Below are 72,089 nucleotides of genomic sequence, written 5' to 3'. Positions count from 1 at the left end.
GTGAGGGGGACCTGCCAGCAGGCCCCCACTCATGTCCCCCAGCACCCCCACCACCCATCAGTGAGGGGCACCTGCCATCCCCCCACATGAAATAAAGATGCACAATCATGACACACTTCTACACCAAAATACCACAGCACGCCACCCCATTGCTGAGATGCAATGATTTCCCAATCAAACCCACACTGACATTCCCATCTCAAGACACAAACCAAAAAGTCAACTATGTACATCAACAAATGTCCGTTACACACACACACTCGTTGGCATTGATTGTGTAAACCCACATTTTCACATGCATTAACCCAATGAGCAAATCCCACACATGGAACTAAAATATGAAAATGTATTATGTACCAAAATAAATCAATAAAATTAAAGCATAACAAAATATCAAACATGAAATGAAAAGCATGTGCAAAATAAAAGTAAATGAAAAGGATAACCAATACAAAGAAATCCTAAAGAAAAATAGTCCAAACTCTCCCTCCACCAACGCAAATCCAAGGGAAATGTAAAAAAAATCCATTGATCCATGATGAAATCAAAAGAAAAAGTTCAAAATAATCCATTGTCCAACTATGTACAATCCATGTCCAAAAGAAAAATCCATTAATCCATGTACAAAATCAAAATCAATCCAACGTCCAACTATGTACAATCAAATTTCCAAGGGTCCATGAGCCCAACGAAACAAATGAAACCTATCTAATAACCTACCTAACAAAAAAACTATTTACAAAAGTTTGGGGCATAGTCCAAAAGCCCCAAAATAAAGAAAAAAAAGTAAACCTAACACTATAAACTATTTACAATGGCGACGGGCAAGTCCTGCGGCTCACTCAGTGATGTTTTCAACCAGGGCATCATGGAACTCCATGTCTATTTGCTGGAGGCGGGCCTCTGTCCTGGCCCCAAAGTCTCGCAGGGAGGCACTCATGGCCTGTTCCAACTCCCTGCGAGTCGCCGCGAGGCACTCGGCCCGCCTCAACGCCCGACGCATGGAGAACTCCGCCCTGACCATGGTGAGCCACACCTCTTCCGCCCGCCGCTGCTCCACGCCTAAACGCTGGCCCAACCGCAGCCACACGGAAGACATATCCATTCCAGGGTTCCCCTGCTCTCTGGCCAATGCCTGCCCCCTTGATGTTGATGGCCCGAGCCATCATTGATCCCACCTACAGCCTGCTCCTGTTGCTGCTGCTCCTGTCCATGTGCCCTGTCCGATAATGCCTGCACATCCTCCATCAGCTGGTCTCCAGTTGTGTCCACCCCTGCTGGACCGCCGACTCCCGACTGTGGCAGGGATGGGATCTCCACCAAGCTAGCTGTCTTAGTCAGGCCAGGTCCACAGGAGGCCCTGGCGGAATCTGGGCCAGAAGACGGCAGGGAGAACGACTGGCGCATAGTCTCCACAGAGGAGGAGAGGTCCGCTAGAGTGCGCGTCACATGTAGGAACCCACCAACCAGGGCCCCTCCCAACAGTGCCACGTCGCGACGCTGCTGTTCGTGATGGCGTGTGTTCTCTGCCCCGGAAGAATGCACGTCATCACGAATATCACGCAACGCGACACCAATCAGGACGGAGCCCATACGTTCATTGGACCCCTCGTCCGCAAGTAGTGGAGAGGCAGATGACATGGCACTCTCCCCTACCTGTGGATGGGCCTGGGGCGGGGCATCCCTGCTCGTGCATGGTGATGCAGTCACAGGGTCAAGTACAGGGACATGCACAGGCCCCTCCACGGCGACCTGTGCTACCTCCTGACCCTGGCCCTGGACTGCACCACTTGCACCGGTCGTACTACCCCCACCAGGCCCCATGTGCGTCTCAGTAGAGGGCTCCTCCTCCTCTGTAGAGACCACCAACCTGGATGTCTCCGTACCGTCTTCTGCCATTGCAAGCCCCTGTGTGGGCTCACCCGGCCCTTCCACCACAGCCGTAGTGGCAGACGCGGCACCAACCCCCTCGCTCCCGCATGATGGCAAGTCCTGGGAGGGTGGCTGGGCCTTGCGTTGCCACCCAGTGGAGGCATCCCCGCTGCTTGGCTCCACAGCGCCGTCTCCGCCCTCTTTTTCACTTGACGCTGCGTAGAGGGAGACATAGAACACAAGTATCAGGGTACAGTACAATATTTGCCTAGACAGGAAGCAAAAACACATGAGTGGCAGTGTCTAACATCACTTCCATCCTGTCCCTCCACAACACATGGGTGAATGCACGCAACACACATGCATAAACAGGCACGGCGCATGCAATCAATATCAGCATCCATGTACAAGGGCCTCTATTAATCCAAATGTTGCCTTCAAACTCACATGCATCATGGCTCACACTGATCCCATGTACACACATCACCGGAGGGTCATGCATCATGACTTGTACACCACAGACACATTGCATAGACACAGTGCATACAACGGTGACTGCACTGCATTAGTGAATGTACACATCATCATGGACATGTGTCATGAATCCATGGTGTATCAAAGTCACAGACACACTTCTCAGATACACACACATGTGCACCATACATGTACATGACAGCAGCACCCATCCCTCACAGCCCCACCATGTGCAAGAACAAACACTGGCATGCTTTCATGTGTGCATTTGCCATACAGCTCCCCATGTTGCATTGGAACTCATTCACCAACCATGTGGTTCACACATTACTGGTCTCACATGCATGAACATGATGTCTCTGCACACACACATCCATACATGGCCCATGTCACACATACAGGCAAGTATCAGACTACCAGCACACTGCAACATGCCCTGTCTCACACAACAATGCTTGGCCACTTACCGCTCAACTCCAGACGGGTCTTCCTCCGAAGGATCTGGGCGCGGAGCACTGGGCATACGTGTTCCAGGACCCTCATCTGGATGTCACTCATGCTGACCCGGCCCCCCTCTGCGAGGTGCTGGGCCTTGTGGAGGGTCCTGGACCTGAAGTCCTCCCAGCGCTTCTTGACGTGCTTGATGTCACGGGTTGCCACCCCCTCCATGTTGATGGCAACCACTACGTCGTCCCAGATCCTCTCCCGTCCTTCCTTGTTGGTGCGTGATGTTCCAAAGAGGGCATCCTACTGCCCCAGGACATGCTCCACCAGGACACCAACTTCCTTCACACTGAAGCTGGTGGCCCTCTCCATCTGACTGGGGGTCGGCAGTGATCTCAGATGGTGTTTGCCACGACATGGCGACCCCCGAGGCAGGTGTGGGTGCGCAACTGGGTCCTGGGGCTGGGCTGTGGAGCGATGGTATCGCAGTCGGGAGTCTCCTGTTCCAGCAGGGATGGACAAAGCAACTGGAACCCTGGCTGATGTGCAGGCACCAAATACCAGGGCCCGTGGGCAGCAGGCAGGCAGGAAGCAGCAGATGGCAGGTGGGAGCGTGCTCGGGGCACTGGGGGGCAGTAATTCGGCCTTCTGGGCAGGAGCGTGTTCTTCCGTGTGTTGTTGCATGGCCAGCTTGATACGGAGTGATTTGGCACATGAAAATCTTGCAGGTCAGCGTGTAATTCGAGGAAAGGCGCTTCGCGCGTAAGCGCGTCAGCACACATACGCAGTTTCATTGGACCAAAGGCCCTTAGTGCGTAAGCACTTCTGTGACGTGACTCGCGCGGGCGTTTCCCTCGTGACGTGGGCATAGTGGTTCAGCGTGTGTGAAAAAACTGCACGTCCGCGTATGAATGCGTGTAATCCGAGGAAAGGGCCTACGCGCCTAAGTGACGTGACACACGTTGGCGTTTCCATCAACACGGGTGCATGTTCATCGTACACGTGCAAAAACTGCACGTCCGAGTGTCAGCTCGTGTAATTGGAGGAAAGGGCCTTAGCGCGTACACGAGTAAGTGACGCTGTACGTTTGGGCCGCTTTAAAAGGTACGTGTAGGACCCCATTTCCTTGTACGTGCTTTTCGTGGAGAGCGAGTGGGTGAATTCTGTACTTCTTGTCGGTTCACACGCGATTACTACACAGCGTTTCAAGTTCGTGCTCCCTGTTACCTCCAAAAGCATTCATTTTTTTTTTTTGGGGCATGTTTCCTCAAACAGCGTTCACTTCTTCTTTTGTCCTGTCTCCTCAGGCAGCATACAATTTTTCTTTTGGCGGGGGTGTTGCAAAAGTGTGCACGTATTTTTCATGTACTTTTTCCAGGAAGATGGTGAGTCGCGCACGCATTAACCAACTGTGCTTGCCCCGTGTGTCGCGTACCCCTTCAGAGGTCTTTGTAGGCTGCGTGTAACACGCGTACGCTTATTTATGTGTTTCTAGGTGCCACAGCGTAGTGCAGGTCCATGGTTGGGAGGCGACCAAGCAGTAAGGGAGGCAAAGGTGGCTGACCTCCAAAAGGTGGGCATGGTGGGCGCGGTAGGGGACGTGGCTAGGATTTGCAGGGTGCCCCTAGACCCCCATGTGTGGAGGAACAATCAGGGACACCAATGCTCCACCCCCATGGTTGAGGGAAATGTGGCTGACACCATCCCAGCTCAGCCCTTGTTGGATCAGCCCATTGTGGCACCTGACCCGGCACAGGATGACTCCCAGGCTGACTTCCAGGTCAGCAAGTCTAAGCCACGTGTGCCGGTGCAAGTTGGTGTCACCAGGCCACGTGGATCTGGGGCAGCGATGTCATCTGCTGCCCCAAGTAGGCAGGGTGGGGAGGCTGCAGGGGCAGCTGCAGCTCTATCCACCCCAGCTCTGAGTCTCCCAGCTGGGCGAGTGCCGGTTCTGGTCCATCAAACTGACGTTGCCCCTGCCAACATCACACTGCAGCCAATGCCTGCACCAAGACCTATGGTCATTGTACCTTCGCACACTCCCAGTACCCAGTCCAGTGCGCTTCTGCCCCTCATGACCAGAGCGGCGCAAGCCACTCAGGTCCTGCTCCACCTTTGAAAAAGAGGAAGAAGGGTGCTCTGGCACTAAAGGCTGAGACCCCAGACACGGCTACACAGTCCGGCACATCAAGGAAGCCTAGCTTTAATGACCCCGAACTTGATGCACTTGTAACCTATGTGTCGGCACATAGCCGCGAAATGGTGGTGACTGCAGGGTGCAAGACCACACCTGGTCAACGTAGGGCACACTGGCAGACCATCGCGACCACATAAGTGCCCTTGGATTTGTGAGGCGCACAGCTGATGATTGCTTCAAACGGTGGAATGACCTGAAATGCAGAGCAAAGAACAAGCTGGCCTCAAATCATGCCGCTACTCTGGTGACTGGCGGTGGGTCTCCACCAGAGGACAATGAACTCACTGAACATGAGTCTGTTGCTGGGACCTTTGTCACAGAGGAACAGATCCAAGGCGTGGGAGAGCTACCTGATTACGAGGCATTGTCCGGTGAGTGCCCATGCATGTGTGTGTAATCCATGTGTATGTTGTTTGGGTGACAGGTTCTGATTGAGTGCCAGGTGAGGGTGTGTACTCCTGCGTGTTATGGGTCACCCATGTGCTTCCTCCAATACATTCAAGTGCCTTTGATTTGGGTATGACAGTATCTCTTCTGCCCACAGTAGCCAATTAGCCCACATTACTGCTGTTGCACTTGAACTATCATCTTGCAACAACATTGTTCTGATTTTTTCTGTGTTCATTCAGGCTGATTGTTTAGATTATCCCATTTTTCATATGCTTTTTTCATCTCTAATGCCACATATGTGACATGCTTCTGTCATTGTTTACACCCCACATTGTGCCACTTTAGTTACCTGGTTATGTGAATGATTAAACCATTCAGGGCGAGGGAGTTTTGGCCTGCTGAAATATATTTTTAGGGCCTGTTTGCATGTGGAACATGATAGTTGTTTCCTTTCATGTTGAAGTGACCAACCATTGATGTGTACATCTGCCTACAATCACTGTCTAATTGTTCACTGGATGTGTTGCAGTGTGCGGCACATGCATATTTTGCAACACTATTCTGCATTAATCTTCTCATCATGTCCATGTGACATGGATGTGTGACAGTACTCATTCACTGACATATCGCTGTAGTTGTCTAATTTACCATGGCTATGCTACATGACATCTGTGTGCTGGCATGTGTCATGTATGTGTATTGGACATGCCACTCACAGGCTAATGTGTGATGCCAGTGCTACACGACATGCTGTGAATGTGTTGCTTTTCCATCTTGGTGTCCTCATTGTCTGCCTTTTTGATACCCCTTCAAAATCATTGACAGTGCATGCATGCCAGGGTTATAGTCATGTGGGACATGTGTAAACCATGTACAGGATTGCTGTCTTGTCAGGCCTATGTGTGTGCTATGGTGCTCATGCCTGTTTCCATTTCTTGTGTTTCATGTTTTTGCAGGTGATGACACACTTGATGCTGGTGAGGTTCAGGAGATGGTGCAGACCGAGGAGGATTCTCAGCCACGACCAGGCACAAGTGGGGGACGTGGTGTGGTGGTGGGTGAAAACACTTTGGTACTGCAGACCATACTGTCGAGGGGTGCCTCTGGGTGCAGCTCCCCAGACCTCTATTCAGGTGCTGAGTTGGATGATGAGACTTATGTGCTGTCGCAGGTCAGTGCTTCTGGCAGGGATTCTGTTCTGTCCAACCCACCTGCACGAGGGGTAGAACCCTCTCTGGGGATGTCAGTGTTGGTAGGTCCACCTTTGGCGGTTACGGATGCAGGGTCACACTCCACAGCATCTGATCCTGTTCCTGGGCCAGCAGATCAGAGGGGGAATGCAGTCCTGCAGCCTCAGGCAGTGCCAGCACAGCAAGGTGCAGATCGCCTTGCCCTGAACAGGTGTGGTGCCAGCCAACGCGGTGGCCGTGCGCAACCAGGTGATACTGTAAGGGAAAACTCCATGTACGGTATGGCAACCCAACCGGCAGCATCAGTAGAAATGATGGCTCAGGCAATGGAGAAGGTGGCCACTACCATTATCCCCCCTGAAAGGCAGATGGAGCAACAACAGCAGGCAACAGACTCCATTTGCCAATCACACAGGGAAGACATGTTGGCATCCAACAGGGACCGACGGGCGGCACTGGAGACTCTGTGCGAATCCATTTCAATAGAGTCACAGGGCCACAGGGAAGCCCTGAGGGTGGAACTCCATAACCTCAGGCAGAGTCTGCTTGAACTTGAGGCTTCCCGAAATGTTAGGGCAGAACAGCAGCTAGAGCAGCTCACACGTTCGCTCTCAGCTGAGCTGCAGGCAACACGTGAGGAGATCCGGGCATCCCACGAGGCCATGCGTGCAGAAGTGCAGGCAACCCGTGATGTGCTGCATGGGGATCTCCACACTTTAATCCTCCAGAATCAGACCTTCCAGACCTGCATGCTTGCTGCCATGGAGGACCATACCAGGGCTTTGCGTGGGCTGCCTCCCATAGTGCCGCCACCTCCTGATGCAGCAGCAGAGGGTGAAGAGAGCGACAGCAGTTCTCCCACAATGGCATAGCCGTGCAGGCCATGAGCCCATGGAGGTATTTCTTTTTTCACAACATCCACGCAGGTGGGAGTTGGTGTGCACCGTGTCCTTCGAACCTCCTGGGTGGCCTCCCCTGGCCCCCACATGGCCATTTTTTTTTTACAGTGTGTTACCTTGTGTGGCTCCCGTGGGCATCCACTCTATTCCAGCTGGGCACATGCAGGCTTGTCCTGAGTTTGGGTTAGATGCTTGGGTTTGTGACACACACACCCGTCCTGCTTCCCGTTTCCATGGGCTTGCAAAGGGTGAGACCAAGTGACAGTGACTTACACAGTGACATTGGGCTCCCATGAGCTATGTGGGCAGTCTGTAGTCAATACTGTGTGTACATACCTAGTGGGTATTGTTGTTGTATTGTACACTGCATGGTGTTTTGATATGTGCTTGTGCATCCATGTCTTACTCCTAATTTGCAGGTTCCTTCCTCATGTCTTCACAAGGCTGTCTCCTTTGCAGATGGAGTTCATGTTGTATGCAGTGTATTGACACATTTGCGTGGCAGCAACTCTCTACAGTTAGAAGGGGTTGATGTGCTGGCTTATTCAGGTTGTAGGACTACCACTACTTTGACTTAGTACTGTCATGTTTTTGCAACGTTTCATGGTGTGTTGCTGTATTGTGTTGGTGGTAAGTATTTGTTCATGTGTGCTGTTTGTTATTGATTACTGGGAGCATATTGTCTGTGGGCAGTTTCCATTTGGGACAGTGCACTTTGTGACACTTGTGTCAGGTCTTGTGCATTGCTTTGTTTGCTTTCACATTACATGACATGCCATGGTGTGTTGGGTGGCGGAGCTGGGGAGGGGTTGGGTAACATGACGCTATTTTCATGTTGTATTTTGCAAGCGGGTAGTCATTCATGCAGCATAAATGTGTGTTTTTTTGTGACACAGCATTGGTTGTCTTTCGGCAGGTAGGGATGCACACAATGTAACAATTCCTGGTGAACAATCTAAGGCTGGAACGGTTGTGACAGTTGACTGTCCCTTATGTCATCATCATTCGTTGTCAGCTGGTATGTGCCAGGGCTGTGTGCACTCCACAGGGGTGTGATTTTAGGTAAAGTAATTAGCCACCAGCTGCGTACGGGCGCCTCACCATGTGCCCTTTCCCCTCCCATGCGCAGCGGCCTTGCTTGTGGTTGGGGATGTGGGGGCACCACCATGTCCACGGGCAGGCCCCGGCGTGTTGCAACATTGTGCAGGACACATGCTGCCACTATGATCCTGCACACTACTGGGGGCGTGTATAGCAGCTGCCCACCAGAGCGGTCAAGGGAGCGAAAGCGTGACTTGAGCACTCCGAATGTGCGCTCCACTATGCCCAAGGTTGCAATATGGGCTGTGTTGTATGTTACCTTGGGTGGTGTGGTGGGGTTCCGAATTGGCATCATCATGTGGGTGCTCAGTGGGGAGGTGATGATGGGTATCATTAGTGGGGTTGTGACATTACTCAGTATCTGACATGCATGCATGTGCAGGGGCATTTATACTCACCAAGCAGCCATGTATCGCCATGCCGCCCAACTTCTAGGTCCCGGTTTAGGGTTGACATTCTGTAAATAAAACTGTCATGGGTGGATCCTGGTTAGTTGGCATATACTGAGGTGATGACTGCCTTGGCATCACATACTACCTGCATGTTGATGGAATGCCAGTGCTTGCGGTTTCTGTAGATGTGCTCAGTTGCCCTGGGAGGACATAGAGCCACATGGGTGCAGTCAATGGCACCTAGCACTTTGGGGAAGTGTGCCACCCCGTAAAATTCCTGGATGACAGCCTGCCTTTCTGCAGGTGTTCTGGGCAGGTATATGTGCCTGCGGACTGATGTGCGTGTAGTCATGATGGCCAACACCTGGTGCAGGCAGCATGACTGCGTGGCCTATGAGACCCCCCCACTATGGCAGTTGTCCGCTGAAATGAACCATTGGCCAAGAAGTGCAGTACATTGAGCACCTTTTCCAAGGGGTTTAGTGCTTGGGAGCACAGGGTAGGTGATGTGAGGTCATCCTCCCACTCACTCACCAGGTCGAGTATTATGTGAGGTGGAAACCTGTACCTCCCATACACCTGGTCATCAGGCATCCCAAAAAGGCTGGTTCTGGGTGTAAAAATTCTGGGCCTGACTATCCTCCTCCTCCTCCTGCGGTATCCCACGACCACTGCTGCGAGGAACGGTATATTCATCTTCGCGTCTGAGCTTGTTTGTTGTTTGCGTGCACTTTTATGCTGCGCGGGTCCACGTACGCCTGCTTCCTGCTGGTGTATGTGTTTCCGGATTAGCGCATCTTTTTTGCCGCACGCGTTAGCCCCATTCGATTCCATGAATACATGTTGTAGCTGCGCGTGTGGTCGTTCCGCACATTTGCCTCCTGTACTTCCCGCGTGACGCTCACATTTTCACGCGTTGTTCCCCATTCAGCGTGTTACGCCCCATGTTATGCCTATTTTTGTTGTGTGCGCTTCGCTATGTGCACTTTCGCTCTGCGCGTAGAGCATGCTGTTTGAAGGCGTGTGCGTCAGCGTGCGCCACGCAGGATTTTAGCACACATCCATGGATTTACACGCGCACAGACTTCCATGAATCGCTGTGCGTTGGTTTCGCTGCGATTTTCACACTTGCGCTGCGATTCGCACGCTTTCGCACGCTTGCACAGGAATTTTCACATTAATTCCATGAATCGGCCTCTAGATGTTTATAAATTGATGTGTTTGTTCTACACCCAGAGCGTGGCAAAGAAAGGGCTATTCATGTATGTGTTAACATGTAATTAAAGTAATAATGGAATCAGACTGGCACCCCCTACAGTCGGCACCTCAGGCAGCCACCTGCACTGCCTGATGCAAAGACCACCCTGCATGTGAATGAGAATCACAGTTCTCATGGATGCGGTGTGGCAAGTTGTTGCAAAGTAAGAATGTATTTTGATTCTGAGTGAAGGTCACCAGCTTTGAATTTTTGTTTCCGAGCTCAGGAAGCCCACGCATCGGACACACAGTATAAGGTTCAATTGTTTTTTGACCTTGAGAGAAAGGGACCATTCTGAAAGGAATTGAATGAAGGAGGGTTGTTATAATGTAAGATATGATAAGGTTATGTATTCAAAAAGTGGACTAAGGAACATGTAAATTCAGTTTATGAAAAATTGTTGGTGCGAACGGAGTCTGCCTTACAGTCTGAGGTACGCCAGGAGAATGGAAATGGTGAATGTAATGTAAGTTTGGATGATTTTCTACTCGAACGAGCATCAACTTATCATTATCTAAGCATTATTTGTGGGTTACATTGTACTCGTTTGTTCTGTGTGGCATATTACAATGACAAGCAAGTATAACCTTTGTGTGTAATGTTCTTTTTACCGTCGAGATGGACAGGCCAGCATTGATATTCATGTAGTCCACTACTCAGTTATCCCAGGTTCAACAATAATATTTCATTAAAATGCCATGTATGAGCACATAGAATTGTAGCGTCAGCTTTCGTATCCCGTTTAGAGTTGATCATACTACACAGCAATGTTCTCGGAAGCAAATTGTAATAAAGATCGGCTAGTGAGACATATTTCTATTATGTTTCTGAAACATAATAAATTTGCCATTTTGCGATTGTCATAGATTCCAGATGCCAACAGACAGATTTTTTAATCGGCAGCTTCAGCTACTTGTGAACAACTGGATGTGTTTAACAATTTTTTGGGACAATCGGCAAGGGCAGATATGCCCTTACGCTGTACTAGCGATTAGGAGCAACATAACATCCTTTACGGTGGTCTAGCCTCAAGTTGATGCACAAGCCCTGGTATTCACTGTGCTACCCAAGCGCTTCTTTTATCCAAAACAAACACCTTGTGTACACAAAAAGAACAAAGCATGACTCACGATAAACATTTTGGATCGCGAGCGAAGAAAGTCATTTCAAATTTGATTGAATATGGCAATAGTCGGATGTTGTTGTTTCTTTTTAAAGTACGGTTTAGTATTCTGAATTGTGCCGTGCTCTTTTGTGAGAAGTTGTGTGTTGATTTTTGGGTTCTGCGTCACGTCACTTAAGTCATGACTGGGCGTGTTTGGGTACGCTGCTCAGGAACGTCACTGAGAAAGGTGGAGAATATCACTAGGTTTGGTGATGTGGGGCTCAGGGGCGGGGCATATGATTTAGTGCTGTCAGGGCAGTTCACCATAGGCCAGTAGCCTTTACTTTTTTTGGCTGGGCCCTCCGAAGCAAAATGTGGGCAGGTCCGGACCCCCCAGAAATGCCAAATGGACAGTATATATTGCGCTACGTCACCTGCTCCCATCACAGTCACTGGGCTCCCTCATCCCACTCCTACCCAGTCCCTCGTCTCTCCGCACCCCATCACACACGCTGGGCTCTCCCCACTCTGCTCCCACCACTATCCCATGGTTCCCGCCCATTGTGTTCCCATCATAGAACGTGGGTTTCCCGCATCCCGTTTCCAACACAGTCTGAGGGCCAGTGGCGGCTGGTGATTTTAGGGGCATAACTATTTCCCCCAAAAATGCCATAGCGACCGAGCATAGTGAGGGAGCCAGAACCAATAAAGGGAGATTCAGGGGGGTTTCCCCCTGTGAATGTTTTTTAAATAATGGGTTAAAATGTTGCATTGTAGAGCATACTTTTAACAAAAAAAATGGGTAAATAGCAAACAGTTTGCAATTGGTGCTGGGGATCCTGGGGGCAGGCATGACATTTTTTACTGGACATCTATAATAGATGTCCAGTAAAAAGATGCCATCCCTGTCCCCTGGGCCCCACTGTGCCTAACACAATCAACATGATTACGTGTGTATGCAAGGCGCTTCACATTTATACAGAAATCACTCTATCATTGACACGAGCATCCATCACCATACATTCACTCATAACATAAGCATACACGCATCCATACACATGTTTAAATAAAAAACAATGAACATAAACGTACCTTCTACATTGACCTGCGTGTGGGTGCTGAAACACCCTGGTCCAGGCTGCTCTGTCCGTATGTGCAAGGAGGCGCAGGAGCTCCTCCTCAGACATACAGACATGCAGTGCCCCAGCCAGCATTTTCAATGAGCTATTCAATGCTGGTGAAGCAAAATGCCCCATTACTTGTATGGCTCAGCGAGCATGTGCGGCTGGGGAACTAAACTGAACTGTCAAAAGGAAACAGTTTTCCCTTTGACAGTTCAGCCAGCCCAGGAGCACTCCATCAGCTGGAAAAAACAGCTGAGGGAGTGCTCACTGTTTCACTGGGCTGGCTCCTTAGCTCCTCCATAATGGATGAGCTGCCAGGCTCGGACTGGGCTATAGGGCAATGCCTGTACCAAAAATGTAAAATGCTAGTGTGGGCCAGTCAAAATGGGCCACCATTTTTGCCAATGTGGACCAGTTTGGTGAGTTAACTATGCAGTTAGTAATTTTGATCATTGTTGCTGAATATATCACAATTTACTTACATTTTAACACAAAGCACCCTCTTGGATACTATTGAAACAGTGGGTCTCATTACAAGTAGGCGTCATTAGTAAAACCGGCAGAGTTGCATCCAGGTCCGGCATCCGCGAATGGGCAATTACTGGGTCATGCCGAGTTAGGTGGACCTGATAATTTCCCTTTCTCGGGTGCCGGTACCGATAGATCCCCATTCCCATTTGAGCCCCATAGGGCTCAATGGGAATGGGGAGCTCGGATGCACCAACACCATTAATAACGGTGCCGGTGCATCTGAGGGGCTGTGCTCGCGGGTGTCACACGGCCTGCCAGGTCAGACTTGGCAGGCTGTCAGGCACCCGCAAGCACAACTTTTACAATGGCGGTACGGTAGCTTTTAATTAGTTTCAAGACCTGAACACTGTCCGTAGAACACCTTCGTGCATGCGCACAACCGCTCCTGCACATTTGCTGTCCTGCCTACACCCGTTCCCTTTGCGGATGTGTTCCCGATGTCATAATGTGACCGCACCCACGCTGAGTGTGTGTCCTAATTTGCAGACTCTGTCCGGATGCCCAACATTTTAAAATAACTTATTTAGACAATCCAAATTATTTTACAGTAAAAAATCACAATTTCACATGTCCTAGACAATGGCCCTGGCTTTCCACATGTTTTTTGTAACTTTTTGAACGCGCTTGAGTGTTCAATATTTTCTTGAGGCGCACCCATCTTCCCCCATAAAAAGCAACATCCCAGAGCTGATCTTCATTGTGCTTCTGGCTATTGCAGATTGACTTTTGCTGCCTTTAGTGCTCCAGCTGAGATTACCTCATCAACCCTAATAGCATCCATGGCTGCTGTTGCTACATCAGCCTCAGCACCACCCCTAAACCCTCCACCAGCACCACCTCCCAAGGGCCTGCAGAGGGGAACACGTGTGAGGATGTAGAGAATGAGGATGAAGAGGATGAAGAGAATGAGGTGGAGGAATGCCCTACTACCAGCACTCGCCGGGAGTCTTGGGTGTGGAGGTTGTTTACCGTTTATGGTAACGTACCAAAAGCACATGCGGACAAGGTCACCTGTAACCAGTGCAAATTAGTGCTGAGTCGTGGGAGACGTGGTTCATACAGCTTTGGTATGACATCCATGAAGCGACACCTAACTTTGTTCCATGGTGCGGACATTTGCAAGGTTGTACCTTGTGATGAAGGTAGTAGGTTGAGTTCCTCCACAGCATCCTCCGATTCCGCTCCTCTCACCACAAGAGACACTCCTGTGGGAGAGCATATCCCTCCAGCTGCTTCACAGGCCATTTGTGATGCTGTTGACCCTTACATTTCGATGGTCACAATATTGTGTATGTACTGTGACGCAGTGCTCTGCAGAGGGGAGAGTCTTCGAAGTGCTTTCGAGACTACGGTCACGGACCACCAGAAGACCTGCTACATACCTAAATAAGGCCCACCCTACATATTCCTCTCTCCAACTGCCCTTTCTTATCCCCGTGGTTGGTGTCCCTTCCTTACCCTCCTTTGCTCTCCTCTCCTAGTGTGTCGTGAGTAAAAAAGCCCAAAAAATATAAAAAAACAAAAATCCCCCAAAAAAGGCTCTTTTCAGAGCTGGCTTTCTCAGTTTAAAAATAGAACTTTCAAATAAACAGTGCAGGTCCCTGTGCATTTTTAAAAAATCTGCGGACAGTCTTAGTACAGAAAAAAAGTTGGGGTGCTGCCCTAGCAAAACCAATGCACTTTTCTCTGGGAGTAAGTGGTGGCTCTGAAAAGAGCCTTTTGGTGGTGTTTTTGTGTGTTTGAAATACGTCCTCACTAAGGGGTCGATTCATGGAACAAACGTCAGCCGAAAATCCCAGCGCAAGCAGGCGCAAGGAGGCGCAAGCTTGAGAAATCAAGCGCACGCGCACGCATGCGATACAAGGAAGTGCTGGGCTAGTTTCCCGCTGGTCGTGTGCCAAATCCATGCATGTCGCACACGGGCACACATGTCATCAAACGGCGTGCGCTATGCGCACAGCAAAACCGCACATAGCGCGGCGCACACAACAAAAGTGGCTGGAACAGTGGGCGTAACACGCGGAATGGGGAACAACGCGTGAAAAAGAAGGCGTAACTGGGGAAGTACTGCAGGGAACTACACAGAACGCCCACATGCACGTGAACAACCCGTATTCATGGATTCCAATACGGGAAACCCGCACACGGCAAAAGACGCGCACAGGCATGAACGCGTCCGCCACACGAAGGCAGGCGGAAGCGTCCCCGTGCACAGTATAAAAGTGCGCGCAAACAACAAACACGTTTATACAGCTACGATGAATGCCCCATTTGTCGCAGCACTGATCGTGGGACACCGCAGGAGGAGGAGAATAGCCAGGGCACGCATTTTCTCACCACTGACAAGCCTTTTTGGGATGCCTGACGACCAGGTCTACGGCAGGTATAGGTTTCCACCCCACATCATCCTAGACCTGGTGAGGGAGTGGGAAGATGACCTTACATCCCCCATCCTTTGCTCCCAAGCATTGAGCCCCTTGGAGAAGGAGCTCAATGTCCTGCATTTTTTGGCCACTGGGTCATTTCAGCGGACCACTGCCATAGCGGGGGGGTCTCACAGGCCACACAGTCACGCTGGCTACACCAGGTCTTGGCAATCATGACAGCGCGCCCCTCAGTCCACAGGCACATATACATGCCCAGAACATCCGCAGAAAGGCAGGCCGTGGTCCTGGATTTTTACAAGGTGGCACACTTCCCCAAAGTGCTCGGTGCCATAGATTGCACCCATGTGGCCCTACGTCCACCTAGGGCCACTGAGCACATCTACCGAAACCGCAAGCACTGGCATTCCATCAACGTACAGGTGGTATGCGATGCAAAGGGAATCATCACCTCTGTCTATGCAAACTACCCTGGCTCCACCCATGACAGTTTCATATACAGAATGTCCGCCCTGAGCCGGGCCCTGGAAGCTGGGCAGCATGGTGACACATGTCTCCTAGGTGAGTACAAATGCCTGTGCACATGCATGCAAGTCACACACAGACAAATACCCAAACCCTAATAATCTCAACTATTATCACCTCCCCGGGGGACAGTGCCTACCCTCTGAGCAACCACATGATGACGCCAATCCGGAACCCCACCAGACCACCCCACACCACCCCAGGTAAGATACAACGCAGCCCATATTGCAACCAGGGCCATGGTGGAGCGCACATTCGGAGTGCTCAAGTCACGCTTCCGCTCCCTTGACCGCTCTGGCGGGCAGCTACTCTATGCACCCACAGTAGTGTGCAGGATCATTGTGGCAGCATGTGTCCTGCACAATGTTGCAACACGGCAGGGCGTACCGGTGGACATGGTGGTGCCCCCACATTTCCAACCACAGGCACAGGCGCTATCCATGGGAGGGGATAGGGCACGTGGCGAGGAAGCCCGGACCCAGCTTGTGGACACATTTTTCACCTAAACTCCCACCCCTGCGGAGTGCACACAGGCCTGGCACATACCAGGTGACAATCGATGATGACAAAGAGACAGTCAACTGTCACAACCTTACCACCCTGAGATTGTTGCCATGGAAGTGCCACATTGTGTGCATCCCTAGCTACTTAAACACAAGCTATCCTGTGTGACCAAAAGGCACACATATGATATATGATATGATATGATATGGCACATGTAACACGCCTATACACAAGTGTTGCAAGGCGCAACGAGGCAGGGAGGGGGGAACAAGGGAAGACAGACAACGATCCTACTAGGCCAGGTTTCATTTAGATTGCGCAAGTGCAGGGGTAGGTAAAAGGGAAAAGTGCAACGGGAAGGGCAGGGGTGAGTGCAGTACAGGGTAAGTAGAATAAAAAATAAATAAATAGGCAAGCTGGTGGCAAGTGCAAAGGTAAGTGAAGGCAAGTGCTGTGAAGGGGGGGCTGTAGGGATACAGAGACAGTCCCGCAGTGCAGGGGATGCCAGGGAGGCAGTGCAAGTGGAGAGTGGCTGGGCCAGGGACCGAGGTCGGTAAGAGTGGCCCAGTTGCAGATTCAGTGCAGTTTCAGTGAAGAAATTAGCAAGGGAGAGGGAGAGAGAAAGCAGAAGCAAGGAGGACGGTGTTGAGGTGCTTCCTGAAGTGGAGATGGTTCTCCTCAAGTTACAGGGGGGCAGGAAGGCCGTTCCAGAGTGAGGCCCCTGCCGCGGAGAGAGATCTACCCCCAGCTTGTTGCTTAGAGAAGCGCCTGACCCTGACATGCAAGGTGTGAATCACACACATCTGCAAAACAGGCCATGACCATCACTGTTATGTCACTAAAACCCTCAAAAACCACAACATGACATGGCAAGCAATAGCCATACACCAACACAGTACCAATAAGGTACACATTGCCATGTGAAAAATGTAAATTGGCATCAGACAGTGATGCCTGACATGGAATCAGATGAAATGACTGACCAACAACAACCCACCCAAAATAAGTAATTCCCAAATGCATCACAAACGTAGTAGCTGCAACATAACAAAGAATGCCTGTCTACATGCACATTGTGCATTGCAAAATCAACACTGCAGCTTCTGTGTGCTGTGTCCAACTCCTGCAACATACTGCTCAGCGCACAGCACAGTGAACAGCCATTGTGTGTAATGCACACCCTGAGCATCAAATCTAAGCGACAAACCACATCAAAAAGCAAAATAGGCATGTACAGGATCCATAATTGGTCACAGAACATGTGCTACAGGGACACAGTGGGCAGCAGAAGGCAAACAGAGTGTACATGTGGATATCAAAGGGTGGTTGTACATGTAGTGCATCATAGTGCGAGTGTGCGGGTCAGCAAGGACATGCACTCAACATATGCATGTGCAATCAATTGACCATCAGTGTCCTCTACACATCACATCTGAACATTCACCATGTGTACACCCCAGCATGTCAAACCACAACTATCCCCTCACACCTGAAAGGTAAATACAACACATGAACATGCATTGATCAGCAGAACACATCATGTACATAAGATACCCCAATTACAATGTCAGGGTTCCCATCACACTGCAGGGCAAGGCAACTATCAACAACAAAACACCCCCCCTCCCTCACAAATGACCATGACCCACTGAACAACTGCACCTGGGTCATGGAGACTTCAACCCTCAATTTCACCTGGCCACAGGATCACCATTCCCCTTCGTCACCATCTCCCACCTTGTGTGTCAAAAGTTGCATGCACCCTCAGAGTCCACCTTCATTTGCAAAGACACAAAATCCAAGGCAGAAAAACGAACCTGAACAGCCTCCAGTAGATGACTTGAAGTAGCACTACCTCACAAAGTCCAAGTACTACCACAATGATGTAACAACCAAGGTAGCACAGTAAAACAATGTCACAACAGGATGTGAACCATGTGTGGTACATAACATAGAATGATGCACCACAAACGGATGTGTACTGTCACAGCTCCCGTGTACAGGCGCAGGAGTGGCAAGAAACAACCAACCCCACCGTGGCCTGGGTGCCTGCAAGGTCAAACTCACACAGGCCTCTGAAACCCTGGTGGGGAAGGAGGGTCAGGGATATGCATTTGGGATAGCCGTTGGCATACTGGATAACTGGAATGAGGGGCAGGAGATGGGAGTATGAATGACACGTGAAAGTAGGGAATCCACTAAAATGGAGTACTTGCATTAACACATACACAATCATAACAAACTTGTACATCATTGTCAGGGCCTTCCGGAGTCCAGACGCAGGAGTGGCACGAGCCAACCACCTCCTCCAGGGTTTTGGCGCCTGCAAGCTTGGGGCTTACACAGGCATCCGCAACCCCAGCAGGGAAAGAGGGTTAGGGAACGTTGGTTGGATAGGTACGGGAAGCAGGAACACCGGGTAGAGGGTACAGGGTTTAGAATTGGATAGGACTCGGGGTGATTATGGAAAAAAAAACATACCAAATTGAATTACACATTCATCCATGCAACAGAGCACCCCCCAGCAAGCCTATGTGGAGCAGTTTGAAAGAAAAACAACAAGACACTCAGCTCTGGTTTTGAGTGCTGGCCTCCTGCCTGCGCACTCTCAGGTCCGGTTACAGGAGCACTTCAATGCTGCAAAGAGAGCTACAGTTAATAATCTGTGCATGCCCATAACACACAAACACACCACCAAATATGCCCCATAGCAACAAACTACTCTACAAACAGACAATCTGGTGTGGATGCTTCGTACCCATACGTAACATTACCCCTGTGATAGTTCATACACAGTCAATGCTGTAAGTCAGGCGCCGGTGGGTGCGCGGCAAATGGAACACCAATGTGTCACGATTCACACAACATGCAATGTTCTCTGGGTAAGCAGACAGACGCATATAGCAAGGTATGACTTCAGAAAAAGTCGTGTCCCACCATGACCGTAAAAAATAGGCAGTGCATGTTTCAAAATGTACATGGAAATGAAATGCACTGCACCCGAGTCTGTCCCTTGCTGTATGTCCCTGTGAGCTGCTCCTTTCCATTTCTCGGAAAGCAGCATGGGTGATACAAATGCCTCAATGGCCCATGGTGGACCAAAGGCTATATTCCACTGCCCCTGCAGGTGCCCCAGACAACCTTACAATCAACTAGCCATCGGTCCACCAACACATCTGAGCTGTATTGTGTGCTTCAACACCAATATTCGTCCAAGCTCACCCTCTGTGCTGCTACTAAGCCTGCATGTGCAACTGGCCTGGTGGAAGCTTTGCTGTGTTGTGGCCCCCCTGTGCTGCTCACCTTGCCTGGAGTTCCTTGGAACATGTCAGCAGTCCTAGGATGTATGTCTGCAATCCCTGTGCCTCTGCTTGCACACACGTGTGCATGTGGGCACCAACAAACGTGTCCAGAATCCATACGTCCAATGGGCCATGTCTGCTGGCAAAGGTGGTCTGGAGGCTCACCCCCCTGCAGAAAGGGCATGAAACACATGATTAATGCTTCAGAGTCATCTGTGTGTGTCCCTTCAGGCATCTCATTACTGGACCATGTCAGAGACGTACATCAGAAATCACTCCATCAGTCCATCTTTCACATCCAAAGTGTGGAACACACTATCTACGGCATGAGTTGCAACAAGCACGTGTACAGTAAAGATAAGAAACATACTACACAATGCATAGCAATGAATGTACACATTAATCATGAAACACCCCATCTAGCAAAAGCAGAACAGTGGTCAATAACACCACAATCATCCCCACTAGGGGTGTTAACATAAGTTACACAGCACCAGACATGCCACAGATATGACAGTCCAAAGCCCTTGTGTGATAGGCTGTTACACCGAACCATCCTTGCGAGCCCATGGATAAGGGAGGCAGGAGTGGCTTATGTGAATCAAGGACCCCAAGCAGCAAACACATACACAAGACAAGCCTGAAGGGCCCAGCTGGAACAGACAGTGGATGCTTTCAAAAGCCACAAAGCACCGCACCGTCACATGAAAGCACAATAGACAAGCAATTTTAAACTATATTAGCTAATTACACTAACTATGAAAAACCTACATTACCTAATTAAATAACTGTCAAACAGAAACTTAAGTAACTAAACTAAAAGAAAAATCAAAAATGGCCACATACGACCTGGGGGGGAGGGGAGGCACCCAGGAGGGGAGAGGTACAGGGTGCTGCTCAACACCCACATGCGATGATGCTGAGCCAAATAAAAACCCTCCATGGGCTCAACGCCTGCACAGCCCGACCTATGTGGGAGATAGATGGTCGTCCGAGTCTGGCTCATCCTGGAAAGGAGGACGTGGCACAGTAGCCTGGCCACGCCTAGCCGCAGCTTGCCCCTTGATGGCAGCAAGTCTGCCGGACGGGTGAGCCTGGTTCTGTGTGGCGATGTGAGGTAGGTCTGCATGCAGAACCTCACGTGATACACGTGCTTCCTTTTGCAAGGTAGCATGTGTAACACGGAGTTCCTCCTGCAAAGCCTGGCTGGACAACCGCTGCACCTCCCGGCAAGCCTGTAGCTCAGCCGAGATGGTACGCTCAAGCTGTGCAAACCTCTCCTCTGCCCGCTCCCTCTGGGACATCGTAAGGACACCCAGAGTGGATCTGAGGGAAGCATACTCCTCCCTCAGGGCATCCATGTGCGCCTCTGCGTGAGCAGCAATTGCTTGACGCAGAGACGACATTTCAGCATGGCGTGCCCTGTCTGAGGCCGCCATGCCCAGCCTGAGCGAGCGGGCTGTGGACCGTGCCGCCTGCTGCTAGAGAAGCACCTGCCTAGCAGGGGGGAGCACAGATCGGGGCACACGCTCCATGCTCTCAGCGATGTTCTCCATTGCTGCCCCCTGCCGTTCTGAATTGGCAGTCATGTCTTGCTCCCACTCAGTATACTGCGGTTGCGCGCGGCGACCGCGTTGCTGGGCTTGACCCTTGCGGGACCCAAGGACCGGGTGTCCTCGCTGTGTTGGCACCGCCCCCGGCTGCACGACTACATACCCCCGTCGACGTGATGTCCCAGGCACATCAGTGACTGGTGGGTGTGGAGGGTGACCCTGCTTCCTGTCCACCACGGGCAGAGGAACCAAGACTGTCTGACCCCTCAGTGCAGGTGTCGCGGACAGAGGAGTGTCCACATCAGAATCACTCACCCCTGACACATGGACTTGATGCTCATCCAACTCGACATGGACATCAGAGTCGTCATCAGGGCTGGACTCATAGGCAGCCAGAGACAAGATAGACTGTAGCACTTGGGGGTTTTCATGGCCTCCCACCCCATAAACCCCACTTGTGCCAGGTTGATGTAGTGGTAACAACCATGTGTCTGGCATGACAACACCATCCTCCGCCTCCATTGCGTCATCACCTGAAAAATAGAGAGAAAAAAGGTCACTACACATGTCAGAAGCACACAACACACACACACACCGACAACAAACACATCAGGCAGACATGTGACACACAAAATAGAACCTGGCATGCATGCTTGGTCAACTTTGAATTGCTTCTGTGATCAGACCTGTTGAAAGGTGGCAGTTTGCAAAGAAGTGGGTCTATGCAGTGCAGCAAATGTGTATGTCACTCACTACCTACATGTACAAGGACTCCATGGTGTGTGTCAGGAAATGTGAAGGTAGTGCAAGGTCAAATTCAGGCTTCACGTGCACTGTGCATTCAATGGGTAGCATATCTACAAGCAAAGCACCCCTCCACCCAAGTACAAAAGCAGGGATGCCTAGCATGGTATCAAAAGGCTGACCATAGACCTGTGTATTGACAGGCAGTGTTGACTGGCATCAACAGCTTAATGTGATTCAAGTGACAACACTGCAAATGATGATGGGACAGTAAGCAGGACACATGATGAAAACTCTGGAGGCCGCCCACGTGTGAAGAAGACACTACAACAGTCGGACAGAGACATTGGCCATTAAACAGGCTGAGGCCTGTGACCCACACAGATTGTCAGACCCTAAACATGTGTGCAACGCAGTACTGAGCCACAGTTGACATGGGAAAGCTGATGAGATGCCATGCAATGTATGTCACCCAGGACTTGTATTACAGTGATCATCCAGTCTCAAGGACACATAGGGGCATGCGTGCAATGCACATGGAGCATGAATGGGCACTCATGTCCCTGCGGGGCATCTGACATATGCACAGTACAAGTGAGATACCCTGCATCAAGTACTAAGGCTGTACCACACAGCATATGTCTGGCAGATTGTACGCTTCAAGTTAGCATGTACACAGGACGCATGAACAGGAAAGTACACAATGGCAAGATTGAAGCAGACCAGTGCAAAGGTGGAACTGGGGTGCAAAGTGGCGGAGGAGGGGCAAGGGAGCATGCCTACATGGAGTACCCGCATGCAGGCAGAGGACACATGCACGTCAATCATGCTATGACATTGTGCCTGGGCTGAGAGAAAGGTCACCCCACGCCACATGCAGAAGGGCCAGTGAGCTGGAACATGGACCGGAGGGGTATACTGGTAACAAGCATGTGAGTAGGGTGCAATAGTGGTGATGCGGACAGACCCCGTCTGCTCCACATTTCCACCATCCAGCAGAGCAGACATGCATCACGGAAGCATTGCATTACTTACACATCAGAACCATGTACACGTCACATGTAGTGGCAATCATGCACAACACATCCCACAAGTAAAACGCACACGTTCTCAACAAACACGCATCAACACTCACTGGACTGGGCATCAAAGTCCAGCATCTCTCCCACTCCTTCGACCGATTCAGGTGGTATGAACTCTGCAACGAGTGACTCATGCTGAGTGAGCTCTTCCTCCTCTGGTGCAGGCCCACCACCAGTCACCAGAGTCAAGTTGTAATTTGAGGCACACTTAGCCTTAGCGCTGCGTTTGAGGTAATTCCAACGCTTATTGCACTCTTGCGCCGTGCGCACTTCATGGCCAAATGAACTGACATGTTCCGCAACATGCTTCCAGTGGGTGTCACAGTGGGCAGCCGTAGTCTGACTATTGGCACCCACTACCATGTCACGGCAGTGGCCCCGCACGTAGTCCATGAGGAAGTCCAGTTCCTGCTTGCAGAAAGGCTTCTTCCTCGACGTGCAGGAGGTCGTGGCTGTGTGTGGGGTCCCAGCTTGTGCTGAAGGTGCAACCTTCCTCCTCTTGGACTGTGGCGCAGACCCTGGCTGGCTAATGCTGCCCTGACCAGTATGGCCAGTGGGTTCGGTGGATTGAGCCAAGGGAGTGGCAGGTGGAGGGACGACCAAAGTCCTGACTTGTGTCAGTGGCAGCTGGGTGCCCTCTAATGGACCCTGCACAGAAACATCCGCTGTGGTAGGGTCATTGACCGCAACGGTCCTGGTTGGAAGACTCACAACTGGGGTGTTGTTGGGTGCATCTGCCCCTGCACTTGCCAACACCCGGCTGTTTGAGGCAGCAGATGACATAACTGCCCCAGGGACACGTGTCTTGGTCAGAGCAGCCCTGCATGCCCCTACGGTTTCCCTCCTGGCCTGTTGTAAATCTTCCAAGGGCTCCTCAAGTGCCAACGCAGCCTGCGCTGGCAGACCCTGAGTCTGGGTGGTGGTGTCCACAGCTGCACCTGCAGCTACCACTACCCTTGGGCCCATGGCAGTCGATGGAACGGACTGCCGGGTCACACGGGTGCCAGTGCCAGATGCAGAAGCTGCATCTCCCGGAACCACAGGGGGTGATGGCATGACTGCACCGACACATGGCACAACATTGTGCTCAAGTGTCACACCCCTGCCTCTTCCCCCTCTATGGCTGCCCTGGACACCCTGGAGTCCCCCTACTCCCTGGTCACCACAGCCACGTCCCCGACCACGCCCGCCACAAGGAGTACGCCCAGCTGAGGCACCCCTCACCTTTGCTGGCCTCCAAACCATGGCACAGATGGAGTAGTGCCGGCACAGATGGAGTAGTGCCAATGGGAGGTGTACAGCACAATTGACCTGGGCAATTGGGGTGAAGGGGGTAGGAAGCAAGATGTTAATAGCCCCCTGCACCTGCAAGGCTGTATGTGACCCTGGTGATGTAGTGACAGGTCACGCAATGCTCAGGCACCCCAAAACTGCAGTAAAACCGTGCACGCAACCCTGCAGCCTACGTGCGTGGAATCAACCTCCCGCAGTACGCGGTGGCACCCAGTAACACGAATAACGCATACGCATGGGACACGCAGGATACTATGACCGCAAAAATGGGTGCAATACACAGGGGCACCCGCAGTGGGAAAAATAGCGTGTGCGACTCACCGTCTGACTAGCGCGATGAAGAAAAACATGCGTAGCCAATACCCCCGCCAAAAGAAGAGATACGTCCTTGATAGCTGTGAAGTTGTGATGGCGCGCAAAACAACAGGAAGCAGCAACACACGTCGGTCTCCACGAAAGACAAGTACAGCGAACCGCTGCCCCCGCTCACCTTTAACCTGTGCTGAGGGAAACGCCTGCCCTTTCCTCGGATTACATGCATTCACACGCGGATGTGCAGTATTTCACGCGCGCTGATCCACTATGCTAACGTCACGAGGGAAACAGCCGCGCACGCCCGCGCCCGTCACCTCACAGAGGCGCTTACGCTTGAAGGGCCTTTGGTCCAATGAAAGCGCGTACTAGTGCTGATGCTCTTACGCGCTAGGGGCCTTTCCTCGAATCACACACTGACGTTCACATTTTTCACGTGCCAAATCACTCCGTATCAAGCTGGCCACGCGTTCACACATGGAAGACCACACTCCTGCCCAAAACGCCGAATCACTGCCCCCCAGAGCCCCGAGCACGCTCCCACCTGCCATCTGCTGCTGCCTGACTGCCTGCTGCCCACGTGCCCTGCTATTTGCTGCCTGCACATCAGCCAGGGGTGAAGTTGCTGTGACCACCCCTGCTGGAACAGAAGACTCCCAACTGGGATACCATCGCTCCACAGCCCAGCCCCAGGACCCAGTTGCCCACCCACTCCTGCCTCTCGGGTTGCCATGTCGGGCACTACACCATCTGGCACCACTGGCAACCCCCAGCCAGAGAGGCAGAGGGCCACCAGCGTCACTGCCACCGAAGTTGGTGTCCTGGTGGATCATGTCCTGGGGCATTATGATGCCCTCTTCAGAACATCACGCGCCAACAAGGAAGGATGGGAGAGGATCTGGGACGACATAGTGGTTGCCATCAATGCGGAGGGGGTGGCAACCCGTGACATCAAGCACGTCAAGAAGCGCTGGGAGGACTTCAGGTCCAGGACCCTCCACAAGGCCCGGCGCCTCGCAGAGGGGGGCCGAGCACGCCTGAGTGCCATCTAGATGAGGGTCCTGGAATGCGTAGGCCCAGCGCTCCATGCCCAGATCCTTGGGAGGCAGACCCGTCTGGAGTTGAGCGGTGAGTGGCCAAGCATTGCTGTGTGAGACAGGGCATGTTGCAGTGTGCTGGTAGTCTGATGCTTGCCTGTATGTGTGACATAGGCCATGTATGGATGTGTGTGTGTGCAGGGACATCATGGTCATGCATGTGAGACCAGTTATGTGTGAGCCACATGGTTGGTGCATGTGTCTTAAAGCAACATGGGGAGCTCTATGTGGAATGCACACATGAATGCATGGCTGTCTCTGTTCCTGGACATGGAGGGGGGTGAGGAATGGGTGCTGATGTTATGTACATGTATGGTGCACATGTGTGTGTGTGTGCCTGAGAAGTGTGTGTGTTACTTTGAAACGTCATGGATGCATGTGACTTTGAAGGCAACATCTTGGTTTCCAGGGGCCCTTCTACATGGATGTTGATGTTGATTGCAGGCGCCCGGACTGTTTCTGCATGTGTGTTGTGTGCATTCACCCATGTGTTGTGGAATGACAGGATTGATGTGACATTTGACAGTGCCACTCATGTGTTATTGCTTCCTGTCTAGGGTATTTTGTACTGTGCCCTGATGCTTGTGTTCTATGTCTCCCTCTATGCAGCGTCAAGTGAAGAAGAGGGCGGAGACGGCGCTGTGGAGTCAAGTGGCGGAGATGCCTCCACTGGGCGGCGACGCAAGCCCAGCCACCCTCCCAGGAATTACCATCATCTGGGAGCGAGGGGGCTGGTGCTGCGTCTGCCTCAACGGCTGTGGTGGAAGGGCCGGGTGAGCCCCCACAGGCAGAAGACGGTGTGGAGACATCCAGGTTGGTGGTCTCCACAGAGGAGGAGGAGCCCGCTACTGAGCCGCACATGGGGCCTGGTGGGGGTAGTACCACTGGTGCAAGTGGTGCAGTCCAGGGCCAGGGTCAGGAGGCAGCACAGGTCACGGCGGAGGGGCCTGTGCTTGTCGCTGTCCTTGACCCTGTGACTGCACCATCATGCACCAGCAGGGAGGCCCCGTCCCAGGCCCGTCCGCAGGTAGGGGAGAGTGCCATGTCACCTGCCTCTCCACTACCTGCGGACGAGGGTTCCCGCGACCATATGGGATCCGTCCTGGTGGGTGTTGCGTTGCGCACGTGTGTCATTTGTGATGACGTGCGTTCTTCCTGGGCGGAGAAAGCACGCCATCACGAAGAACAGCGTCATGACGTGGCACTGCTGGGAGGGGCCCTGGTCGTAGGGTTCCTACATGTGATGCGCACTCTGGCGGACCTCTCCTCCTCTGTGGGGGCTATGCGCCAGTCGTTCTCCACATCGTCTTCCGGCCCAGATTCCACCAGGGCCCCCTGTGGACCTGGCCTGACCAACACAGCCAGCTTGGTGGAGATCCCATCCCTGCCACAGTCGGGAGTTGGTGGTCCAGCAGGGGTGTACACCACAACTGGAGACCAGCAGATGGAGGATGTGCAGGCACCATCGGACAGGGCACATGGACAGCAGCAGCAGGAGCAGGCTGTAGGTGGGAGCAAGGATGGCTCGGGGCCATCAACATCGGAGGGGCAGGCATCGGCCGGAGGGCAGGAGGACCCTGGACGGGAAGTGTCTTCCGTGTGGCAGCGGTTGGGCCATGCGATAGATGCGGAGCGGCAGCGGGCGGAAGAGGCACAGCACACGATGGTCAGGGTGGAGAACTCCATGCGGGGGGCCCTGAGGCGGGCGAGTGCCTTGAAGCCATTCGCAGGGACCTGGAGTTCCAGTTGTCATCGTCCCTGCGAACCCTCGGGGCCCTGGAAGAGGACCGCCTCCGGGACATTGAGCAGGAGTTCGATGATGCCCTGGCCCAGGACATCCAAAAGTGAGCCGTCGGACTAGCCCGCTGCCCTTGTAAATAGTTAGATAGTGTTAGGTTTCCTTTGGTTTTTTTCTTTATTTTGGTTGCGCTTGGACAATGCACCACGTTTCTGTATATAGTTTTTCATCAGGTAGTATTTTTGATAGGTTTCATTTCTTCAGTTGGGATCATGGACCCTGGATTGTTCATCTGTATATAGTTCACTATTGGATTCATCTTTTTTTTTTGTATTTCCCCATGGAGCAATGGTTTTCACTTTTGTTTTTCCCTTGGATTTGCTTTGTTGGACTGTGACTTTAGACACCTTTCCTTTGGATTATGATTTCTTGATTTTCATTATTTTACGGACATGCAGCTTTTCGTTTTTTATTCCCATTGTTGTTTGTTTGATTTTAATTCCATTCATGTTGCTTTTAATACATTTTTTTCTTCATACTTCGATGTGTGGTATTATCTCATTGGTTTCATGCATGTCATGATATGGGTTTTCACATTCACTTGCAACCATTGTGTGTGTGTGACGGACATGTGTTCATTTACATACTTGCCATTGGGGTTGTATCATGTAATTGCCTTTTCTATGTGGGTGGATGCAATACTTGGTTGGGTCTTTGGGCTGGGGAGGCTGGCCATAAGGGCCATGATTGAGGATCGTCATGACCTGGGGGCGGGGGGACATGAGTGGTACATGAGTGGGGGCCTGCTGGCAGGTGCCCCTCACTGCTGGGGGGTGGGGGTTCAAGGGGACATGAGTGGGACATGAGTGGGGGCCTGCTGGCAGGTGCCCTGCACTGCTGGGGGGTGGGGGTGCAAGGGGACATGAGTGGGGGCCTGCTGGCAGGTGCTCCGCACTGCTGGGGGGTGGGGGTGCAAGGGAACATGAGTGGGGGCCTGCTGGCAGGTGCCCTGCACTGCTGGGGGGTGGGGGTGCAAGGGGAAATGAGTGGGACATGAGTGGGGGCCTGCTGGCAGGTGCCCCACACTGCTGGGGGGTGGGGGTGCAAGGGGACATGAGTGGGGCCTGCTGGCAGGTGCCCCACACTGCTGGAGTGTGAGGGTGCAAGGGGACATGAGTGGGGGCTTGCTGGCAGGTGCCCCACACTGTTGGAGGATGGGGGTGCAAGGGGACATGAGTGGGGGCCTGCTGGCAGGTGCCCCGCACTGCTGGGGGGTGGGGGTGCAAAGGGACATGAGTCGGACATGAGTGGGGGCCTGCTGGCAGGTGCCCTGCACTTCTGGGTGGTGGGGGTTCAAGGGGTCATGAGTGGGACATGAGTGGGGGCCTGCTGGCAGGTGCCCCTCACTGCTGGGGGGTGGGGGTGCAAGAGGACATGAGTGGGGGCCTGCTGGCAGGTGCCCCTCACTGCTGGGGGGTGGGGGTGCAAGAAGACATGAGTGGGGGCCTGCTGGCAGGTGCCCCGCACTGCTGGGGGGTGTGGGTTCAAGGGGACATGAGTTGGTGATCAGTAGTGCAATACATGTGGCTTTGCTGGGGGGCATGCCCATGTTGGGTGGGCTGCCTGTGGGACATGACCCTGGGTGCAGGGTAGTCCCCTGTGGTGTGGGCTGCCTGCAGGGGCCGTGGAGGGTGTACAGGGAACACCTGGGAGGACCCACACTGCCAAATCACGTGTAGGACTCCCCGGCACCCCCGAAATACATGTACCCGGCTGAAATCGCGTGTGAAACTTCCCACGCACCCCTGAAATACACGTACCCTGCTAAAATCACGTGTGAAACTTCCCGCACACCCCTGTAATACACGTACCCTGCTGAAATCGTGTGTGAAACTTCCCACGCACCCCTGTAATCACGTACCCTGCTGAAATGGCGTGTGAAACTTCCTGCGCACCCCTGAAATACATGTACCCTGCTGGAATCGCGTGTGAAACTTCCCACGCACCCCTGAAATACACATACCTTGCTGAAATTGCATGTGAAACTTCCCGCGCACCCCTGAAATACACGTACCCTGCTGAAATTGCGTGTGAAACTTCCCGCGCACCCATGTAATACACGTACCCTGCTGAAATCGCGTGTGAAACTTCCCGCGCACCCCTGAAATACACATACCCCGCTTGCACAGGGCCAATCGCGTGTGAAAATTCCCGCGAACCCCAGTAATACACGTACCCCGCTTGCCTTGCTGGTGCAGGGTTAGCGCAGCCCTTTGCGCTGGATTGGGGATTTTGATGGCTTTTCCCTGCGCGAGGGGCGTTCTAGGGGGCGTAACTGGCGCTGCTGCAGGGTCGCTGCGCCAATGTGCGCCACGGCTGGTTTTGGTAGCTGAAATCCATGAATACGCTATGCGCGCAAATGGATTTTAGCGCACTCGGCTGCCGCAGAGATTCGCACGCGCACACTGTACTACAAAACAAAGAACTGTTTTATTTGTATACCATTATGTTTACTATCAATGCTTCTCCTCACCACTAGCTCACTTTCGACTCTCATCTGAACTGCAGTGTAGTAACATACAAACAGAACAATAGCCTTCCCAACTCATTGTAACTGCCCAATGCACATTCACACACCACCACATACATCTTTCCCATCAAACTCATACACGCATGCACACAGCACACATACATTGCAAAACAAACCAACCCATACCTTCTTTTTTTTCAACAGACCCCAAAGAATGACTACCAAAAGGCAAGTCCGTAGAAAGCAACACAGAAATAGAGCAAATGAAAATAAAAGTGTCCAAAATAATCATCCATCTCTACCAGAGTTTGAACAAAATGTTCAAACAAAACAGCTAATGCAATCATTTAACGAAACAAATAAGCTTCTAGTACAGAAACTTTGCCTCCTCTATCAAAACCTAAAACGCAATAGAAAGTGATTAACAAGAATTCAGCTACCACTAATGCTAACACTGCTCCTACAAATCTTGATGTAGTGGCAAGTAACCATACAAAAAAGTACTTTAGCAAAAATGTTCCACCACAGAGTCCTTCAGAATCTGATAAAAATAGGAGCAAAATCATGCACAACCCTTAAAACCTACCATAGAAAATTAATTCTAGAAGCTCTCGTAGACAGTGCAATCCTTCTCAAAAGGAAGTCATTTATTTTAATTTTAAACAGGATGAAATCACTAACAAAACTAAGTACTAAACTACAAAAAAAAACTTCTCAATAAACGCAATGTCACCAAAAATAACTTCTTAAATATCTGTGGAGGTGAATGGAGTCACACCACAAGCACGGAACCATATTTTAATGAAGAAGCATACAAACAAAACCAAACAAACACAATTGCCACGCATAGCAGTGGACGAGGTTATGAAAAAATTAATAATACCATCATGGAACAAGAAACACTGCTTACAAAAATAACCCCAGAAAACTCTTACCTCTCCATTCGACTGAACCAGAACGTCCAGTATATAAATGGCCATGCACTTCAATGTGTAACATTCCCAACAAATCTTTAAAATCTTTACGCCAGTTGCTCAATCAGAACATGAAAGGTAAAGACAAAATAAAAATGAAAGTACTGCAAAATATGGATACCCGTCCAGTGCGCAAATACACAGGACTACAAGGACATTCATTAGCTTGCATTTCAGGACCTATTTGCAAAAGCACCTTCCATTATATCAAAATGATATCAACCCATCATTCAACTGTAAGTAATCTAGTCTATAAACTGTACTATACTAAAAGTCCTACTTTAGAACTATTCAATTTTAATAACACTCTTCTACATGGTACACCCATAGACCTACAAGAAGAAATCGACCGTCTCCAGAGAAAATATTTTGGAAGTGAAAGCCACTTACAAAATGCAATAGCTTTAGAACAGAATAGCAACAGTTCTGCACATGGCAACCTTCTACTACACACATACAAAAAAGAAATACCAACATTTTTAAGTACATCCGCTGAAGTACCAAACCATGTGTGTGTGTATTGCCGCAGAACTTTTTTATAAAAGAAACACAAAAACGGAATCTGAATTGGTAAAAGGCATTCATGGCAAAGAAGTTTATTTACCATTAGATCTGAAAGAAAATGTGCACACTATAGGAGTGCAACGTCCAATAGAGCAATCTTTAATTGTCTCAGTAAATGGTGTACCAACAAAAGACAAAAACATTTGGCAACAACTTGTGGAGTTACATAAAGTTAGACAAGCCTCGCAATATCTAAAAGAAAATAATGAGTACTACAAAGAAATAAATATTGAAGAAACCTTAAGGGGAACACTGAAATAACTCAAGAGTCACCAGAAACTGGTCAATTTGAACTTCTGGATCCTGCTGCAGTATGCAATATTTTAGACCATTATACAATTCATCCATTGCACTCTAAAGACAGCATAGATGATGCACTAGAAATGTACCAAATGCGACAAACCAAAGGATCACCAATGAGCATATGGGAAAAAAAGTATAGAAGCACGTGCTTTTCCTCTACTATTTCCTACTGGCAAAGGAGGAAGGTACGATGATAGACCCACTCAGATAACAGCATCAGAATACCGCTCATTACGAAAGTATTCTGAAGATCCCAGATTTAGACAAAATGAGGAATACATATTCCACCTACTCTTTGAAAGTGAACTAACAACTCTATGTTTCTGAGTTGCGCACATATTGAAATCGGGAACCCACATTCAAAATATGTCAGCTTTGCAATTAATACAAAAAGTGCAAGAAAAAGATGAGGTTTTATAATCAAGCATTACAAATCTGTTTGCATGCATGCATGGTACAAAAGAATACTGGTTCCGATGTCACAGAGATGTACATTGTATGATCAGAAACCTTGGAACACCCACTTGGTTTGTTACATTAAGTTGTGCAGAATATGTGTGGGAAGATTTACATGGTTTCCTATGCATATCAAATAAAAACAAAACAAACATAGATATACTAACACCTGGAGAACTTTTCTCTCTCGATCCTGTTAATGTTTCATGATATTTCCACCATCGTTTCATTGCTTTGCAACACTTTATTTGTAATAAAACTGTTCCTCCCCTTGGAGAAGTGTAACACTTCTTTTGGAGAAAAGAATACCAAGCCAGAGGAGCACCACATATCCACATGCTTTTTTGGATTAAAGATGCTCCTAAAATTTGGTCAGGACAGTGATGCCACTGTTTTGCAGTTCATCCAAAAATATGTCACTTGTGAAATCCCTTCACAAACGAGATGTAGTAACCTTCATGCACAAATTGTACAATTTCAAAGACACAAATGTGGCAAATGTTGTCGCAAATACAAAAACAAAGGTAAATACTGAACCAAATGCCGCTTTGGTTTCCCTAGACCAGTTACAGAAACAGGTGAACTGAACAACTTAATGTGTTCAGTTAGACATAGTGTTAAAGGTAAATCACCTAAGAACACATATTACATAAAAAGAACAGAGCAATCAAAATATATCAATGATTACAATGCAATCATTGCCCTCTTATGGAATGCAAACATAGATGTGCAGTACATTGCAGACAATTCCACTGCAGTTGCACAATATGTTACAGCCTACTTAACAAAAGCCAAAAAACGAGAGCTTCAAGACCTCTGGCATGGCTTATCATCAGACAAAACACTCTCTCAGAAATTGTACAGCTTAGGCATAAAAATGCTCTCTCATAGAGAATGTGCCCCCTACGAAGCTGCAGATTGTTTAACCGGTACTGCTTTGTATGGAAAATCTGAAAATATAGTATGGCTAAGTCTTGGTCCTGCTAAATCTAGAAAAAGAGTTCTCAAATCATATCACAACATAGAAACAATAGCCAAAAATGATCCCAACAGCCAAGACATTTTGAAAAACAATTTACTAGACACATACTACCCGAACAGGAGTACCACTTTGGAAAACGTGCGTCTATACCACATAGCCCAAAACTTTGCATACAAAAATAATATAAAACCTGATGAAAACAAAGGTAGATATAGAGTGACAGATTTTGAAGGCAGCTTAGTGAAACTTACCAAATGAAGCTTAATTAATCATATCAAATTGTCATTAAAAACTCCTCAACAGAAAGAACTATATTACATGTCCCTGCTACAACTTTTTAAACCATGGAGAAAAGAAGAAGAGATACTAGATAACTATGACTGCTATGAAGATGCTTTCAAAGCATATGAAAGCACTATCACTGATGTGAACTTTATGCATCACAAAACAATGTTGCAAAATGAACATCAACACAAAGAAGAACTCCAGGCCCAATTAGATAAGGACACCTCCGACAGTAGTCAACTATCTGTAACAGGAAGCCAAGAACCACTGGTGCAGCCACTAATAGCAAATGAGGCAGAAATAGCTACGACAGAAGTAGAGAACACCATGTGTCACTATGAAGAAGATACAGAAGACTTAACTGTACTACAATCAAAACTTAACAAAGACCAGCGCACCATTTTTGAAGAAGTAACAAAAGAAATTGCACATGGTGTACAACATGAAAATAAAGAATGTACCTGCCAAAATTACAAACCTATACTGCTATACGTATGTGATGAAGCTGGTTCAGGTAAAACATTCTTAATCAAAATCATCAGCAAGTTCCTTCAACAATTGACAAACAACAAACTGTCAGTTGTTGTAACTGCCTCCACAGGTTTAGCTGTCTACAACATAGGTGGTGTCACTTTACACCGATTACTACTCCTTCCAGTAGAACACCAAAACAAATTAGACTATTACAAACTTTCTACAGAAGCTGCAATGGAACTACGCAGAGTATTAAAACAAATGAAAATGCTACTAATAGATGAAGTAAGCATGGTCTCCAACTTAATGTTGGCTTTCATTCACCTCAGATTGCAAGAAGTACTTAAAACAAACTACGAATAACTCTTTGGAGGAAAACACATTATTGTTTTCAGAGATTTTCTTCAATTGACACCAGTGAAAGGTGAACCTATTTTTAAAACCTTAGGACACAAACTCTGCCGTAAAACGGTTGGCAGCATTGGAAATGTCAACCTTTGGCAACATTTCCAATACAAAGAATTAACAGAAAATATGTGCCAATCTGCAGACCTCACCTATGCCAACATTTTAAAAAGTATTAGAGTTGGTGTACTATCTCAAGAAGCACAAACAATATTAAAAACCTGGCACATCCATGCACTTTATAGCAATAAGTCATGTGCTACTGATGTTATGGAACAATTAGCGCACAAAAATGTCAATTGTGTGGCCTTAATGCCAACTCTTGCATGCTGTTCCAGATTCAATGAAACTATGTTAAAAATAGAAATGCAACCAATAATTGAAATTTGCTCCACAGACAAACTACCAATGTGTCAACAAGCCACAACAAGACTAACTACCTTAGAAAATTCTATCTCCAACAGAGCTGGGTTAGAGAAAATATTAAAATTATCCTTAAACTGTAGAGTAATGCTTAAACGTAACCTTGACGTGGAGCAAGGACTAGTTAATGGAGCACTGGGTACAGTTGTTGGCTTTCAAACATACCCACGTGACAACAACATTCAGTTTGTCAATATTCTCTTCGACTAACTTTCAGAAGTAAAAAGGATAGGGCGCTCAACAGCTTGGTTCCTTCTCTTCAAAGACATGTATGTACGCAGAGAACAATTTTCTCTAACTCTTGCATATGCAGTCACCATTCATAAATCGCAAGGTCTTACCCTAGACAAAGCATTGATAGATATTGGTAACACAGTCTTTAAAGAAGGCATGAGCAACGTAGCACTATCATGCTTACGTACACTTGAAGGTCTATTTCTAATCAACTTTGATTCAAGTGAAGTCAACGCTGATATTCCTTGCATTCTAGAATACAATAGACTACGTTTACTATACACCCCCAATCTAAAAGCATATCCTGTTCCACAAAAAATAAAACGTTGTAAAAGAATACTAATACTACTAGAGTTGATCAGTAAACAGGAAGGAGAATACTTAGCTAGGGAGTCAGCCAGAACCCCGGTCTTCTATATACTCCCCAAGATCCACAAGAGTTTAGAGAAACCTCAAGGCAGACCTATTGTCTTGGGGGTTAACTCCCTTTTGGAACCCCTGTCCAAATTTGTGGATGTGTATTTAAGATCTTTTGTGATGAAAATGCGCAGCTATGTACAAGACACCCGAGATGCAATTTCCAAAATAGAAGGTTTACCATTCAATCCCTCCACAGATGTGTTAATATATCTGGATATTCAATCGCTTTATACTAATATTCCCCAGCGAGCCACCCTAGAAGTGATTGAGGAAACATTGCTACTAAGGGAAGATAACCATCCTGTGAGCAATTCGTTCATATTGTGGTGTGCTGAGACTGCCTTGGTTAACAACTTTTTTCAATTTGACGGACAATATTATGTACAAGTGGAAGGTACAGCGATGGGGGCTGCCATGGCCCCGAATTTAGCTAATTTGTACGTAGACATGGTTGAACAGACAGTAGTGTACTCCGAATTGAATCCTTTCAAAAATCAGATAATTACATGGCTGAGGTACATCGATGATGTTTTTGTGGTATGGCATGGTTCTGTAGAGGAGGCTAAAGAATTCATGACATGGTTCAACACCCAAAATAGATACCTAAAATTCACGGCCACGTTCAGTACTATGGAAGTTAACTACTTGGACCTCACAATTTATCACAACAATTTGGAATTATGTGTCAAACCCTATGTGAAGCTAACAGATAAAAATGCACTTCTCCATTACAAGAGTCACCATGCAAAGCATGTCCGCGATAACTTACCTTTTGGGCAATTTCTGCGTATCAAAAGAAATAGCAGTACCAAAGAGAACTATGAAGAAGGGGCAAACATACTAATTGTTAAATTGAACAATAGGGGTTATCCTCCGAGAGTGGTGAAACAAGCAGCAAAACGAGCCTTTAATAATGATCGTGGCTCTCTGTTTGAGAAAAAGATCAAAGACACTTCTAATCCTCCTTTGGTTTGGGTTACCACTTTCAGTAACCTGTCATATAAAATCAAGGGTATTGTTTGCAAAAACTGGAAAAAATGTATGACTTTTCCTACACCTATTGTGGCCTTTAAGAAAAGTACTAACATTAGGAACCTTGTAATGAAAAAAAAAATGATTTCCAGCGTACTAGAGTCTATCCATGCACAAGGTACTCTTTGGAATCTTCCACAAGTGTTGGGCCACTATCCGTGTGGGAATTGTGTAATGTGCCCCTTGACTAAGAAAGTTTTGAAAGTCAATTTCGGTCTTAAACATGAATGGGTATTAAAAGAACATACTAATTGCAATACCAACAATGTAATTTATATGATTAAGTGTCCGTGTTCTTTGATATATATTGGGAAGACCAACAGGAAATGTAAGACACGGATGATTGAACACAGGAGCTGCATTAGGAACAATATTGATACCGCACCTTTGGTGTCCCATTTTAGAAGGTTGGGTTACTCAGAAAATGATTTTGAGTGGTGTATTTTGCAGAAAGTAACAGGGAAATGTCAAGATTTGATTAACAGGAAATTCTTCAATTTAGAGCAGAAACTGATTTTTATGACCAAAAGTCATCTGGTGGGACTTAATGAAAGTATTGAATGTCATAATGTGAGATTAACATTTCCCTAGCCTAATCCTATCCTGGTTCTATCTATTTTCCTGGTGGCTATATTCCATGCCCTCTTTGACCCTGATTTTGGGACAGGCATAATGTAATATGTGTGTCATTTCTTGGGACTTTTGTCTGATACATGCATTGTGTGCACTCATATTTATGACCATTTTGTCCATTCCAAGGATGGGGCTTATTCATATGTCCTGGCTCCCAGTTTGATCAAGAGGCTCACTTTCCATGTGTTATCCTTGAGGCAGCCCGTACCCTAGTGAGATCTTGCAATCCCCGTTTCTGATCCATATGTAGTTATGTGGATCAGTAGTTGTGAAGTTGTTGGGTCCCTTTGGCTGGACATGTACACTGGAGTATACAGGGAGTAGCCTTTACCCTGGTTGGGATGGCTATGATACGGTTTTTTGAGACGTGACGGGTTCACGTGATCAGAAATAAATGGTGTGAGGCGACTGCTTAGTGACTCATGTGCGAGAAGCGTTTACGTTCAGACAGCAGGGGCTTTAATTACCTTGAACTGCAGCGAATTAAGGTGCTGTTTGTATACAAGCCATCACGTGATAATATCACGTGATCGCGATACGTATGGTTGCTTGGCAACCGAAGGTCGCGAGACTAGTATACGTCATATTCACGGGACGTACCTGCACTCAAACTTGTTTTTCCCTACGATGCGAGTCAACAAAGTCGCTTGCTCCTCACAGCGAAGGGAGTGGATACTGAGACACGCTACGAGCGCGTGTTGAGGGAGGTGAGTATAACCCCATATTGGAGCCTATTTTTTGAATAAGGCCTTGCCTGGTTATATTGGGTTGTAATGGATACTTGCCTATTCTGTGTTTAGGACCTACTTTGGAGGCGAAACATCAGGTTGTTACCTGATCCATTGGAGGACGTTTGAAGCCTTTTGAGACACTTTATCCATTGGAAATGTCACGTTTCTCTACGGCTCTATTAAGGTGAGGGACCAGAGGTGTTGGAGACACGGGGTGTCCCATTAGATTGCTTTGAGATTCTGTGTGTATTTGTATAACAGATCTGTTTAGATGCTTGTTAACAGTCTGTTCTGGGGGCTTTTCGCCCCGTTATTTTGTTTTGGTACAGTTTAACCGTGGGGTCTGTTGTTGGACTAGACGACCAGTGTCTACAGAACTAAGGAGTTGTAACCTTATTTGGCCTAAGAAAATTATTCTCTTGGGACGCCATTTTTCAGGTAGAGATATAGTCACATTTTCCTACCTTTTTCTTCCCTTTTTGGTATTGAGGGCTAGGGCTAGGTGTAGTAATGCAAACCTGTGACGCCCACATATTGATATGTTTATATTGTCTTTGTTGCACCCACAGATTTTGGAATATCTTTTTTGAAAACTAAGAATAGAATTTTGAGCGGAAAAGGACTGCCATTTCAGAGCACAAGAGATATGATTGCCCCTGAGGAATATCCAGTTAACACACAACACTAAGGACAGAAACTTATATAAGTCGGGCTATGACGAGCACAGTGTGGAATAATAACAATTTGGCACTGTTCTCGGTTTTCAGGTTCCAACTTTTGTTTCCTGTGTCTTTTAATTGTTTAAAATTGTTTTTTTATTGCTTTGTATATATTGTATTGTAACATGTGCATATGCTTTTTAAGTGTTTTAGATCTTTTTGTCAGTGTCTTGTGTTTTTGAGTTCTTTTTGAATATTTAAATATGTGATTTGGAACATCTTTTGAGGACATATACTGATGACGAATGTACAAGGTGATGTCATGGTATTACCATTGTGTGCATTTTGAACATTGTTAATGTTTATTAGGGATTAGACTCCTCCTTTGTTTGTAAAATAATAAGCAGTCACCATTCATAAATCGCAAGGTCTTACCCTAGACAAAGCATTGATAGATATTGGTAACACAGTCTTTAAAGAAGGCATGAGCAACATAGCGCTATCACGCTTACGTACACTTGAAGGTCTATTTCTAATCAACTTTGATTCAAGTAAAGTCAACGCTGATATTCCTTGCATTCTAGAATACAATAGACTACGTTTACTATACACCCCCAATCTAAAAGCATATCCTGTTCCACAAAAAATAAAACGTTGTAAAAGAATACTAATTCAAACAGAAATGCAACAGAATCTGATTGCAAATCCTCCAAAGAGAGTAAAAGAAGCTAATACTTCATCATTCACAATAGTTAAAGAAGAACCTATTAGTCAAATTAACATAGGTACTTCTTCAGAGAGGCAACATACACTCCACAAAAATGACTTGGGGCCTCATTACGACCCAGGCGTTAACCATGGCTGTTGACGCCGGATTCCGCCATGGTGAATGGCGGAATTACAGCCCCATTCCAAGGTTGGCGGGGCGATAATTCCCCATTCACCATTGGCTCTTCCCCATTCCCATTCTTGCCCCCATGGGGCTCAATGGGAATGGGGAAGGCGGTAATTACGGCACCGCAAATTGCGGTACCGTAATTACCTCCAAGGTCCCTTTGCTGGTCCCTTCCTTAACGGCTGGTAAAACCAGCCGTTATGGTAGGGACCCGCAAAGGGACCTCGTAATTGGGCGCTAAGGGATTACCGGAACCAGTGCCCTTACCAATACCGGCAATCCCTTACCGCCTGGGTCGTAATGAGGCCCTTGGACTCAGAACTACCTGGTCCATTCAAATTTTCAAATGTAACTGGTGTAAATTACACGCAAATGTATCAATTAATATTCTATTTCAATTGCCACCAATTGTTGACAACATTTACTTACACATTACAGACCAATTGTGTTTGCAAATGTTAGTACTTCATAGAAATGCAAAAAGCAATCCTGACAACACATTTAGAGGGTAATTCATAGAATTCAGCGCACAAGTTGCGCAAGCGGCTGGCGCACAGTGTGCGCGTGCAAATCCCTGCGCCAGCCGCGTGCGCTAAAATCCATTTCCGCGCACAGCGTATTCATGGATTCCAGCCACCAAAACCAGACGTGGTGCACAGTGGTGCAGCGACCCTGCAGCAGCGCCAGTTACGCCCCCAAGAACGCCTCTCGCGCAGGGAAAAGCCATCAAAATTCCCAATCCAGCGCAAAGGGCTGCGCTAACCCTGTACCAGCATGGCAAGCGGGTTACGTGTATCACTGGGGTGCACGGGAAGTACCTGAAATACGCGTACCCTGCTCACACGGGGCCAATCGCGTGTGGAACTTTCCGCGCACCCCTGAAATACAAGTACCCAGCTGATGTCGCGTGTGAAACTTCCCCCGCACCCCGAAATACACGTACCCTGCTGAAATCGCGTGTGGAACTTCCCGCGCACCCCTGAAATACGCGTACCCTGCTCGCACGGGGCCAATCGCGTGTGGAACTTCCCGCGCACCCCTGAAATACACGTACCCTGCTGATGTCGCGTGTGAAACTTCCCCCGCACCCTGAAATACACGTACTCTGCTGAAATCGCGTGTGGAACTTCCCGCGCACCCCTGAAATACGCGTACCGTGCTGATATCGCGTGTGGAACTTCCCGCGCACCCCTGAAATACACGTACCCTGCTGGAATCGCGTGTGGAACTTCCCGCGCACCCCTGAAATACGCGTACCCTGCTCGCACGGGGCCAATCGCGTGTGGAACTTCCGGCGCACCCCTGAAATAGACGTACCCTGCTGAAATCGCGTGTGGAACTTCCCGCGCACCCCTGAAATACGCGTACCCTGCTCGCACGGGGCCAATCGCGTGTGGAACTTCCCGCGCACCCCTGAAATACGCGTACCCTGCTGATGTTCGCGTGTGGAACTTCCCGCGCACCCCTGAAATACGCGTACCCTGCTTGCACGGGGCCAATCGCGTGTGGCGCTTCCCGCGCACCCCTGAAATACATGTACCCTGCTGATGTCGCGTGTGAAACTTCCCCCGCACCCTGAAATACACGTACCCTGCTGAAATAGCGTGTGGAACTTCCCGCGCACCCCTGAAATACGCGTACCCTGCTGAAATCGCATGTGGAACTTCCCGCGCACCCCCAAATACACGTACCCTGCTGGAATCGCGTGTGGAACTTCCCACGCACCCCTGAAATACGCGTACCCTGCTCGCACGGGGCCAATCGCGTGTGGAACTTCCCGCGAACCCCTGAAATACACGTACCGTGCGGCAATCGCGTGTAGAACTTCCCTCACACCACAGGGGCCTACCCTGCACATGTCCTGCAGGCACCCCATCCACCATGGCCATACCCCCCAGCCAACCCACATGTCAACTTGCACTACTGCCCACCAACGCATGTCCCCCTGCACCCCCAGCCACCAGGGGTACCCTCGACCAGGCCCCCACCCATGTCTCCCACCACCCCCACCCCCCAGTAGTGCAGGGGCACCCTCTACCAGGCCCCCACCCCCCAGCAGTGCAGGGGCACCCACCACCAGCCCCCCACCCATGTCCAATTCATGTTCCCCACCCCCCACCCCCCAGCACTGTGGGGCACCTGCCAGCAGGCCCCCACCCATGTCCAACTCATGTTCCCCACCACCCCCACCCCTCAGCAGTGCAGGGGCACCCTCCACCAGGCCCCCACCCATGTCTCCCACCCCCCCAGCCCCCAGCAGTGCAGGGGCACCCTCTACCAGGCCCCCACCCATGTCTCCCACCCCCCCACCCCCCAGCAGGGCAGGAGCACCTGCCAGCAGGCCCCCACCCATGTCCCCACCCCCCCACCCCCCAGCACTGTGGGGCACCTGCCAGCGGGCCCCCACCCATGTCTCGCACTCCCCCACCCCCCAGCACTGTGGGGCACCTGCCAGCAGGCCCCCAACCATGTCCAACTCATGTTCCCCACCACCCCCACCCCCCAGCACTGTGGGGCACCTGCCAGCAGGCCCCACCCATGTCCAACTCATGTTTCCCACCCCCCCACCCCCCAGCACTGTGGGGCACCTGCCAACAGGCCCCCACCCATGTCCAACTCATGTTCCCCACCCCCCCACCCCCCAGCACTGTGGGGCACCTGCCAGCAGGCCCCCACCCATGTCCAACTCATGTTCCCCACCCCCCATCCCCCAGCACTGTGGGGCACCTGCCAGCAGGCCCCCACCCATGTCCAACTCATGTTCCCCACCCCCCACCCCCCAGCACTGTAGGGGCACCTGCCAGCAGGCCCCCACCAATGTCTCCCACCATCCAACACCCAGCAGTGCAGGGGCACCCACCACCAGGCCCCCACCCATGTCCAACTCATGTTCCCCACCCCCCCACCCCCCAGCACTGTGGGGCACCTGCCAGCAGGCCCCCACCCATGTCTCCCACCCCCCCACCCTCCAGCACTGTGGGGCACCTGCCAGCAGGCCCCCACCCATGTCCAACTCATGTTCCCCACCACCCCACCCCCCAGCACTGTGGGGCACCTGCCAGAAGGCCCCCACCCATGTCTCCCACCCCCCCACTCCCCAGCACTGTGGGGCACCTGCCAGCAGGCCCCCACCCATGTCTCCCACCCCCCCACCCCCCAGCACTGTGGGGCACCTGCCAGCAGGCCCCCACCCATGTCCAACTCATGTTCCCCACCACCCCCACCCCCCAGCAGTGCAGGGGCACCCTCCACCAGGCCCCCACCCATGTCTCCCACCACCCCCACCCCCCAGCAGTGCAGGGGCACCCTCCACCATGCCCCCACCCATGTCTCCCACCCCCCCACCCCCCAGCAGTGCAGGGGCACCCTCCATCAGGCCCCCACCCATGTCTCCCACCCCCCACCCCCCAGCAGTGCAGGGGCACCCTCCACCAGGCCCCCACCCATGTCTCCCACCCCCCCACCCCCCAGCAGTGCAGGGGCACCTGCCAGCAGGCCCCGACCCATGTTCCCCACCCCCCAGCACTGTGGGGCACCTGCCAGCAGGCCCCCACCCATGTCTCCCACCCCCCCTACCCCCCAGCACTGTGGGGCACCTGCCAGCAGGCCCCCACCCATGTCCAACTCATGTTCCCCACCACCCCCACCCCCCAGCACTGTGGGGCACCTGCCAGCAGGCCCCCACCCATGTCCAACTCATGTTCCCCACCCCCCCACCCCCCAGCACTGTGGGGCACCTGCCAGCAGGCCCCCACCCATGTCTCCCAAAGCCCCACCCCCCAGCACTGTGGGGCACCTGCCAGCAGGCCCCCACCCATGTCCAACTCATATTCCCCACCACCCCCACCCCTCAGCAGTGCAGGGGCACCCTCCAACAGGCCCCCACACATGTCTCCCACCCCCCCACCCCCCAGCAGTGCAGGGGCACCTTCCACCAGGCCCCCACCCATGTCTCCCACCACCCCCACCCCCCAGCAGTGCAGGGGCACCCTCCACCAGGCCCCCACCCATGTCTCCCACCACCCCCACCTCCCAGCAGTGCAGGGGCACCCTCCACCAGGCCCCCACCCATGTCTCCCACCACCCCCACCCCCCAGCAGTGCAGGGGCACCCTCCACCAGGCCCCCACCCATGTCTCCCACCCCCCCACCCCCCAGCAGTGCAGGGGCACCCTCCACCAGGCCCCCACCCATGTCTCCCACCCCCCCCACCCCCCAGCAGTGCAGGGGCACCCTCCACCAGGCCCCCACCCATGTCTCCCACCACCCCCAACCCACAGCAGTGCAGGGGCACCTGCCAGCAGGCCCCCACCCATGTTCCCCACCCCCCCCACTCCCCAGCACTGTGGGGCACCTGCCAGCAGGCCCCCACCCATGTCCAACCCATGATCCCTACCCCCCACCCCCCAGCACTGTGGGGCACCTGCCAGCAGGCCCCCACCCATGTCCAACTCATGTTCCCCACCCACCCCACCCCCCAGCACTGTGGGGCACCTCCCAGCAGGCCCCCACCCATGTCTCCCAAAGCCCCACCCCCAGCACTGTGGGGCACCTGCCAGCAGGCCCCCACCCATGTCCAACTCATATTCCCCACCACCCCCACCCCTCAGCAGTGCAGGGGCACCCTCCACCAGGCCCCCACACATGTCTCCCACCCCCCCACCCCCCAGCAGTGCAGGGGCACCTTCCACCAGGCCCCCACCCATATCTCCCACCACCCCCACCCCCCAGCAGTGCAGGGGCACCCTCCACCAGGCCCCCACCCATGTCTCCCACCACCCCCACCTCCCGGCAGTGCAGGGGCACCCTCCACCAGGCCCCCACCCATATCTCCCACCACCCCCACCCCCCAGCAGTGCAGGGGCACCCTCCACCAGGCCCCCACCCATGTCTCCCACCCCCCACCCCCCAGCAGTGCAGGGGCACCCTCCACCAGGCCCCCACCCATGTCTCCCACCCCCCCACCCCCCAGCAGTGCAGGGGCACCCTCCACCAGGCCCCCACCCATGTCTCCCACCACCCCCACCCCCCAGCAGTGCAGGGGCACCCTCCACCAGGCCCCCACCCATGTCTCCCACCACCCCCACCCCCCAGCAGTGCAGGGGCACCTGCCAGCAGGCCCCCACCCATGTTCCCCACCCCCCCCACTCCCCAGCACTGTGGGGCACCCACCACCAGGCCCCCACCCATGTCCAACTCATGTTCCCCAGCCAACATATCATCACAATCTAGATCCCTGGTCCCTATGGTCAGCCTCCAAATGCAAAACACCCACCCGAGTATTGCATCCACCCACTCATAATTGGCAATTACATGACAGAACACCAATTGCAAGTTCCGAAACAAACACATTTCCCTCACATACACCCAATGGGTGTCAGTGAATCTCAAAACCCATATCATGATATGCATGAAACCAATGAGATGATACTACACATTGAAGTTTGATAAAAAATATGTATTAAAGGAAACATAAATAGAATCAAAAATAAAGAAACATAAATGGGAATGTACAAAAATGAAAAGAAGCATGTCCGTGAAAAAAAGCAAAACCAAAAATCAAAATCCAAAGTAATGGTGTCCAAAGTCACTGTCCACAAAACAAAATCCAATGGGAAATAAAAAAGAAAGCCATTGCTCCATGGTTAAAATGTGAAAGAAAAATACAATCCAACAGTGAACTATGTACAAACGAACAAGCCAGGGTCCATTATCCCAACAAAAGAAAGGAAACCTATCTAACTACACTAACTAATAAAATAAACTATATACAAAAATGTGGCCAATGTCCAAAAGGTCCAAAATAAATCCCAAAAAAAATGAAATCCAACACTACCTACATAACTATGTACAAGGGCAGCGGGCTAGTTTGACGGCTCACTTTTGGATGTCCCGGGCCAGGGCATCATCGAACTCCTGCTCAATGTCCCGGAGGCGGCCCTCCTCCATGGCCCCGAGGGTCTGCAGGGCCGTCGACGTGTCCACCTCCAAACCCCTGCGGATTGCCTCGAGGCACTCGGCCCGCCTCAGGGCCCTCCACATGGAGTTCTCCGCCCTGACCATTGTGAGCCTTGCCTCTTCCGTCCGCTGCCGCTCCGCTTCTATGGCGTGGCCCAACCGCTGCCACACGGAAGACACTCTCTGTCCTGGGTCCTCCTGCCCTCCGGCCGATGCCTGCCCCTCCGATGTTGAAGGCCCCGAGCCTTCATGGCTCCCACCACGTTGCTGCTGCTGCTGTGCCTCTGCCCGTGCACTGCCTCCTGCTGCCTGCACATCCTCCGCCGGCTGGGGTGCAGTCATTGATGTGGCCACCCCTGCTGGACGTCCGAATCCCGACTGTGGCAGGGATGCCTCCTCCACCAGCCTGGCCGCACCGTCAGAGGCAGCTCCACAGGGCACCCAGGTGACTGATGGGTGGGAAGATGGCACGGAGGAGGACTGGCGCGTAGGGGGTTCAGTTGAGGAGGGGGTCGTAGCAAGCCGCATCATACGGAGGAATCCGGCCTGGGTGACCTGTCCCAGCAGGCTGACGTGGTCAACGAGCCATTCGAGATGACGTGCAGTCTCCTCATGAAAAGACTGCAGGTCACCTCGCATGGCCCGTTGTCGCAACGCCACACCAGTCAGAAGAGGCTCAACCCGGACTTGGATAGCCACGTCCGCTGGCAGAGGAAGGCCAGTTGTCGTGAGCCCATCCCCTGCCTGAAAACGGGTCTGGACGTAGGCATCCCTGCTGGTGCAAGATGATGCAGGGACAGGATCAGGGACAGGATTGCACACAGGCACCTCCGCGGCGGCCTGTGCTGCCTCCTGTCCCTAGTCCTGCACTGCAACACTAGCACCAGTGGGATCCCCACCTCCAGACCCCGTCTCTGGTGTTTGCACGGCCTCCTCCACCACCAAACCCCCCACCAACCTGGATGACTCCATGCCATCTTCCCCTGTTGGGCCCTGTGGGGTCCAGGCTGCCTCTTCTGCTGCAGAGGAGTCCAACTCCAACCTCCGCCTCTTGGACCTCCCCCCGGCAGCTGCGGCCTGGGACGCGGCACCGGACTCCTCACTCCCCGACAAGATGACAACATGGGAGGGGATCCGGGCCTTGCGTCTCCGGTTGGCGGTGGGATCCCCGCCGCTGTGCTCCACAGCACCTTCTCCGCCCTCTTCATCAGTTGACGCTGCAGACAGGGAGAAATAAAACACAGGCATCAGGGCACTGTACAATGGACACATACACACATGACAGTCGTACATGAGTGGCATTGGCAAACCTCAGACATGTCATCACAATCCCCAACACACATGTCATTTCAACTCGCACACATGAGCCATACCACAGCCATATCGCAACTGCCAGCACCATCCATATACATACAACAGCATGAGCAGGCAAAGGTGAGCCATACATCACATGCAACACAGGAAGTGCACCACACATGTACATACACCACCACACTTGCATGCATGTGTACACCTCTGCCAAGTGTCGCAGTGTTCAGATGGGAATCCATGTCACATCTGCCGATCAGGCTTCCACATACCGCTGTCACATGCATCCATGTTGCATCACTGTTGCACCCTTGTCAAATACACACAGATGCACATGTACACAGTGCTGATACATGCAGCTGAAAACAACATACATGCGTGACATCACAGACATGTCTACTTACATACACATTCATCCAAACATGTGTGCCCACACAACTGCATTTGGCATGCAAGCCTACACACACAAGCACCATCCATGTCTCACACATTCCAGCCCTCGCATGTGTTAGCCTCACGGCCCTGTACACCCCCACCCATACTCGACCCCATACAAACAGATGTGCAACCTGCACACTACTGAAAAATCACCACACGCACATCTCACAATCAGGATGCATGTACACTCACCGCTCGACTCCAGACGGGTCTGCCTCTCAATGACCTGGACTTGGAGCGCTGGGGATATGCGTTCCAGGACCCTCATCTGTTCTTCCGACAAGTGGCCCCGGCGCCCCTTGGCATCCGCTGCCTTCAAGAGGCGCCGGGCCTTGTTCAGGGTCCTGAACCTGAAGTCCTCCCAGTGCTTCTTGACATGTTGTAAGTCGCGGACTGCCACCCCCTCCGCGTTGATGGCAGTCACGATGTCAGTCCAGATCCGAGTCCGTCCTTCCTTGTCGGCGCGGGAACTTCCGAAGAGGGCATCATACTGCCCCAGGACTTGCTCCACCAGGACACCAACTTCGGTGGCACTGAAGCTGGTGCCCCTCTGCCTCTCTGGCCGGGGGTTGTCAGTGGTCTCAGATGGTGTTTGCCCCGACATGACAACCCCAGAGGCAGGAGTGGGTGGGCAACTGGGTCCTGGGGCTGGGCTGTGGAGCGATGGAATCCCAGTTGGGAGTCTTCGGTTCCAGCAGGGGTGGTCACAGCAACAGCACCCCTGGCTGATGTGCAGGCAGCAAATGGCAGTGCACGTGGGCAGCAGGCAGTCAGGCAGCAGCAGATGGCAGGTGGGAGCGTGCTCGGGGCTCTGGGGGGCAGTAGTTCGGCCTTCTGGGCAGGAGCATGGTCTTCCGTGTGCTTACGCGTGGCCAGCTTGATACGGAGTGATTTGGCACGTGAAAATTCAGCACGTCAGCGTGTAATTCGAGGAAAGGCCCTTAGCACGTAAACGCGTCTGCACGCATACGCATTTTCATTGGACAGAGGGCCCCTCAAGCGCAAGCGCCCCTGTGACGTGACTTGTACAGGCGTGCATGGGTATTTCAGTGCGCGTGAAAAACTGCACGTCCGCGTGTAATACAAGGAAAGGGCCCATGCGCGTAAGTGACGTGACGCGCGCGTGCGTTTCCCTCAGCACGGGTTAAAGGTGAGCGGGCCCAGCAGTTCGCTGTACGTGCCTTTCGTGGAGACCGACGTGTGTTGCTGCTTCCTGTTGTTTCGCGCGCCATCACAACTTCACAGCTATCAAGGACGTATCTCTTCTTTTGGCGGGGGTATTGGCTACGTGTGTTTTTCTGCATCGCGCTAGTCAGACGGTGAGTCACACACGCTCTTTTTCCCACTACGGGTGCCCCTGTGTATCGCACCCATTTTCGATGTCATAGTAGCCTGCGTGTCCCACGCGTACGGGTTATTCGTGTTACTGGGTGCCACCGCGTACTGCGGGAGGTTGAATCCACGCACGTAGGGTGCAGGGTTGCGTGCACAGTTTTACTGCAGTTTTGGGGTGCCTGAGCGTTGCGTGACCCGTCACCACATCACCGGGGTCACATACAGCCTTGCAGGTGCAGGGGGGCTGTTAACATCTTGCTTCCCACCCCCTTCACCCCAATTGCCCAGGTCAATTGTGGTGTACACCTCCCATTGGCACCACTCCATCTGTGCCAGCACTTCTACATCAGTGCCATGGTTGGGAGGCCACCAAAGGTGAGGGGCGCCTCAGCTGGGCGTCCTCCTCGTGGCGGGCATGGTCGGGGACGTGGCCGTGGTGACCAGGGAGTAGGGGGACTCCAGGGTGTCCAGGGCAGCCACAGAGGGGGAAGAGGCAGGGGTGCGCCACTTGAGCACAATGTTGTGCCATGTGTCGGTGCAGTCATGCCACCACCCCCTGTGGTTCCGGGGGATGCAGCTCCTGCATCTGGCACTGGCACCCGTTCAACCCGGCAGTCCGTTCCATCGACTGCCATGGACCCAAGGGTAGTGGTAGCTGTAGGTGCAGCTGTGGACACCGCCACCCAGGCTCAGGGTCTGCCAGCGCAGGCTGCGTTGGCACTTGAAGAGCCCTTGGTAGATTTCCAACAGGCCAGGGGGGAAACCATAGGGGCAGGCCGGGCTGCTCAGACCAAGACACGTGTCCCTGGGGCAGTCATGTCTTCTGCTGCCCCGAACAGCCGGGTGTTGGCAAGTGCAGGGGCAGATGCACCCAACAGCATCCCGGTTGTGAGTCTGCCAACCAGGACTGTTGCGGTCAATGACCCTGCCACAGCTGATGTTGCTGCGCAGGGTCCATTAGTGGGCACCCAGCTGCCACTGACACGAGTCAGGCCTTTGGTCATCCCTCCACCTGCCACTCCCTTGGCTCAATCCACCGAACCTACTGGCCATACTGGTCAGGGCGGCATTAGCCAGCCAGGGTCTGCGCCACAGTCCAAGAGGAGGAAGGTTGCACCTGCAGCACAGGCTGGGACCCCACACACAGCCACGACCTCCTGCACGTCGAGGAAGAAGCCTTTCTGTAAGCAGGAACTGGACTTCCTCGTGGACTACGGCTGCCCAACGTGACACCCACTGGAAGCATGTTGCGGAACATGTCAGTTCATTCGGCCATGAGGTGCGCGCGGCGCAAGAGTGCAAAAAGCGTTGGAATGACATCAAGCGCAGCACTAAGGCTAAGCGTGCCTCTAATTACAACTTGACTCTGGTGACTGGCGGTGGGCCTGCACCAGAGGAGGAAGAGCTCACTCCGCATGAGGCTCTCGTTGCGGAGTTCATACCACCTGAATTGGTCGAAGGAGTGGGAGAGATGCTGGACTTTGATGCGCAGTCCAGTGAGTGTTGATGCGTGTTTGTTGAGGACGTGTGTGTTTCACTTGTGGGATGTGTTGTGCATGATTGCTGCTACATGTGACGTGAACATGGTTCTGATGTGTAAGTAATGCAATGCTTCCGTCATGCATGTCTCCTCTGCCTGCATGCGGGACTCCATGTAGGCATGCTCCCTTGCCCCTCCTCCGCCACTCTGCACCCCAGTTCCACCTTTGCACTGGTCTGCTTCAATCTTGCCAATGTGTAGTTTCTTGTTCATGTGTCCTGTGTAGATGCTAACTTCCAGCGTAGAATCTGCCAGACATATGCCGTGTGGTACAGCCTTAGTACTCGATGCAGGGTATCTCACTTGTACTGTGCATGGGTCAGATGTCCCGCAGGGACATGAGTGCCCATTCATGCTCCATGTGCATTGCACGCATGCCCCTATGTGTCCTTGACTGGATGATCACTGTAATATAAGTCCTTGGTTACATACATTGCCTGCCATCTCATCAGCCTTCCCATGTCAACTGTGGCTCAGTCCTGCGTTGCACACATGTTTAGGCTCTGACAATCTGTGTGGCTCACAGGCCTCAGCCTGTTCAATGGCCAATGACTCTGTCCAACTCTTGTTGTGTCTTCTTCACACGTGGGCGGCCTCCGGAGTTTTCATCATGTGTCCTGCCTACTGTCCCAGCATCATTTGCAGTGTTGTCATTTGAATCACATTAAGCTGTTGATGCCAGTCAACACTGCCTGTCAATACACAGGTGTATGGTCAGCCTTTTGATACCATGCTAGGCATCCCTGCTTTGGTACTGGGGTGGAGGGGTGCTTGGCTTCTAGATATGGTACACATTGAATGCACAATGCACGTGATGTCTGAATTTGACATTGCACTGCCTTCACATTTCCTGGCACACACCATGGAGTGCTTGTACATGTAGGTATTGAGTGGCGTACACATTTTCTGCACTGCATAGACCCACTTCCATGGAAACTGCCACCTTTCAACATGTCTGATCACAGAAGCTATTCAAAGTTGACCCAGCATGCATGCCAGGTTATATGTTGTGTGTCACATATCTGCCGGATGCGTTTGCTCTCGGTGTGTGTGTGTGTCGTGTGCTTCTGACATGTGTAGTGACCTTTTTTCTCTCTATTTTTCAGGTGATGACACAATGGAGGCTTAGGATGGTGTTGTCATGCCAGACACAGGGTTGGTAACACCACATCAACCCGGCACTAGTGGGGGTCATGGGGTGGTAGGCCACGAAAACCCCCAAGTGCTGCAGTCCATCTTGTCTCTGGCTGCCTATGAGTCCAGCCTTGATGACGACTCTGATGTCCATGTTGAGTTGGATGAGCATCAAGTCCATGTGTCAGGGGTGAGTGATTCTGATGTGGACACTCCTCTGTCTGCGACCCCTGCACTGAGGGATCAGACAGTCTTGGTTCCTCCGCCCGTGGTGGATCGGGACGCAGGGTCACCCTCCACACCAGTCACTGATGTGCCTGGGACATCACGTCGACGGGGGCATGTAGTCGTGCAGCCGCGGGAGGTGCCAACACAGCGAGGACCCCCGGTCCTTGGGTCCCGCAGGGGTCAAGCCTGGCAACGCGGTCGCCGTGCGCAACCGCTGTATACTGAGTGGGAGCAAGACATGACTGCCAATTCCGAACGGCAGAGGGCAGCAATGGAGAACATCGCTGAGAGCATGGAGCGTGTGGCCCGATCTGTGCTCCCCCCTGCTAAGCAGGTGCTTCTCCAGCAGCAGGCGGCACGGTCCACGGCCTGCTCGCTCAGGCTGAGCATGGCGGCCTCAGACAGGGCACGCCAGGCTGAAATGTCGTCTCTGCGTCAAGCAATTGCTGCTCACGCAGAGGCGCACATGGATGCCCTGAGGGAGGAGTATGCTTCCCTCAGATCCACTCTGGGTGTCCTTATGATGTCCCAGAGGCAGCAGGCAGAGGAGAGGTTTGCACAGCTTGAGCGTACCATCTCGGCTGAGCTACAGGCTTGCCGGGAGGTGCAGCGGTTGTCCAGCCAGGCATTGCAGGAGGAACTCCGTGTTACAGGTGCTACCTTGCAAGAGGAAGCACGTGTATCACGTGAGGTTCTGCATGCAGACCTACGTCACATCGCCACACAGAACCAGGCTCACCCGTCCGGCAGACTTGCTGCCGACAAGGGGCAAGCTGCGGCTAGGCGTGGCCAGGCTACTGTGCCACATCCTCCTTTACAGGATGAGCCAGACTCGGACCACCATCTATCTCCCACATAGGTCGGGCTGTGCATGCGTTGAGCCCATGGAGGTTTTTCTTTTGGCTCAGCATCATCGCATGTGGATGTTGAGCAGCACCCTGTACCTCCCCCCTCCTGGGTGCCTCCCCTCCCCCCCGGGTCGTTTGTGGCCATTTTTGATTTTTCTTTTAGTTTAGTTAGTTAAGTTTCTGTTTGATAGTTAGTTTAATTAGGTAATGTAGGTTTTCCATTGTTAGTGTAATTAGTTAATAGTTGATTTAGTTTAAAATTGCTAGTCTATTGTGCTTTCATGTGACGGTGCGGTGCTTTGTGGCTTTTGAAGGCATCCACTGTCTGTTCCAGCTGGGCCCTTCAGGCTTGTCTTGTGTATGTGTTTGCTGCTTGGGGTCCTTGACTCACATATGCCACTCCTGCCTCCCTTATCCATGGGCTCGCAAGGATGGTTCAGTGTTACAGAATATTACACGAGGGCTTTGGACTGTCATATCTGTGGCATGTCTGGTGCTGTGTGACTTGTGTTGACACCCCTAGTGGGGATAATTTTGGTGTTATTGTCCACTGTTCAGCTTTTGCTAGATGGGGTGTGTCATGATTAATGTGTACATTGATTGCTATGCATTGTGTAGTATGTTTCATATCTTTCCTGTACACGTGCTTGTTGCAATTCATGCTGTAGATAGTGTTCCACACTTTGGATGTGAAAGACGGACTGATGGTGTGATTTGTGATGTGACTCTCTGACATGGTCAAGTAATGAGATGCCTGATGAGACACACACAGATGACTTTGAAGCATTAATCATGTGTTTCATGCCCTTTCTGCAGGGGGATGAGCCTCCAGAGCACCTTTGCCAGCAGACATGGCCAATTGGACAACGGAATTCTGGACCCGTTTGTTGGTGCCCACATGCACATGTGTGCACAAGCAGAGGCACAGGGATTGCAGACCCACATCCTAGAACTGCTGACATGTTCCAAGGAACTCCAGGCAAGGTGAGCAGCACAGGGGGGCCACGACACAACAAAGCTTGCACCAGGCGAGTTGCACATGCAGGCTTAGTCACAGCACTGAGGGTGAGCTTAGACGAATATTGGTGATGAAGCACACAATGCAGCTCAGATGTGTTTGTGGACTGATGGCTGTTGATAGTAGGGTTGTCTGGGACACATGCAGGGGCAGTGGCACATACCCTCCAGTACACCAAGGTCCATTGAGGCACTTTTATCAACCATGTAGCCTTCCGAGACATGGAAAGGGGCAGCTCACAGGGACATACAGCAAGGGACATACTCGGGTGCAGTGCATGTCTTTTCCATGTACTTTATGATAAATGCACTGCCAACGTTGTTTCGGTCATGGTGGCACGCAACTTGCTCTGAAGTCATGGCTTGCTATATGGGTCTGTCTGCTTACCCAGGGAACATTGCATGTTGTGTGAATTGTGACACATTGGTGTTCCATTTGCCACACACCCACCAGCGGCTGACTTACTGCATTGACTGTGTATGACCCGTCACAGGGGTGATGTTATATATGGGTACGAAGCATCTACACCAGTTGTCTGTTTGTAGAGTAGTGTGTTGCTATTGGGCATGTTTGGTGTTGTGTTTTTGTGTAATTGGCACGTACAGGTTGTTGACTGTGGCTCTCTTTGCAGCATTGCAGTGCTCCTGTAACCGGACCTGAGAGTGCGGAGGCAGGAGGCCAGCACTCAAAACCAGAGCTAAGTGTCTTGTTGTTTTTCTTTCGAACTGCTCTGCATAGGCTTGCTGGGGAGTGTACTAATGCATGGATGTATGTGTGGTTCAATTTGGTATGTTTTTTCTCCCTAATCACCTGTGATCCTATGCAATTTTGAACCCTATACCCTCTACCCAGTGTTCCTGCTTCCCGTACCTATCCAAGCAACGTTCCCTAACCCTCTTTCCCCGCTGGGGTTGCGTATGCCTGTGTAAGCCCCGAACTTGCAGGTGCCAAAACCCTAGAGGGGCGGTTGGTTCGTACCACTCCTGAGCCTGGACTACAGAAGGCCATGACAATGATGTCCAAGTTTGTTTGGATTGTGTATGTGTTCATGCAGGTAGTACATTTTCCCTTGCCCCTCCTAGTTTCATGTGTCATTCCTCCTCCCCTCTCCTGCTACTCATTCCAGTCATCCAGTGTGTCAACACCTGTCACGACTGCATATCACTGAACCTCCTTCCCCACCAGGGTCTCAGGGGCCTGTGTGAGTTTGACCTTGCAGGCACCCGGGACATGGTGGGGGTGGTTGTTTCGTGACACTCCCGTGCCTGTACAGGGGACCTGTGACAGTACACATCCGTTCATGGTGCATCATCCTATGTCATGTACCACACATGGTTCACATCCTGTCGTGACATTGTTTTACTGTGCTACCTTGGTTGTTGCATCATTGTGGTAGTACTTGGCCTTTGTGAGGTACTGCTACGTCAAGTCATCTACTGGAGGGTGTTCTGGTTCGTTTTTCTGGCTCGGATTTTGTGATTTTGGACATTGATTATGAGGGTGCAGGCACCTTTTTACACACAAGGTGGGAGATGGTGACGAAGGGTAAAGGTGATCCTGTGGCCAGGTGGAATTGAGGTTTGAAGGCTCCATGACCCAGGTGCAGTTGTTCAGTGGGTCATGGTCATTTGTGAGGGAGGGGGGGTTGTTGTTGATAGTTTCCTTGCCCTGCAGTGTGATGGGAACTCTGACATTGTAATGGTGGTATCCTATGTACATGTTGTGTTCTGCTGATCAATGCCTGTTCATGTGTTGTGCTTACTTTTCAGGTGCGAGGGGATAGTTGTGGTTTGACATGCTGGGGTGTACACATGGTGAATGTTCACATGTGATGTGTAGAGAACACTAATGGTCACTTGAGTGCACATGCATATGTGGAGTGCATGTCCTTGCAGAACCACACACTTGCACTCTGATGCACTACATGTACTCCCACCCTTGCATATCCACGTGTACACTGTTTGCCTTCTGGTGCCCACTGTGTCCCTGCACATGTTCTGTGACCGATTATGGATACTGTACATGCCTAATTTGCTGTTTGATGTGGTCTGTCACTTAGATGTGATGCTCAGGGTGTGCATCACACACAATGGCTGTTCACTGTGCTGTGCGCTGAGCAGTGTGTTGCAGGAGTAGGTCCATTGAGGACACTGCACACATGAGCTGCAGTGTTGATTTTGCAATGCACAGTGCGCATGTAGACAAGCATTAATTGTTATGTTACGTCTACGACTCTTGTAATGCATTTGGAAATGACTTATTTTGGGTGGGAGATTTTGTTGGTCTGTCATTTCATCTGATTCAGTGTCAGGCATCATTGTCTGATGCCACTGTACATTTAGGACATGGCAATGTGTACCTTATCGTTACTATGGTGGTGTATGGGTATTGCTTGCCATGTCATGTTGTGGTTTGGGAGGGTTTGAGTGACATGACAGTGATGGCCATGGCCTGTTTTGCAGGTGTGTGTGATGCACACCTTGCATGTCAGGGTCATCTGCTTCTCAGAGCAACTAGCTGGGGGCAGATCTCTCTCCGCGGCAGGGCCCTCCCTCTGGAACAGCCTTCCTGCCTCATTTGAATTTGAGGGGAACCATCTCCAGTTCTGGAAGCACCTCAAGACCTTCCTCTTTGCTTCTGCTTTCTCTCTGCCTCTCCCTTGCAGAATTCTTCACTGGAACTGCACTGGAGCTGCAACTGGGCCACTCTCACCGACCTCGGTCCCTGGACCAGCCACTCTCCACTTGCACTGCCTCCCTGGCAACCCCTGCACTGCGGTACTGTCTCTCTATCCCTACAGCCCACACTTCCCAGCACTTGTCTGCACTTACCTTTGCAGTTGCCTCCAGCCGACCTATGTATTTTTTTTTTGGGCTACTTCCCCTGTACTGCACTCCCCCCCCTCCCCTTGCACTTTTCCCTTCCCCCTACCCCTGCACTTGCACAATCTCAATGACACCTGGCCTAGTAGTACCGTTGTCTATCTTCCCTTGTTCCCCCATCCCTGCCTCATCGCACCTTGAAATACTTGTGTATAGGCCATATCATGTCATATGTCATATGTGTGCCTGTTGGTCACACGGGATAGCTTGTGTTCAAGTAGCCAGGGATGCAGACAATGTGGCACTTCCATGGCAACTATCTCAGGGTGGTAGGGTTGTGACAGTTGACTGTCTCTTTGTCATCATCGATTGTCACCTGGTATGTGCCAGGCCTGTGTGCACTCCGCAGGGGTGGGAGTTTAGGTGAAAAATGTGGCCACACGCTGGGTCCGGGCTTCCTCGCCACGTGCCCTGTCCCCTCCCATGGGCAGCGCCTGTGGTTGGGGATGTGGGGGCACCACCATGTCCACCAGGACGCCCTGCCGTGTTGCAACATTGTGCAGGACACATGCTGCCACAATGATCCTGCACACTACTGGTGGTGCATAGAGTAGTTGCCCACCAGAGCGGTCAAGGGAGCGGAAACGTGACTTGAGCACTCCGAATGTGCGCTCCACTATGGCCCTGGTTGCAATATGGGCGGCGTTGTATCTTACCTGGGGTGGTGTGGTGGGGTTCCGGATTGGCGTCATCATGTGGTTGCTCAGAGGGTAGGCACTGTCCCCTGGGGAGGTGATAATAGTTGAGATTATTAGGGTTTGGATATTTGTCTGTGTGTGACTTGCATGCATGTGCAAGGGCATTTGTACTGACCTAGGAGCCATGTGTGGCCATGCTGCCCAGCTTCCAGGGCCCGGCTCAGGGCGGACATTCTGTATATGAAACTGTCATGGGTGGAGCTAGGGTAGTTTGCATAGACAGAGGTGATGATTCCCTTTGCATCGCATACCACCTGTACATTGATGGAATGCCAGTGCTTGCGGTTTCGGTAGATGTGCTCAGTGGCCCTAGGTGGACATAGGGCCACATGGGTGCAATCTATGGCACCGAGCACTTTGGGGAAGTGTGCCACCCTGAAAAAATCCAGGACAACGGCCTGCCTTTCTGCGGGTGTTCTGGGCATGTATATGTGCCTGCGGACTGAGGGGTGCGCTGTCATGATTGCCAGTACCTGGTGTAGGCAGCGTGACTGCGTGGCCTGTGAGACCCCCCCCCACTATGGCAGTGGTTCGCTGAAATGACCCAGTGGCCAAAAAATGCAGGACATTGAGCAGCTTCCCCAAGGGGCTCAATGCTTGGGAGCAAAGGGTGGCGGATGTAAGGTCATCTTCCCACTCCCTGACCAGGTCTAGGATGATATGGGGTGGAAACCTATACCTGCCATAGACCTGGTCGTCAGGCATCCCAAAAAGGCTTGTCCGTGGTGCGAAAATGCATGCCCTGGCTATTCTCCTCCTCCTGCGGTGTCCCACGATCAGTGCTGCGACAAATGGGGCATTCGTCGTAGCTGTATATACGCGTTTGTTGTTTGCGCGCACTTTTATGCTGTGCGCGGGGACGCTTCCGCCTGCCTTCGTGTGGCAGACGCATTGACGCCTTTGCGCGTCTTTTGCCTTGCGCTGGTTTCCCGTATTCGGATCCATGAATACGGGTTGTTCGCGTGCGTGTGGGCGTTCCGTGTGGTTCCCTGCAGTACTTCCCCAGTTACGCCTTCTTTTTCACGCGTTGTTCCCCATTCCGCGTGTTACCCCCACTGTTCCGCCCACTTTGGTTGTGTGCGCCGCGCTATGTGCGCTTTGCTGTGCACGTAGCGCACGCCGTGTATGCCTGCGTGCGCCATGGCTGGATTGGGCGCACGGACAGCGGGAAACACGCGCAGCGTCTTCCTTGAATCGCACGCGTGCGCGTGTGCTACGTTTTTCACGCTTGCGCTCCCTTGCGCCTGCTTGCGCATGGATTTTCGGCGCACGTTTGTTCCATGAATCGGCCCCTATTAGTGTTCACGGAATAAGACAAAAATTGGACTTCTGTGCTGGAATGGTAAAATTCACTATAAACTCACAAGAAGATCCACAAGAATGTCTAATGTACATACTACAAGTATTGGAAAACTAAAACATACCTATAAATGAAATCTTCCAGATTTCATACATGTGGAAACATACCTGCACTCTCTGCAACAATGTTTCACAAGAAGAAATCCCTAACAAGTGCTTTGTGTATGTATCCATACCAAATTGTGAATCCATTCTATTTTAGCAACTTGTACAACATGCAAACCAGGGCAGATTATGTACTAACTGCAATTCAGATAATCGCTCCACCTTACTAATACAAACACATAGTAATGACTTAATACTAATGTTTCTACGTTATAATGCAGATGGTACCAAAAGCAACTGCAAGCTGACTGGATTCACACATGGTCAAGTATCACTTGGTAGAAAAACCTTCACAACAATAGGTATAATCTACCATGCAGGAGCCACAACCAATGCAGGTCACTACACTGCATATATAAAAAAGAAATGTGGATGGTTCAAATGTAATGATAGTACCATTACTCTAAAGCAGAGATTAACAGCACATCTTACAATCGCTTATTTAATATTTTTAAAGCCAAAATTTAATAATTAATCTGAACTTAAACATTAACAAAACTTCAATTAGAAAACTATAAACTGTTAGAATATGCCAAAAAATATCCTAATATTCCAAGATTCTATAACAACCAAACAGATAAATGAATACCTCTAAATTATAACAAGAAAAAAACAGTTAGAATAAGCCAACAGGTATCTAACTGCCCCAAGATTTCGCAACAACCAAACAGATAAATCAATACCACTAAATAAAAAAATAGTAATAATAATTACAGTTATAATACGCCAACAGGTATCTAACTGCTTCAGTAATCTGCAACAAAAATGTGGATGGTTACTCTAAAGCATAGATTACCAGCAAATCTTACAAACACTTTTTTAATATTCTTAAAACCAAAAATTAATAACTAATCTGTACTTCAACATTAAAATAAATTCAATGAAAAAACTATAAACTGTTAGAATATGCCAACAGGAATCTAACTAGCCCAAGATTGTATAACAACCAAAGAGATAAACGAATACCAATAAATTGTAACAAAAAATAGACAGTTACAATACGCCATCAGGTATGTAATTGCTTCAGAAATCTGCAACAATTCAACAGATAGAACAATAACCAGAAACAAGAAGTAAACACTGAAAGGACACAAACAAATAGACTGTAGCATAACAAAAAATGTTTTTTTAATCTGACAAGGATTTTTTTTTCCCACAGACCCAATGATTTCAAAAACAAACACAGAAACTGAGCAGAATGCACAGTACACTGGTTTGTAAACCAAATATGAGGATCTAAAAAAAAGTTGAAATATATATCTTCACCCATGCACCCTGCCACAACCACCACAACATATCATACCCATAGTAGCTTATAACTTTAGTACTTATAACTTCCGTCTTTGGTACATTCTGGCCACAACTCCAAAACATATCACACCCATACATCACACCCATGTTTGATTCTATGGGTGTGATCGATGGGTGTGATATGCTGTGGTGGTTGTCGACCTTGCACCCAAGACTCTAGGCCCTGGCAGAAACCACAACAGCATATCACATCCATAGATCACACCCATAGAATCAAACATTTTTAACTAGGCCTCATGGCATTTTTAATGTCCGCGGACACCTTGGATGTCCTTAGAACAGTTTCTACTTGCCTTCAAACAATATGGACAGGTATAGTGTCCTCAGGACACCTCCATTTTCATTTATTTGCGGACATCCCGAACACCGCGTGTGTTCTTAGAACAGTTTCAAATTGCCTCCGAACAGTACGGACATCCCAAACACCATGTGTGTTCTTAGAATAATTTCAACTTGCCTGCGAACAGTACGGACACGTATAATGTCCTTAGGACACCTCCATTTTGATTAATTGTGGACATTCCAAACACCAGGTGTGTTCTTAGAACAGTTTTAACTTGCCTGCGAACAATACGGACAGGTATACTGTCCTTAGGACACCCCCATTTTCATTTATTTGCGGACATCCCAGACACGCCATGTATTCTTAGAACAGTTTCAACTTGCCTGTGAACAGTACGGACAGGTATAGTGTCCTTAGGACATTCCCATATGGGACGATTACGGACATCAAGGACAGCACTACTGTCCGCGGACACAACGTACACAACAACGGTGCCTACCACCTAAATAGATACAATATTCGAACCATCTCTTACCCCCCCACCATCCCCAAACAGTCTTACAGAGCAACACACTTGCCAAAATTGTATTTCCCCACCATTTGACACCGCGCTGTCCGCGGACGTCTGCGGATACAAGATGGTGGGCGTTTCCGAAAATCTGACGCACTTCACGCAAGCCGTTTGACCAATCAGGACACTGTCCGCGGAGCGAACAGGGAAAAGTGTCCGTGGACCGAACATAGATATCACAATTTTTTTTTACCATACTTTTAGGTCATTTTTTAAAAAAACTACTGGATGGATGTTCACCAAATTTACAAAACCACGCTTTCGGGACCAAGCCGCTGTCTCTGCCACAAATTTGGTGAAAATCCGTCCAGCGGTTTGGGCTGTAGGCGTGAGCAAAGTTTTTCCCCCATTCAGTCTATGGGAAAAAAAGACGTTTTGGGACCCCCGCTATAACTTTGCCCCCCCTGAACCAAACCTCACCAAATTCAAGGTTGCCCGTATACTGTTTTTGCAAAGTCTGGTGAGGATTCGTCCAGGGGGAGCAGAGTTATAGGCCGCCCAAAAAGTGCTCTTCCTATGGAAACAGCAAGGAAAGGGACGTTGTGGTTCCAAGTAAAACCGAAAAACCCCAGAAATTCGCCAGTTATGGTAAGCTAAGCAACCATAACTCACACCACCACCGTGCACAGCTAAGACTAACACCCACAACATCAAAGATGACATCACAAATGTCATTGGTGACATCACTAATGACATCACATGTGCATTTACTTTTCATGAAATGTCTGTACAAGAGATTCTTATAATGTTGAGAAAAAAGTGTCAAAGATCATTGGAATAAATATCAAGAGCTAATTAGTGCATTAAGCAATGTATTGATATAAATAGTATTCTATTATGAAGTTCTATCCAGTATACTAAGGTACTCATGCAGAAACATAGGCATTGTGTGCAGCATACATGATGAAGGTATAATATTCATAATGTTGATATGTTGAATAATGAAATGATAACTGTTTTCTTATTAGAGTTTTGTGTACTGTGAAATATGTAATAAGTAGCTAATAAAACCCACGTATAACATAGTTGCATTATTACAGACAAAACAGAAAGCCACAATAACACATACAAATATGGGTATATACAGGGAAAGTGAAGTAAGCAAAAAAGCAGAAGTAGTAGCAGAAACAATTCATAACCTAACTGATTATCTTTATGCAAATGAATGATTGCTCTGGCCAAATTTGAAAAGAATTTCATCTTCAACTCTGCCAACCTATGGAAGGATAACATCAAACAATGGCGGTGCTACATTGATGATGTCATCTGCCTATGGGAAGGATCAGAGCATACACTCCTGGCTGAACACTTGCAGTACAGACATTCAGTTCACTATGGAACATAGCAACATCATGATTCATTTCTTGGATTTAACAATTGGACATATCGAGTGTAAATTAACTTGTAATACCTTCCGAAAACCGACTGATCGTAACACCTTACTCCATTTCCAGAGCAATCATCCCAAACATATTAAAGAGAATTTACCCTATGGGCAATTTCTGCAGCTACGCAGAAACTGCACGTCCTTACAGGATTTCTACCATGACGCTGATTTACTCAGCAGGAGGTTACGAGAAAGAGGGTATCCCGGAAGTTGGTATCCCGATCTTTAAAGAGGGCACGCTTTACCTGCCGGGAATCACTCCTCACTCCCAAAGCTCTTGAGGAACCCCATGACCAAATTACATGTGTGGTTACGCATGGACAACACGCGTTCCAGATTAAGAAAATTGTCTACAAGTATTGGTCTATTGCAAGACTATGTCTTCCCGACCAACGAAAACCAAGATTTGCGTACAAAAGAGCACAGAATATTAAAGAACATCTGGTGCATTCCATGTACATTAGAAAAACACAACAAAGCAATTTATGGAATCTAAGACCACTAAAAGGGCACCATCCATGTGGGTCATGTTCGGTCTGCCAGTTTACGTCCAAAACACATCAATTTCAAGTGGGACAAAAAACCTGGTTCCTCAATGATATTTCTAATTGCAAAACTAACCAGGTGGTATATTGCATAGAATGTCCCTGTAAACTCCGGTACGTTGGGCAAACTATGCGCAGCGTAGGCACACGGATTTCAGAACATCGGTCACGGATCAGGTGCAAGAATCTAACATCCCCCCTGGTCCAACATTACTTGGATAAAAAACATACCACACAAGACATTAAATGGTGGGTTCTTGAAAGAGTGAGGGACGGTCCAAATATCCAAGGACGACTGTTGAGCCTAGAATGCAGATGGATTAATAGATTGGATTCGGTGCAACAGGGTCTCAATGAACAACAGATTTTTCCATCCCAATGAGAGTCAGCAGTCCCCGGTACGTCTTCTTTGTAGACTTGGTTCTTCCCAAGCAAGAACGTCAGCCACTTCCACTTACCTAATAGGCTTTCCACCTTCCCGTGTGGCATAGCCCTCTGTGGAGCCTCCACAGTGCTACTAACAGGCTCCAGCCCGCAGAAATGATACAATTGGCATCCAGTTTGCCAACCACCAAGTAGGAGGATTTTTCCTCCATTTCCTGAACACACAGTAATTTACACTATGGGCTTCTCTCTTCCATTCTCTCTTTTTCTTCCTGACCACCACAATGTAGCACAACTCTTTCGTTGGGTCACAATACTAGTTTGTGGCCCCACACTTGCATTATGACTCATGCAGCGCATAGCCCATTCCCCTCCCGGCTCCAACCGGGCGGGGCACAGGTCTGCCATGATTGGTCCGGCGCCGCACACCCACAGGCTCCACTTCACAATGGAAGCTCGGAGTTACGGTGCCGACATCGAGGCTGCAACACAACCCCAATTCGTTTCCCTCAGGCTGCAGCTTCACACCACTATGTGATTCCTTATCACGGGGGCACAATCTCATTATTTTACGTTCCCCTTACCGTCTCACATTTGGCTCCTGCATAAGGCTTCCAGGGCTTGCATACATGGGGGACCCCGCCCCCACGGGTGTGACGTCCCTCATACACTTGGTTCCACATTTTTGCGGTCACAACCAATCAGGCCTCAACACGTAGTGCGCTCCAATTGGTTCTTCAGCACTCACACCCTCGCGAACGATACATGGCCCGGAGACAGCCGCCGTTGACTTGCAGACACTCGCCACAGTGCAGCAGACGCGCGGTTCCTGTACATACTCTCCCGCTCCAACAGCACTACTAAGACAGTGCTTTACTGATTGTTTCCCAGGTAATACCGGCTTTCCCCCTTTCCAGTCCCACATTACCCTTCTGCTAACTTTTTGTTCTGATGAGTCAGAGACATGCCCAGTTTAACCATACAATTTAAAATTATATATTTTTTTCTTGGGCTTTTGTATTAGGATGCATAGGACACCTTAGCTCAGGATTCAGTGCTTCGCTCCGGCCACATTGAAGGTTTGGCTCCACATTGCTGCACCCCACGACCGGCTTCCGGGTCCCAGCAGCCATTTACCTTCCAGCCCAGGTACATTTTGGGACTATTTAGTTCCTGTGTTGGTTTGCCACAAACACGAGTATTTACTCGTGACCAATAACACACACAATGCAAACACGACCCTTTTGGATTTTTTCCTTGTTTGCCTTTATTTCAGAGCATTCCGTCTATTCGGCCACTCCAGTGTAATAGACCAATCCTGTCTATCCACTTCAAAATCAGAAGACACAACAGTGTTGTCTGTCTGGCCATACCTGCCCTGGGAACCTGCCTCACAAGCGAGATTCATGACAAGGTTTTAGTGGTGAGTAAGGCATATACCTCCCTACCACCACTCATTAATTCTATAGTATGCATTTGCTTCCTTGTTAGTGCATTTCTGTGCCCTTCCCTTTATTTGATTATTTTTTAACCGAACCACACACATGGTTCATCTCACACAATATAGTTGTGGGTACTATACAACCCAGTCATGTCCAGAAAGAATGAAGATGTTGATACACAAGAACCTTGTATTTATTTTTCTTTTCTTGTGTTTTATTCTTTTTTTACTACAGGGGCCACCTATTTGCCCTGATGAAGGCGGTTCATGTAAAGTATTACCTATCCGGCTGATTTATTTGGAGCTGGATACCCTCTCCGCCGAAACGTATACCATATGCAAGGGGGACATTGGCACCAATAAGTACTTCTTCCTTGGGGTTTAGGAACTATCTATTGTCAGGCCTACACCTGGCACCAAGACTTCGACTACGGACCCCCCGTCACGTTGGCACCTATAATACAAGATGCTTTAGGCACTTGCAATCTGAAATGCTTCGTTGAGGCACCTATAATACAAGCTACTTTAGGCCCTTGCAATCTGAGATGCTTCATTGAAGGCACCTTGGCATCTGTAATACAAGATGCTTTAGGCACGTGCAATCTGAAATGCTTAATTTAGGCACCTATAATACAAGATGCTTTAGGCACTTGCAATCTGAGATGTTTTTTATTGAAGGCACCTTTAATATAATACCTCATAGTCCTTTGATCTCACTAATTACTTACGCTATGCTATATGATCAAGTATTTCGAACAGTTTTATGTACTAAAGCAAAAACTGTGATTTTTTTGATTTCTTTATTTATGTTAAGACCATTTGGATTTGGTTCATATGTAAACTGTCTACAAAATTTTTTTATGTTCATGTTTGAATGTTTTCCATTTTAATACAAACCACGTTTATTCACAACCTTTATTGTATGTGATTTTTCTTGTTCAACCCTCTTTTTCTTTCTGGACAAACTTATGGGGCAGTAACTTAGAGACTTTACCCATTAGTACCAACAATACCAGGGTTCCCATTCCTAAAATAGAGTTGTTTCATTCACTGACAATTAGTGGGAACAGACCTGGTCAGTAGCAGTACTAACTCTTCTGGTCTTTATAGCTAATTAGTGCATTAAGCAATGCATTGATATAAATAGTATTCTATTATGAAGTTCTATCCAGTATACTAAGGTACTCATGCAGAAACATAGGCATTGTGTGCAGCATACATGATGAAGGTATAAAATGCATAATGTTGATATGTTGAATAATGAAATGATAACTGTTTTCTTATTAGAGTTTTGTGTACTGTGAAATACGTAATAAGTAGCTAATAAAACCCACGTATAACATAATTGCATTATTACAGACAAAACACAAAGACACAATAACACATACAAATATCGGTATATACAGGGAAAGTGAAGTAAGCAAAAAAGCAGAAGTAGTAGCAGAAACAATTCATAACCTAACTGATTATCTTTATGCAAATGAATGATTGCTCTGTTTCAAAGCTGCTATTTACCCTATGTACATGTATCACATGATGTGACTGGACCCTACGGAAAGTAGTGTGATATGAGCATATACAGGGAAAATACAGTAATAAAAAAAACAACAGAACTATAAGTAAGTGCTGATAATTCTACTGATTATCGTCATGCACAGAAAGGATTGCTGTTTTTCAAGCTTGTGTCTTCCCATATGTTTATGTTTCATATGATATGACTGGACCCTAAGGGAATTACTGTAAGAACATACTTGAATGATAAGTCTACAAATATAGTACGTTTATCATTTTTAGTTCCTGACTGTTACTGAAGAAAACCATGTGGCCTAGATATGTCAGTAAAGGAAAAAAGAGGGAGACAGACATGTGATGTCATCAATGACATTTGTGATGTCATCTTTGATGTCATGGGTGTTAGTCTTAGCAGTGCATGGTGGTGGCGCGAGTTATGGTTGATTAGCTTACCATAACTGGCAAATTTCAGGGGTTTTTCGGTTTTACTTGGAACCATAACGTCCCTTTAACAAAGTGTTTTCACTGAATTTCATAGGTTTTTAGTAACGCAACTTTAACCATAACGTCCCTTTAACAAAGTTTTTTTACTGAATTTCATAGGTTTTTAGTAGCGAAACTTAACAATAAAGGGGGTGATTCATAGATTTCAGCGCAGAGGCAGCGCACGCGAGCAGTGCAGAGAGGGATCGTGCGGCAACATGCGCCAGCCGTGTGGGCTAAACAGCATTCTGGCGCACCGCGTATTCATGGAATTCCCAAGGCAAAAAGAGCCCTGGTGCAGAGAACATCCCGCAGTGCCAGTTACGCCCCCAAGAACGCCCCTCGCGCAAGTGGTATGTGTATTACTGGGGTTCGTGGGGAGTTTCACACGTGGTAGGGCCTGTGCGAGACGGGTACGTGTATTACTGGGGTTCGTGGGGAGTTTCACACGCGATTGGGCCTGTGCGAGCAGGCTATGTGTATTTGGGGGGTACGCGGGGAGATTCACACGCGGTAGGCCCTGTGAGAGCATGGTACCTGGATTTCTGGGGTGCGTGGGAAGTTTCACACGCGATTGGGCCTGTGCGAGCGGGGTACGTGTATTTCGGGAGTGCGTGGGAAGTTTCACACGCGATTGGGCCTGTACGAGCAGGCTACGTGTATTTGGGGGTTACGCGGGGAGTTTCACACGTGGTAGGCCCTGTGCGAGTGGAGTACATGGATTTCGGGGGTGCGTGGGAAGTTTCACACGCGATTGGCCCTGTGCGAGTGGGGTACATGTATTTTAGGGGTGCGTGGGAAGATTCACACGCGATTGGTCCTGTACGAGCGGCATATGTGTATTTAGGGGTGCACGGGAAGTTTCACACATGATTGGCCCTGTGCGAGCAGGGTACGTGTATTTCGGGGGTGCGCAGGAAGTTCCACACGCAATTTCACTGTCAGAGCGGAGTATATGTATCCAGTGGGGTGCGCGCGGAGAGTCACATTTGAATTGGCAGTGTGGGTCCTCCCAGGTGTGCCCTCTTTTTTTTAATTTTTTTTTTTTATTCAAAATTGGTTTAGTTGAAAAATCAACTTTTTCAATATTTACATCAAGATTATATTTCATCTTTTTACATGGTCGAATACAAAATGTCATCTGATTTGAAACAATAAGCAATCCAACATAAGCAGTGAAAATCCCAGAGAAACAAGAGGTTACTTGTGATATGTTACATTATCGGAGGATCCCCACCATTACATATTAGAACTTTTATATTACTTTCCCAGTAGATTCAAAGCATTCAGATATTGAACTGTAGCTATAATTAAAGAAACATTTGTTGTATTAAATATTTCATACCACAGTTGTTCTTTTGTGAGTGACACTTTATGTTTAAAGAACTTGAAGAAATTATTTATCCTTAGATCAAGGAGAGAAGAACATTCCGATATTAGATGGCAAGTAGATTCTTCTTTCCTAGGGTTTTTACAGAATCTACAGGTAGTGTTTAGCATTGTAGTTTTAGAGAATTTTGCCAGTTTGACCTTATGTTGGCACTAGGTCCAATCTGAAGCGCAAATAAGAATCTGCATATGATCTATCAGGGAAGGATGAGATGTATTTCGGAATATCATTCAATGCTTTTATCATGAAAGGACCTGCCTTGAAAGCTGAATAATGTAGGCATAGTTCCCTAGTTGAGATCCAGTCAAATCTAAGGAGCTTAGTTTTTGCCTTATCTGGGAAAAGAGCAAGGTCATTGAAGGAAATATCAGCTCTATCAAGAGTCTTTTTACATTCCTCGACCCAAGATGAGATCGAATTGTTGGTTGAAGATTTCATCCAGTCTTTTACTGCCAGAAATGCATTTTTAGCATTATCTGGTCTAAGGAGTGCTTTCCGATAGAGTGCTAGCCGAACAAGTAGAGAGGACGAGCATGGGGACCGGATGAGCATGAAGAGCGGATGAGCGTGGAGAACGGATGAGCGTAAAGAACGGACGAACATTGAGAGCGGATGATCGTGGAGTGCAGATGAGCGCGAAGATCGAATGTGCGCTGAGATCGGATGAGCATGGAGAGCGGATGGGCATGGAGAGCGGGTGAGCGGATGAGACTGGAGAGCGGATGAGACTGGAGAACGGATGACACTGGAAAGCGGATGAGTGTGGAGAGCGGATGAGTGTGCAGAGCGGATGAATGTGGTGAGCGGATGAGTGTGCAGAGCGGATGAGTGTGGAGAGCGGATGAGTGTGGAGAGCGGATGAGTCTGGATAGCGGATGAGTGTGGAGAGCGGATGAGTGTGGAGAGCAGATGAGTGTGGAGAGCGGATGAGTGTGGAGAGCGGATGAGTGTGGAGAGCGGATGAGTGTGGAGAGCGGATGAGTGTAGGGAGCGCAGGAGCGTGGAGAGCAGTTGATAGTCAACAACGTCTGAATGTGGAAAACGCAGAAGCGAGTGTGGAGAGCGACTGAATGCGAAGTACGCAGAGACTTATGATGCAGTTGAGTATGAAGAGCGACCGGATGAGTGTGGAGAGCGGATGAGTATGGAGAGCGGATGAGCGTGGAGAGCGGATGAGCGTGGAGAATGGATGAGTGTCGAGAGCGGATGAGTGTGCGGAGCAGATGAGCGAGGAGCGGATGAGTGGGGAGCGGATGAGTGGGGAGAGCAGATGAGTGTGGAGAGCGGATGATTGAGGAGAGCGAAAAAGTCCATGTGTAGTGTGGATGAGCGTATGGAGCAGATGTGTATATGGAGCGAATGAGTGTTTGAGCAGATGAGCGCGTACGCAGACAAAAGTACAAGCGTGGGGTAGACTGGTGTGCATGCGCAAGAAGGACAGGATTGCATTCGGATGGAACACATGAGAGCATGCGTGAAGCACACTGGAGAATGAAGGTCAGACTTGAGCTCACAACGTGAACCAGAGCACATGAATAAGACGTGAATGTGTAGGACAATCGAACACCTGAAATGAACAAAAATGCATAGGCGGACCTGCCCACACGTACCAGTGTGACATGCTTAATATGCTTTGGAATGAAGGAAACACTTGAAAACATACATCATACCACACCCCACGCTTACTCTCTCCCTTACACCACCACTCATCTAGAACACAGAGATACTATGACACCATTCGGTATAACTGTTCTCATATCTACATCTCCCGCTTACTCCACATCACTATAAGTAAACATTGCTGGTTTCACACCCCCAGCCAGGTGTTCTCCTCAGGCCTAACACAGCCACACTCATTCTGGATAAAGCCGACCAGAGCGAACACATACTCCTGATCTCTCAACCACCACACCTACAGCTAAGAAGCAGCAACCACTTGAATTCCGTACCAGCTGCACACATACCTGGTGCGCACACGCACTTTTGGACTCTCTCTACTCTCTCTACTGACCTGAACTTTGGCTCCCAAGGGCGTTCAACCTACCAGCGCCTTCAGACCATACCAATGGTATATATGGCACTATATAAATGCAAAATAACATAACATAACATAACATAACATATAGTTAATTTTGAATCAATTCTTACTGCAATAAGCATGCCCGCTATGGGTCTCCCTTTAGTTGGTTTAGAAGCATTCATTGCTAAGAGTTGATGATCTGGCCATAATGGGGTGCTGGACATCCATGTCTCTTGTAGTAGAATAACATCATAGTTATTGAGTAATAGAGACTTGGAGTTCAGTAAGTGGGAAAACCCCTGAGTATTCCAGGATAGGAGTGTAAGTTGGTGGAGGGAAGGCCTAGTTTGCTAGTGCTTATTACTCTCTAAGTCTCTGGCAGGGGAAACCCAGGCCCATTTAGATTGTGGCATGGGCCCTGCAGGCAGCCCACACCACAGGAGACTACCCTGCACCCCTGGTCATGTCCCGCAGGCAGCCCATCCACCATGGGCATGCCCCCCAGCCAGGCCACATGTTACCTTGCACTAGTGATCACCAACTCATGTCCCCCTGCACCCCCACCCCCCAGCAGTGAGGGGCACCTGCCAGCAGGCCCCCACTCATGTCCCCCTGTACCCCCACCCCCCAGCATTGAGGGGCATCTGCCAGCAGGCCCCCACTCATGTCTCCCTGCACTCCCACCCCCCAGCATTGAGAGGCACCTGCCAGCAAGCCCCCACTCATGTCCCCCTGCACCCCCACCCCCCAGCATTGAGGGGCACCTGCCAGCAGGCCCCCACTCATGTTCCCCTGCACCCCTTCCCCCCAGCAGTGAGGGGTACCTGCCAGCAGGCCCCCACTCATGTCCCCCTGAACCCCCACCCCCCAGAATTGAGGGGCACCTGCCAGCAGGCCCCCACTCATGTCCCCCTGCACCCCCAGCCTCCAGCTGTGAGGGGCACCTGCCAGAAGTCCGCCACTCATGTCCCCCTGCACCCCCAACCCCCAGCATTGAGGGGCACCTGCCAGCAGGCCCCCACTCATGTCCCCCTGCACCCCCAGCCCCCAGCTGTGAGGGGCACCTGCCAGCAGGCCCCCACTCTTGTCCCCCTGCACCCCCACCCCCCAGCATTGAGGAGCACCTGCCAGCAGGCTCCCACTCATGTCCCCCTGCAACCCCACCCCCCGGCATTGAGGGGCACCTGCCACCAGGCCCCCAATCATGTCCCCCTGCACCCCCAGGACCAGCAGTGAGGGGCACGTGCCAGCAGGCCCCCACTCTTGTCCCACTGCACCCCCACCCCCCAGCATTGAGGAGCACCTGCCAGCAGGCTCCCACTCATGTCCCCTTTTACCCCCCCAGCATTGAGGGGCACCTGACAGCAGGCCCCCACTCATGTCCCACTCATGTCCCCCTGAACCCCCACCCCCCAGCATTGAGGGGCACATGCCAGCAGGCCCCCACTCATGTCCCTCTGCACCTCCACCCCCCAGCATTGAGGGGTACCTGCCAACAGGCCCCCACTCATGTCCCCCTGCACCCCCACCCCCAGCAGTGAGGGGCACCTGCCAGCAGGCCCCCACTCATGTCCCTCCCTTATATGACATAAAGATGCACAATCATGGCCCACTTCTACACCAAAATACAACAGCACGCTACCCCAGTCTTGAGACGCAATGATTTCCCAATCCACTCCAGACTGACATGCCTATCTCAAGACACAAACCAAAAGTCAACTATGTACATCAATACATGTCCGTCACACACACACACACTGGTTGGCATTGATTGCGTAAACCCACATTTTCACATGCATGAACCCAATGAGCGAATCACACACATGGAAGTAAAATATCAAAATTTATTATGGACAAAAATAAAGCAATGAAATGAAAGCATAATAAAATAGCAAACATGAAATGAAAAGCATGTCCAAAAGATGAGTAAATGAAAAGTATAACCAATCCAAAGAAATCCAAAAGAAAAATGGTCCAAACTCTCCCTCCACCAAAGCAAATCCAAAGGAAACGTAAAAAGAAAAATCCATAAATCCATGTTCAAATCCAAATGAAAAGTTCAAATGAATCCAATGTACAATCCATTGTCAAGGGTCCATGAGCCCAACGAAAGAAATTAAACCTACCTAGGAATCTGCCTAAGAAAAAAACTATATACAAATGTGTGGGCCATAGTCCAATCACCCCAAATCAAAGGAAAATTAAATGAAACCTAACACTAAAAACTATTTACAATGGCAGCGGGCTAGTCCGACGGCTCACTTTTCGATGTCCCGGGCCAGGGCATCATCGAACTCCCGCTCAATGTCCTGGAGGCGGTCCTCTTCCATGGCCCAGAGGGTTCGCAGGGACGATGACATGTTCACCTCCAACTCCCTGCGAATTGCCTCGAGGCACTCGG

Source organism: Ambystoma mexicanum, chromosome 5p (genome assembly GCF_040938575.1).
Source record: "Ambystoma mexicanum isolate Mex_15411 chromosome 5p, UKY_AmexF1_1, whole genome shotgun sequence".
Classification (NCBI taxonomy): Eukaryota; Metazoa; Chordata; class Amphibia; order Caudata; family Ambystomatidae; genus Ambystoma; species Ambystoma mexicanum.
The sequence above is the reverse complement of the archived record's forward strand: the minus strand, read 5'-3'. Positions refer to the sequence as shown.